Source organism: Pristiophorus japonicus, chromosome 28, assembly GCF_044704955.1.
Source record: "Pristiophorus japonicus isolate sPriJap1 chromosome 28, sPriJap1.hap1, whole genome shotgun sequence".
NCBI lineage: Eukaryota > Metazoa > Chordata > Chondrichthyes > Pristiophoridae > Pristiophorus > Pristiophorus japonicus.
This window is the reverse complement of record NC_092004.1, coordinates 13,993,279-14,065,367: the sequence shown is the minus strand read 5'-3', so window position 1 is coordinate 14,065,367 and position 72,089 is coordinate 13,993,279. Positions and strand designations below refer to the sequence as shown.

At 46.6% G+C, this 72,089-nt stretch overlaps 1 protein-coding gene and 1 pseudogene across 4 annotated transcripts; one reads left to right on the top strand and one right to left on the bottom strand.

Moving 5' to 3' along the window:
• Positions 1-4,431: 4,431 nt before the first annotated feature.
• Positions 4,432-4,813, bottom strand: LOC139239581 (histone H2A type 2-A-like; annotated as a pseudogene).
• Positions 4,814-33,937: 29,124 nt separating this feature from the next.
• On the top strand, positions 33,938-46,921 carry LOC139239598 (zinc finger protein 229-like). Of its 4 annotated transcripts, none has more exons than XM_070868382.1 (4): positions 33,938-33,966; positions 37,763-37,817; positions 37,942-38,030; positions 45,782-46,921. In XM_070868382.1, exon 4 carries the CDS (start codon positions 45,889-45,891, stop codon positions 46,756-46,758), a length of 870 nt encoding a protein of 289 aa, XP_070724483.1. In that variant the 5' UTR covers positions 33,938-33,966; positions 37,763-37,817; positions 37,942-38,030; positions 45,782-45,888; the 3' UTR covers positions 46,759-46,921. The 4 variants fall into 4 exon arrangements, with proteins under 4 accessions (XP_070724483.1, XP_070724482.1, XP_070724485.1 ...); XM_070868381.1 differs by having other exon boundaries at positions 33,942-33,966; positions 37,698-37,817; XM_070868384.1 differs by lacking the exon at positions 37,763-37,817 and having other exon boundaries at positions 33,943-33,966.
• Positions 46,922-72,089: the final 25,168 nt, after the last annotated feature.

Below are 72,089 nucleotides of genomic sequence, written 5' to 3'. Positions count from 1 at the left end.
GTGAGCCTGTGCTGCCCGATAGGGTGAGACTGTGCTGGGCCAATTGGGTGAGACTCTGCTGGCCCGATAGGGTAAGCCTGTGCTGGGCCAATAGGGTGCGACTGTGCTGTCCCGATAGGGTGAGACTGTGCTGGCCCGATAGGGTGAGACTGTGCTGGCCCGATAGTGTGAGATTGTGCTGGCCCGATAGGGTGAGCCTGTGATGGCCTGATAGTGTGAGACTGTGCTGGCTGAATAGTTTGAGCCTGGGTTGGTTCGATAGGGTGAGGCCGGGCTAGCCCAATAGGGTGAGCCTGTGCTGGCTCAATGGGGTGAGCCTGGGCTGGCCCGATAGGGTAAGCCCAGGTTGGCCCAATAGTGTGCACTTGGACTGCCCCAATAGGTTGTATCAGTGCTGGCCCAATAGGGTGCAATGTCTGCTGTATAGTGTCCACATCTCTGAGCCATACAGAGAGGGGTATTACACAGCCCTGCAGACCATGTGCTTGCTGAAAGCTTTGAACTCAAATTGCTGGAGAACTACCATCAACGATGCCTTCACAAGACCCTGCAAATCCCCTGGGAGGATAGAAGCATCAATGTTAGCGTCCTTGACCAGGCCAACATCCCCAGCATCGAAGCACTGACCACACTCGACCAGCTCCGCTGGGCGGCCCGCATTGTTCATGAGCCTGACACAAGACTCCCAAAGCAAATGCTCTCGTCGGAACTCCTACATGGCATGCGATCCTAAGGTGGGCAGAGGAAGCGTTTGAAGGACACCCTCAAAGCCTGTCTGATAAAGTGCAACATCGCCACCGGCATCTGGGAGTTCCTGGCCAAAGACCACCCTAAGTGGAGGAATTGCATCCGGGAGCGCATTGAGCACCTCAAGTCTCATCGCCGAGAGCATACCGAAATCTAGACAGGCCATGGAAGGAGCGTGCAGCAAACCAGTCCCACATACCCTTTCCTTCAACCTCCGTCTATCCCAACTGGGACAGAGACTGTAATTCCCGTATTGGACTGTTCAGTCACCTGAGAACTCACTTTTAGAGATGGATCAAGACATCCTCGATTTCGAGCGATTGCCTATGATGATGATGAATAGGGTGAGCTTTGGATGGCCCAATAGGGTGAGCATGGGATGGCCCAATAGGGTGAGCCAGGGATGGACTAATAGGATGAGCCCAGGCCCAGGGTCACTCGACAACAATCAGCACAGCAAGGCTCCCTTTCAGGGGCCACTGACCTGGGCACAAACATGTGATCAATCAAACTGACATATACCCTGAAGCCCCGCCCACATGTTGTCCCAGCACAAAGGACCACACATGCGCCGTGAGACCCAACCTGACCAAGATGGCGGCCGCTGAGCCCGCTCCCCGCCCGGGAAACAGTTACCATCAAGAAAGTAATCAAGAAAACATCACCGAAGGGTGGCAAGGAGCGCAGAAGGGGGAGGAAGGAGAGTTAACCCATCTACAGCGACAAAGTTCACACCGACACCGGCATCTCTTCCAAGGCCATGGACATCATGAACTCGGTTGTGAAGGATATTTTGGAGCGCATCGTGGGTGAGGCTTCCCGCCTGGCCCATTACAACAAGCGCCGCACCATCAGCTCCCGGGAGGTCCAGACCGCCGTGCGCCTGCTGCTGCCCGGGGAGCTGGCCAAGCACGCCGTGTCGGAAGGGACAAAGGTGGTGACCAAGTACACCAGCTCCAAGTAAAACTGCGCGCTGTCCTGAGAGATCAAACCCAAACACAACGGCTCTTTTAAGTGCCACCCACAACCTCTCTGAAAGAGCTGCACAAACCCATCTCCCTTTCGACTCAATTTATTGTAATTGTTTCCTGAACAAGTGTGTGGGGACCTTTGCAATTCCAGCTCTAGATTTAGTTTTAAATTCTCAGATAACCGATTTTATTGTCCGGTTCTTCCTTTTCCCGCCTTAAATACAAACACGGTCCCTGGTCGCCCTTTCCCTTTGCTCTCAGACCCGTTTATTTACAGCGGCTGCCGACGAATTAGAAGCTTGTTTTAGGGTGAGACTCAGACTTTAGCCACCTCGTTCTCTCTCACGTCCTTTTCAATTTAAAAGAAAATTCTACTTAGCAGTCAAACCGTTGATTAACCTTCGAGTCCGAGTGTAACAACCCAGAATGGGAGTTCTTAGAGACCAGAACCGGGGCAGTTTGAAGACTCTGTCCCTCTTCCCTTTTCACAGAAGGACTCCCAGTTCTGGTCTCACTGCTGCCTGTGCGGGGGATCGATCGATAATCTATGGAAGCTCACTTTTACAAAGATTGAGCTGGACTGTGTCCCGTTACAGAATAAGTGGGGAGTGATTCCCTCCCATTACTGATAGTTTGAAACTGAACCCGAATTTAATCCTGATTGTAACAGCCTGGAATTTGCAAGTGAAACATGGATTAAGACAAAGGGAAACAAAAAGTATTTGGAAATATGTGGCTAATGGGGAAGTTACTAACATAATCCGCAATTTTAACAATTATTGGCGGGATTTTTGGATTTTTGAATTTCTAAGTCCTTCGAAGACTGACTGTTGAGAACAGTCATTTCCGCCCAGGTTTTTTTGGTGGGCTAAACAGGCTGCGATTGGTCATCGGAAAGGACCAATGAAATTCACCACAGAGCGACCAATCACAAGTTCGCTCCCTGCATTCCTCCAGAAGGTGTAAGGCAGTTTCTCATTCTTTCCATGAACGTGTAGATTGTGGAAATATCTAGAAGATGAAAAACCGGCGGTAAAGCTCGGGCCAAGGCCAAGTCTCGCTCCTCCCGGGCCGGACTGCAGTTCCCTGTGGGCCGTGTTCACAGTCTCCTGCGGAAGGGGAACTAGCTGAGCGTATGGGTGCGGAGCCCCGGTCGACATGCTGTGCTCGAGTATCTGACCGCTGAAATCCTGGAGCTGGTCGGCAACGAGGCCCGCGACAACAAGAAGATCCGCACCATCCCCAGACACCTGCAGCTTCCATCCGCAACGACCAGGAGCTCAACAAGCTGCTGGGAAAGGTGACCATCGCTCAGGGCGGGGTGCTGCCTGATATACAGGCTGTGCTGCTGCCCAAGAAAACCACCAGTGTTTCCAAGAGCAAGTAAAGCGGACAGGATTTAATCTAATAAACCAAAGGCTCTGTTCAGAGCCACCCAAGTATCAATGTAAGGGCAGGTTAATGCTCTCTGGATCACAATTGCCCCAGATCTAAATTAACTTTAAATCTCTGCAATTACGCTGTGCGTTTCCTGATCTCGGTAATAAATCGGTCACTCTCTGTCGAACATGTAGAAATCTAGATCGACAAACACTGCCGCAGGTTTGCTGTTAGCGGATATTCGGATCAGCGAATCAATATAGAGAGAGACCGATTCAGAGAAATACAAAACAGACGGAACCTGAACGTGGCACCGGCCGTCATTGAACACGTTGTGTGAGCCGAATACAAACGGATGTTAAGAGCCGAGTATAAAGGGAATGAGCGGCTGATGGGTCCAACGTTTCTGACTGAGAATTCATTTATTGGTTCAAAGTCCGTTTTAATGCTATGGCACACGCACATGAATGATTTTCGTCAAAATTCATTTCATTAACAGTTATTCTTAGATATAAAATGCTTCTGTTAGAAGCTCACATAATTCATTTCTGATCTGACAGTGATTTTAAAGTTATATCGGCTGTTATGGCCGGGAATTAAACCCGGTCTAACCTGGATTGGAAGGCAGCTATTCTCACCACTATACAACCATCCCCCACACAATTGGCATTGTATTTGCGGACTAACTAATTCTTGCGGCTCTTAAGTGGGACAAATATGATGTTCAGTAATCAGAATGTAAGCACGGTACTGGGACACTTTCCCTACAATTAAAAACGGTCACTGTGAATAGTTACCCTGCTTGGGCTGAGCCCGCACCACATTTATTAGTTTTAACCCGTTTTATTAAAAAATATAATCAACAGATATGAGGAAGGTTTTTTGTAAATTAGCTAAATTGTACGACATAACCTGCTAAAGGCACTAAGTTAGGTATATTAAAACCAGCCTCTTCCTGTCACTTTCTCAAACGTGAGCGATGGTGGTATAGTGACCAGTGAGCTGCCTCCCAACCAGTGGGCCCGGCTTCGATTCCCGGCCATCGCACTCGGGGTAGGTTTACCGCCTCGCCGGCCAGAAATAATTTATGGTACCTTGCAGCAGGATTTTAGAACAGCAAACCTGTTGCACTGTCTGTCGATAGTGGCCAGTTATAAGCGAGAACGTCTGAGGGTCATTTCTGATCAGGAAGCTAACCGCTTAATTGCAGAGATTCAATGTTAATTTAGATCTGAGACAATAGTGATCCATAGAACTTTAACCTGCCCTTATATTGATACTGTGGGTTTCTCGTAACAGATCTTTTGGGTTATCAGATTAAATCTTGTCCGCTTTACTTGTTCTTGGACGGACCGGTGGTTTTCTTAGGCAGCAGCACAGCCTGGATATTAGGCGGCACCCCGCCCTGAGCGATGGTCACCTTTCCCAGCAGCTTGTTGAGCTCCTTGTCGTTGCGGATGGCCAGCTACAGATGTCTGGGGATGAGACTGGTCTTCTTGTTGTCGCGGGCAGCGTTGCTGGCCAGCTCCAGGATTTCAGCCGGTCAGATACTCGATCGCAGCACCCATGTAGACCAGGTCTCCGGCACCCATACGCTCAGCGTAGGTCCGCTTCAGCAGGAGCCTGTGCACACGGCCCACAGGGAACTGCAGTCCGGCCCGGGAGGAGCGAGACTTGGCCTTGGGCCGAGCTTTACCGCCGGTTTTTCCTCTTCTAGACAATCAACATGTTCAGAGAAAGAATGAGAAACTCCTCCTATCACATCTGCCTTTGTTAACCTTCTGGAAAAATGCAGGGAGCGAACTTGTGATTAGTCGCTCTCGAGTGAATTTCATTGGTCTTTTCCGATAACTAATCCCAGTCTATTTAGCCGAAATTACTGTCTCCAACAGTCACAATAATGATTTTTAATTAAAAAACACCACCAAAAATTTTTTTTTAAAGCGGATTATGTAAATAATTCCAATATTAGTCAAAAATATGCCTACAGGTTTTAATGTATTTAGCCTTATTCCAGGTGTCCCTTGCAAGTTACAGGCTGGATTAAATTCGGGTGCTATTTCAATCTGTCTGTAATGGGCGGGAGTCAATCCCCACTGATTCTGTAACGGACACATTCCAACTCAATATTTGAAAAAGTTGGGTTTCATAGATTGTCGATCGAACCCCCGAAAAGGCAGCAGTGAGACCAGAACTGGGAGTCCTTCTGTGAAAAGGGAAGAGGGACAGTGTTATGTATTTAACTGTCATTGTAACCCATGTATAAACTGACCTAAGTTGTACACCGTGTGAACATTGACCACTAGGTGGTGAACTTTTGGGAGGCACTCCTAACCTGGACTTTCAGGTATAAAAGGCGACGCTCCACCCACCTTCATCACTTCAGTGCTGGCTAATAATGGTTACTGGAAACAGAGTGACCTTGTCTCATGTATGGGCCTCGTGTGCATTTATACTGTATAGTAAGGACATATTATTGGCGACGAGAAACTGGGATTTAAAGCACGCGAGCATGGCCACTAGCAGCACAGACGAGAGGTACTGTGTTGGTGATGATTGGGACGAGTTTATTGAGAGACTGCAGCAAAGTTTAATCACGAAGGAATTGCTGAGTCAGGATTCGGCCAACAAACGCAGGGCTCATCTCCTGATGGTTTGTGGATCCACGACCTACTCACTGATGAAGGGCCTCTTAATGCCGGAGAAGGCAGTGGACAAGGCTTTTGAAGAGCTCAGTAAGTTGATCGGGGAACACTTTAAACTGGCGAGCAGCATGCACATGGCGAGACATCGGTTTTACATGCACCGGCGGCGAGAAAGGCAAAGTGTTCCAGACTTCATGGTAGACCTCTAGCGACCAGCGAGCCTATGTAAGTTCCCAGATGCATGCAGAGCGGAGATGCTGTGAGACATTTTTATTGAGGGCATCGGGCATGCTGGTGTTTTCAGGAAACTGATTGAAACCAAAGACTTGACTCTTGAAACAGCGGCTTTGATGGCGCAGACATTTATTTTAGAGGAGGAAGAGACCAGAATGATGTTTGACAAAAATCTTGGTTTAAATGCAGCAAATGGACATGGAGTCAACATTGTTAACGCAGCACATAGTTCTCTAGGCAGACAGGGTTAATCGGATATGCCCGAGCATGTAGTCGAACCCAAAGGGAGAATTCAACAGAGACAATAGCTAACTGAACGGTGATTCAAGCCATCGCAAGGGACAATGCGGCCAGTAATGGGGCCATCAACACCTGTCAATGGTGCGCTTAAGGACAGTTACAGAGGCAGTCAGAGACGATCGACTGGTAATGGACCTTTTGTTTCCAACAACGGCTCATGTTGGAGATGTGGTGGCAAACACACAGCCAGAGCTTGCAGGTATCAGCAATTTACCTGCAGTAACTGCAACGTCAGCGGTCACTTGCCACATATGTGCAGGAAGCCTCCTGCTGCATTGATGTACGAGGAGGACGGGTCCGATGTAAGCCCTACGAGCCCAAAGGGACAATGGGGCAAATCGCTGGAAGCTGAAGTTCAGCGAGTTCATGTGGAGCACATGTACAGTTCATACACCAGGACGCCACCGACAATGATGAAAGTGCTCCTCAATGGCATCTCAGTATCAATGGAGTTAGACACAGGGGCCAGCCAGTCCCTGATGAGTATAAAAGAGTTCGACAAGTTGTGGGCGCACAAGGCCAGGAGGCCCAAATTATTGCCAATTGACGCACAGCTACGGACATATACTAAGGAGATCATTCCGGTGCTAGGCAGTGCCACGGTAGTTGTGACTCACAAAGATTCGGAGAACAGGTTGCCACTCTGGATTGTCCCGGGAGACAGTCCCGCACTGCTTGGGAGGAGTTGGTTTGCTGTCATACACTGGAAATGAGGCAATATGAATGCAATTTCCTCTCTGGTTCGAATATCATGCTCACAGGCCCGGGACAAATTTGACTCACTATTTCAACCACCATTGGCACTTTCATGGGGACCAAGGTAGTGATTCACATAAACCCGGACGCCAATCCAGTACACCAAAAGACCAAAGCGGCGCCTTATGTGATGCGGGAAAAGATAGAAGGCGAATTGGAATGCCTGCTCATGGAAGGCATCATCTCGCCAGTCAAATTCAGTTACTAGGTGAGCCTGATTGTGCCGGTGCGCAAGGCGGATGGGTCGGTCATGATATGTGGTGATTACAAGGCTACCATCAATCGGTTGTCACTCAAGACTAGTACCCGCTACCGAGAGCGGAGGACCTCTTTGCGATGCTATCCGGTGGCAAACCTTTTTCAGAATTGGACCTGACCTCAGCTTACATGACTCAGGAACTGCCGTGTGAGTCAAAGAAGCTGACCACCATCACGACACACAAAACGTTTTTTGAGTACAACATATGTCCGTTTGGAATTTGCTCGGCTGCCGCAATCTTTCAACGAAATATGGAAAGCCTCATCAAGTCAATTCCAAGGACAGTGGTTTTTCAAGACGACATCCTCATCACGGGTTGTGATACTGAAGAACAACTCTGCAACCTGGAGGAGGTGCTACGCAGACTGGACCAGGTAGGTCTGCGACTGAAAAAGGTGAAGTGCATCTTCCTAGCTCCAGAGGTAGAATTCCTGGGGATGAGGGTAGCAGCAGACGGTATCAGACCTACTGTGTCCAAAACGGAAGCGATCCAGAGAGCACCCAGACTCCGTAACACGACAGAGCTGCATTCATTCCTGGGTCCCTGAATTATTTGGGGAACTTTCTTCCCAAATTGAGCACGCTGTTCGAGCCGCTACACGTGCTCCTGCGCGAAGGTCGTGAATGGGTCTGGGGGGACAGCCAGTAAAGGGCTTCTGGTAGAGCACAAAATTTGTTATGCTCCAACAATCTGTTAATGCTATATGACCCATGTAAGAAACTTGTTTTAACATGCGATGCGTCGTCCTATGGGGTCAGGTGTGTGTTGCAGCTTATGCCTCCAGAAGTCTGTCCCAGGCAGAACGGGGCAACGGGATGGTACAAAAGTAAGTGCTTGCATGGATATATGCTGTAAAAAAATGCACCAGTATCTGTTTGGCAGGAAGTTTGTGCTGGAGACAGATCACAAACCCCGAACTTCCCTTTTGGCCAACAACAAAGCCATAAATGCAAATGCTTCGGCCCACATACAGAGGTGGGCACTCACGTTAGCCGTCTATGACGATAGAATTCAGCACAGACCGGGCACTGAAAACTGCACTGATGCACTCAGCAGGCTCCCACTCGCCACCACTGATGGTCATGGCTGTTGAAGTTTTCGAAAGCGAAGTTTCACCTGTGACATCCCGTCAGATCAAAGTCTGGACAAATAGAGACACGCTACTGTCTTTAGTCAAGAAATGTGTCCTGAATGGGGACTGCTCAGCCACGCACGAGGCATTCCCTGAGGAATTCAAACCATTTAACCTCTTGGCGACCTCGTCCCGTGTGTAGCGTCAGCCATTCAATCTCCTGCTTTTTGTTTCCAAACAGAAATAATGTGCAAGAAAGTCTACTTCACAGCTTGCTCTGCCCGTGCATGCAGATCGACAATGATGAAAACGTGCCATGAGATTCTTTAAGCAAACAGCCTTCCTTTACTTCAGGTGAGTGACTGGAAGAGATGGTTGGTTTCTCGGCAGAGTCAAAACAAAGGATGTAACATTTCATTCAGCTAGCTAATATCACGGCAGGATTCGAACCTTCAATCTTCTGTTAATTTCGCGGTTATAATCGAAGTCAGACGCCTTATCCATTAGGCCACGCGGCCTCTGCCATCAGTGTATATTGTGTTGTTGTGTATATTGGGAGCAAATTCGGGGCAACTGCAATATCAAGGACTGGATTCAGGAAAAGATGAGCATATTTCGAATGAATGAACAGATGCACGGCGATCTGGGTGCGCACCGGCGCAGGCAACCCCAATGTAAATTGGAACACAACAGTTTAACAATTCGGTCATTGCAGCTGAAATCATACTCCTTCTCAAACTATACAGGATGACCCGGGTTTATGAAAAACTCCGTTTTAAAGGGAAAGGTTATGAACCGGAACTGACAACCAGCCCGTTCAAACAGACACAGAATGATCCGGGACTGCAAGGTCATCCCTTTTACCCAGTTGCAGAATGACCCTTGAATGACAACAGTTCCCTTTCAAAAGAATAAAGTGAGATTTCTATCATCCCTGAAGGCAACTCTGCAGTGGGCTCAGGACCAAGCGGGGCAGAGACGGTTATTGAAGCCACACGTGATAGGAAGGAGGAACGGGCGTAAAACCAGCACAAAATGAAATATATATATATTTACAATTTTAAGAAAATAAATGCATTTAAATTTTAATTTTAAAAAATTGAATTTGATTTTTTTAAAATAAATAAATCATTCATTCATAATCTATATATTTTTTGATTGAACGAAGCTGTGTGACTGGAAGAATTTCATTGGAAATGAGTGGGTGCAGTCAATAAATACCCAAACACAGTAAGCCCATGGTGGAAGACAAGCCACGAGGGAAGATGTGGGCTACAAAGGCGATCTTTTAAAGTCGCGTGTGTGTTTCTGCTGGATCTGACAGCAGCTGCTTGTGCTGTGAAAGAGGTCAAATGTAATAGAGCCCTGTGCAGGCGGAACAGAAAAAGCATATTTATTTTGGAAGTTAAAAATTTCGGATTATATATAAATATACACATATATATATATACATGTATAAACAATGTCAGTCAGTCAGTCATGTCTTGTCTTGCCGTGTCTTGGTTTGATTTGATTTGAATGTGAAAATAAGGATGGAGGATATCATCATATCACACAGCTCACAAGCAAGCCCTGGCTAAAATCGCTATATTTCTAACTTGTGTATTTTCCCTTCTTTCAGATGTGGAATAACAAAATCCCACAGCAGATTCTTCTCCCGTCAGAGAGTCCACGAAGGGGTGTTCAATCAAATCAGTACGGTTTCAAGTTGCATGTAAGGCATTTTTCTCACATGACAGTAAGATCGCACAGCACGTTTGCACACACTCTGGCTTACACAAACACACAAACAAACTAAAATTCCTGCACCCTCTAAAGGCAGTATTTGAAATTGGAAATTGGAAATCCGGGATAGACAGCACATCACTTTTAAACAGACACAGAATGATGCGGGGCTGATAGCACACCATTTTAAACAGACAGAGAATGATCTCGTACATACAGCACATCCCCTTAAAAGGGACACGGAAATAGAATGAATAAAAACAGATAAATATGTAAAACTCGGCAGGTCGTGCATATTCTGTGGTGGAAGAATCCGGTTTCACGTTCTGTCGGATAATCGTTCCGATATTTTCGGAAAAATGTAAAGATTACAGATATTTTCAACAAAAATAGCGCGTGGAAAAAATACGCAGCGAGAAAGATCAAATGGGAACGTCTGTGATACAGTGGGACGCAGGAGTGATTAAATAATAAATTGGCCAATGGAGAAAGGCAAAGTGGGTGGTAATCGGGCAATAACGTAACAAAGAATGGTCCAGAGGAGGTGTTAGTGGGATAGCAGAACCATTACCAGACGATGGGAGCGGTGCTTATGATCCGATACATTGAACCTAAAGTTGAGGCCAGAAGACGAGAACATGCCTATAATATAGGGTGTCACCGCCTTTTAATCAGATCAGGCAGCTTTGCCAGCCCGGATTGATTTCCTGTCCGCTTTGAATTCGGCAGCCAAGGGACTAATTCAAAAGGCAGCTTCTCTCATCTTTTCAGCTCTAGAGAAACAGGACGCACTCATATTCAGGGCATTGGTGGAGATTGACGCTGAATGCTTATCCGAACTGAGATGAGCTTATGCGCACAGAGAGGAAGGCAAACTGATCAAGTATTGGCCGGAACCAAACAAGGGTTTAGGTTATCCAACGAGGCACAGAGCCGAGTACCTCTGAGATAATTTAACTTTACTCAGTTTGGCGGGTTTCACTTTGCTCTGGGATTTGGACGCTGTGGGACCATCGGCGCAAAATCACACGTTTTAATGTGAAATATATCTGTTTTCTCACATGTCGAGCGGCTGTGAGAAGCGGAACTTTGTGTAAAAAATGACGGGGCTCGTCCGGGATTTAGCCCGAGACCTCTCGCATTTCAAATGTGATCATTCCTCAGCGAGAATCATACCCCAAGACCAACGAGCCGCCGACAGTGAAAAGCCCAGCTCTCAGATTCTGACGGTAGTGAGAAAAGATATTAGGCCCATCGTGCTTGTGCTGTCCCTCCGGGACCTCTCTAATTAGTCCCCCTCGCCATTGTCCTGCAAATGTTATCCTTTTGACGAATATATTATTACTTTGAGACATGACATGAGAAAAGTACAGCATCCTTGTCAGTAAAAGGGGAATTTGGCGATGAGGTTAAATGCGGCAGTTGGTGAGAGGGGAGCGACCTGTCAAAAGCCCAGCGGGAGATCGAGAGCCAGCGTACCGGTGCAGCTGCAGCGGGAGGGAAAGCAAAATAGAAGTAGAAAGTAATCAAAAAGTGACGTCACAGCCAATGTGGTAAGTGATTGGCTGGTGATTGGTGAGTAGCTTTTCTTTTCTTTATTATATCAGTAAGTGAACTGCAACATTGTTATTACCAATTTAAGTGTATCTAAGGTTGAGGCATGGCAGGAGAGCTCGGTCACGTGATATGCTCCTCCTGTACCATGTGGGAACTCGGGGAGACTTCCGGTGTCCCTGGGCGCTACGTGTGTAGGAAGTGTATCCGCCTCGAGCTCTTGACGGTCCGCGTTGCGGAATTGGAGCTGAGGGTGGATTCACTCTGGAGCATCCACGATGCTGAGAATGACGTGAGTATCACGTGTAGTGAGTTGGTCTTACCGCAGGAGAAGGGTCCACAGCCAGATAGGGAATGGAAGACCAGCAGGAAGAGCAGTGCAAGAAATATAGTGCAGGGGTCCCCTGTGGTCATCCCCCTGCAAAACAGATATACTGCTTTGAGTACTGTTGGGGAGGATGACTCATCAGGGGAGGGCAGCAGCAGCCAAGTTCATGGCACCGTAGGTGGCTCTGCTGCAAAGGAGGGCAGGAAATAGAGTGGGAGCGCGATAGTGATAGGGGATTCGATGGTGAGGGGAATAGATAGGCGTTTCTGCGGACGCAACCGAGACTCCAGGATGGTATGTTGCCTCCCTGGTGCAAGGGTCAAGGATGTCTCGGAGCGGGTGCAGGACATTCTGAAATGGGAGGGAGAACAGCCAGTTGTCGTGGTGCACATTGGTACCAACGACATAGGTAAAAAAAGGGATGAGGTCCTACGAAAAGAATTTAAGGAGCTAGGAGCTAAATTAAAAAGTAGGACCTCAAAAGTAGTAATCTCGGGATTGCTACCAGTGCCACGTGCTAGTCAGAGTAGGAGTCGCAGGATAGCGCAGATGAATACATGGCTTGAGCAGCGGTGCAGCAGGGAGGGATTCAAATTCTTGGGGCATTGGAACCGGTTCTGGGGGAGGTGGGACCAGTACAAACCGGACGGTGTGCACCTGGGCAGGTCCGGAACCAATGTCCTAGGGGGAGTGTTTGCTAGTGCTGTTGGGGAGGAGTTAAACTAATATTGCAGGGGGATGGGACCCTATGCAGGGAGACAGAGGGAGACAAAAATGAGGCAAAAGCAAAAGACAGAAAGGAGATGAGGAAAAGTGGAGGGCAGAGAAACCCAAGGCAAAGAACAAAAAGGGCCACTGTACAGCAAAATTCTAGAAGGACAAAGGGTGTTAAAAAAGCAAGCCTGAAGGCTTTGTGTCTTAATGCAAGGAGTATCCGCAATAAGGTGGATGAATTAACTGTGCAATTAGATGTTACCAAATATGATGTGATTGGGATTACGGAGACGTGGCTCCAGGATGATCAGGGCTGGGAACTCAACATCCAGGGGTATTCAACATTCAGGAAGGATAGAATAAAAGGAAAAGGAGGTGGGGTAGCATTGCTGGTTAAAGAGGAGATTAATGCAATAGTTAGGAAAGACATTAGCTTGGGTGATGTGGAATCTATATGGGTAGAGCTGCAGAACACTAAAGGGCAAAAATCGTTAGTGGGAGTTGTGTACAGACCTCCAAACAGTAGTAGTGATGTTGGGGAGGGCATCAAACAGGAAATTAGGAGTGCATGCAATAAAGGTGCAGCAGTTATAATGGGTGACTTTAATATGCACATAGATTGGGCTAGCCAAACTGGAAGCAATACGGTGGAGGAGGATTTCCTGGAATGCATAAGGGATGGTTTTCTAGACCAATATGTCGAGGAACCAACTAGGGGGGAGGCCATCTTAGACTGGGTGTTGTGTAATGAGAGAGGATTAATTATCAATCTCATTGTGCTAGGCCCCTTGGGGAAGAGTGACCATAATATGGTGGAATTCTGCATTAGGATGGAGAATGAAACAGTTAATTCAGAGACCATGGTCCAGAACTTAAAGAAGGGTAACTTTGAAGGTATGAGGCATGAATTGGCTAAGATAGATTGGCTAATGATACTTAAGGGGTTGACTGTGGATGGGCAATGGCAGACATTTAGAGACGGCATGGATGAATTACAACAATTGTACATTCCTGTCTGGTGTAAAAAAAAGGGAAGGTGGCTCAACCGTGGCTATCGAGGGAAATCAGGGATAGTATTAAAGCCAAGGAAATGGCATACAAATTGGCCAGAAATAGCAGCGAACCTGGGGACTGGGAGAAATTTAGCACTCAGCAGAGGAGGACAAAGGGTTTGATTAGGGCAGGGAAAATGGAGTACGAGAAGAAGCTTGCAGGGAACATTAAGGCGGATTGCAAAAGTTTCTATAGGTATGTAAAGAGAAAAAGGTTAGTAAAGACAAACGTAGCTCCCCTGCAGTCAGAATCAGGGGAAGTCATAACGGGGAACACAGAAATGGCAGACCAATTGAACAAGTACTTTGGTTCAGTATTCACTAAGGAGGACACAAACAACCATCCGGATATAAAAGTGGTCAGAGTGTCTATTAAGGAGGAGGAACTGAGGGAAATCTTTATTAGTCGGGAAATTGTGTTGGGGAAATTGATGGCATTGAAGGCCGATAAATCCCCAGGGCATGATGGACTGCATCCCAGAGTACTTAAGGAGGTGGCCTTGGAAATAGCGGATGCATTGACAGTCATTTTCCAACATTCCATTTAGTCTGGATCAGTTCCTATCGAGTGGAGGGTAGCCAATGTAACCCCACTTTTTAAAAAAGGAGGGAGAGAGAAAGCAGGGAATTATAGACCGGTCAGCCTGACCTCAGTAATGGGTAAAATGATGGAATCAATTATTAAGGATGTCATCGCAGCGCATTTGGAAAATGTTGACATGATCGGTCCAAGTCAGCATGGATTTGTGAAGGGGAGATCATGCTTGACAAATCTTCTGGAATTTTTTGAGGATGTTTCCAATAAAGTGGACAAAGGAGTACCAGTTGATGTGGTATATTTGGACTTTCAGAAGGCTTTCGACAAGGTCCCACACAGGAGATTAATGTGCAAAGTTAAAGCACATGGGATTGGGGGTAGTGTGCTGATGTGGATTGAGAACTGGTTGTCAGACAGGAAGCAAAGAGTAGGAGTAAATGGGTACTTTTCGGAATTGCAGGCAGTGACTAGTGGGGTACCGCAAGGTTCTGTGCTGGGGCCTCAGCTGTTTACATTGTACATTAATGATTTAGACGAGGGGATTAAATGTAGTATCTCCAAATTTGCGGATGACACTAAGTTGGGTGGCAGTGTGAGCTGCGAGGAGGATGCTATGAGGCTACAGAGTGACTTGGATAGGTTAGGTGAGTGGGCAAATGCGTGGCAGATGAAGTATAATGTGGATAAATGTGAGGTTATCCATTTTGGTGTTAAAAACAGAGAGACAGACTATTATCTGAATGGTGACAGATTAGGAAAAGGGAAGGTGCAACGAGACTTGGGTGTCATGGTACATCAGTCATTGAAGGTTGGCATGCAGGTACAGCAGGCGGTTAAAAAAGCAAATGGCATGTTGGCCTTCATAGCGAGGGGATTTGAGTACAGGGGCAGGGAGGTGTTGCTACAGTTGTACAGGGCCTTGGTGAGGCCACACCTGGAGTATTGTGTACAGTTTTGGTCTCCTAACTTGAGGAATGACATTCTTGCTATTGAGGGAGTGCAGCGAAGATTCACCAGACTGATTCCCGGGATGGTGGGACTGACCTATCAAGAAAGACTGGATCAACTGGGCTTGTATTCACTGGAGTTCAGAAGAGTGAGAGGGGACCTCATAGAAAAGTTTAAAATTCTGACGGGTTTGGACAGGTTGGATGCAGGAAGAATGTTCCCAATGTTGGGGAAGTCCAGAACCAGGGGTCACAGTCTAAGGATAAGGGGTAAGCCATTTAGGACCGAGATAAGGAGAAACTTCTTCACCCAGAGAGTGGTGAACCTGTGGAATTCTCTACCACAGGAAGTAGTTGAGGCCAATTCACTAAATATATTCAAAAGGGAGTTAGATGAAATCGTTACTACTCGGGGGATCAAGGGGTATGGCGTGAAAGCAGGAAGTGGGTACTGAAGTTTCATGTTCAGCCATGAACTCATTGAATGGCGGTGCAGGCTAGAAGGGCTGAATGGCCTGCTCCTGCCCCTATTTTCTATGTTTCTATGTTTCTATGAATGATAAAGGGAGGTCAAAGCTGTAAGGCAACGACGATGAAGATGGGATTACGACCCCATGCATTCAGAGCACAATAGATTAACAGTCCATCTCCTTAACCTCTTGGCCACCTCGTCTCTTCAGTAGCGCATCGTCAGCCATTCAATCTCCTGCTTTTTGTATCCAAACAGAAATAATGTGCAATAAAAGTCCACTTCACAGCTTGCTCTGCCCGTGCATGCAGATCGACAATGATGGAAAACGTGCCATTCGATTCTCTAAGCAAATAGCCTTCCTTTACTTCAGGTGAGTGACTGGAAGAGATGGTTGGTTTCTCGGCAGAATCACAACAAAGAATATAAAATTTCTCGCAGCAAGCTAAGTTAAACGCAACAGGACTCGAAGCTGCAATCTTCTGATAACTTCGCGGTTATAATCGAAGTCAGGCGTCTTATCCATTAGACACGTGGCCTCTGCCACCAGTGTACATTGTGTTGTTGTGTATATTGGGAGCAAATTCGGGGCAACTGCAATATTAAGGAGAGGATTTCGGAAAAAATGAGCATATTTCGAGTGAATGAACAGATGCACTGCGATCTGGGTGCGCACAGGCGCAGGCAACCCCAATGTAAATTGGAACACAACAGTTTAACAATTCGGTCATTGCAGCTGAAATCATACTCCTTCTCAAGCTATACAGGATGACCCGGGTTTATGAGAAAATCCGTTTTAAAGGGAAAGATTATGAACCGGAACTAACAACCAGCCCGTTTAAACAGACACAGAATGATCCGGGACTGCATGGACATCCCTTTTACCAAGATGCAGAATGATCCTTGATTGACAGCAGTTCCCTTTTAAAAGAATAAAGTGAGATTTCTATCATCCCTGAAGGCAATTGTGCAGTGGGGCTCAGGACCACGCGGGGCAGAGACGGTTATTGAAGCCACAGGTGATAGACAGGCAGGAAGGAGGGAGGGACGTAAAACCAGCCCAGACTGAAGTATATATATATTCAACATTTTAAGAAAATAAATGCATTTAAATTTTATTTAAAAAAATTGAATTTGATTTGTTTTCAATAAATAAATAATTGATTCATAATCTATATATTTTTTGATTGAACGAAAGCTGTGTGACTAGAAGAATTCCATTGGAAATGAGGGGGTGCAGTCAATAAATACCCAAACACAGTAAGCCCATGGTGGAAGACAAGCCACGAGGGACGATGTGGGCTACAAAGGCGATCTTTTAAAGTCGCGTGTGTCTTTCTGCTGGATCTGACAGCAACTGCTTGTGCTGTGAAAGAGGTCAAATGTAATAGAGCTCGTGCAGCCAGAATAGAAAAAGCATATTTATTTTGGAAGTTAAAAATTTGGGATTATATATAAATATACACATATATATATATATATATATATACATGTATAAAAAAAGTCAGTCAGTCAGTCATGAGGAAGGACATTCCTGCTATTGAGGGAGTGCAGCAAAGGTTCACCAGACTGATTCCTGGGATTGCGGGACTGACCTATCAAGAAAGACTGGATCAACTGGGCTTGTATTCACTGGAGTTCAGAAGAATGAGAGGGGACCTCATAGAAATATTTAAAATTCTGACGGGGTTAGACAGGTTAGATGCAGGAAGAATGTTCCCAATGTTGGGAAGTCCAGAACCAGAGGTCACAGTCTAAGGATAAGGGGTAAGCCATTTAGGACCGAGATGCGGAGGAACTTCTTCACCCAGAGAGTGGTGAACCTGTGGAATTCTCTACCACAGAAAGTTGTTGAGGCCAATTCACTAAATATATTCAAAAAGGAGTTAGATGAGGTCCTTACTACTAGGGGGATCAAGGGGTATGATGAGAAAGCAGGAATGGGGTACTGAAGTTGAATGTTCAGCCATGAACTCATTGAATGGCGGTGCAGGCTAGAAGGGCCGAATGGCCTACTCCTGCACCTATTTTCTATGTTTCTATGTTTCTATGTCTTGTCTTGTCTTGATTTGATTTGAATTTGAAAATATGGATGGAGGATGTCATCATGTCACACAGCCCACACGCAAGCCCTTGCTAAAATCGCTATATTTCGAACTTGTGTATTTTCCCTTCTTTCAGATGTGGAATAGCAAAATCCCACAGCAGATTCTTCTAACGTCAGAGAGTCCACGAAGGAGTGTTCAATCAAATCAGTACGGTTTCAAGTTGCATGTAATGCATTTTTCTCACATGACAGTAAGATCGCACAGCACGTTTGCACACACTCTGGCTTACACAAACACACAAACAAACTAAAATTCCTGCACCCTCCAAAGGCAGGTTTTGAAATTTGAAATTGGAAATCCGGGATAGACAGCACATCGCTTTTAAACGGACACAGAATGATGCGGGGCTGATAGCAGTCCATTTTAAACAGACAGAGAATGATCTCGGACAGACAGCAAATCCCCTTAAAACGGAGACGGAAATAGAATGAATAAAAACAGATAAATATGTAAAACTCGGCAGGTCGTGCAGATTCTGTGGAGGAAGAATCCGGTTTCACGTTCTGTCGGATAATCATTCCGAAATTTTAGGAAAAAGTTAAAGATTACAGATTTTTTCAACAAAAATAGCGCGTGGACAGAAGATGCAGCTAGAAAGGTCAAATAGGAACGTCTGTGATACAGGGGAACGCAGGATTGATTAAATAGTAAATGGCACAATGGAGAAAGGCAAAGTGGGTGGTAATCGGGCAATAACGTAACAAAGGATGGTCCAGAGGAGGTGTTAGTGGGAATAGCAGAACCATTAGACTGGGTGTTGTGTAATGAGAGAGGATTAATTAGCAATCTCATTGTGCGAGGCCCCTTAGGATGGAGAATGAAACAGTTAATTCAGAGACCATGGTCCAGAACTTAAAGAAGGCTAACTTTGAAGGTATGAGGCGTGAATTGGCTAGGATAGATTGGTGAATGATACTTAAGGGGTTGACTGTGGATGGGCAATGGCAGACATTTAGAGACCGCATGGATGAACGACAACAATTGTACATTCCTGTCTGGCTATCAAGGGAAATCAGCGATAGTATAAAAGCCAAGGAAGTGGCATACAAATTGGCCAGAAATAGCAGCGAACCCGGGGACTGGGAGAAATTTAGAACTCAGCAGAGGAGGACAAAGGGTTTGATTAGGGCAGGGAAAATGGAGTACGAGAAGAAGCTTGCAGGGAACATTAAGGCGGATTGCAAAAGTTTCTATAGGTATGTAAAGAGAAAAAGGTTAGTAAAGACAAACGTAGGACCCCTGCAGTCAGAATCAGGGGAAGTCAAAACGGGGAACAAAGAAATGGCAGACCAATTGAACAAGTACTTTGGTTCGGTATTCAGTAAGTAGGACACCAACAACCTTCTGGATATAAAAGGGGTCAGAGGGTCTAGTAAGGAGGAGGAACTGAGGGAAATCTTTAATAGTCGGGAAATTGTGTTGGGGAAATTGATGGGACTAAAGGCCGATAAATCCCCAGGGCCTGATGGACTGCATCCCAGAGTACTTAAGGAGGTGGCCTTGGAAATAGCGGATGCATTGACAGTCATTTTCCAACATTCCATTGACTCTGGATCAGTTCCTATCGAGGGTAGCCAATGTAACCCCACTTTTTAAAAAAGGAGGGAGAGAGAAAACAGGGAATTATAGACCAGTCAGCCTGACATCAGTAGTTGGTAAAATGATGGAATCAATTATTAAGGATGTCATAGCAGTGCATTTGGAAAATGGTGACATGATAGGTCCAAGTCAGCATGGATTTGTGAAAGGGAAATCATGCTTGAAAAACCTTCTGGAATTATTTGAGGATGTTTCCAGTAAAGTGGACAAGGAAGAACCAGTTGATGTGGTATATTTCGACTTTCAGAAGGCTTTCGACAAGGTCCCACACAAGAGATTAATGTGCAAAGTTAAAGCACATGATTTGGGGGTAGTGTGCTGACCTGGATTGAGAACTGGTTGTCAGACAGGAAGCAAAGAGTAGGAGTAAATGGGTACTTTTCAGAATTGCAGGCAGTGACTAGTGGGGTACTGCAAGGTTCTGTGCTGGGGCCTCAGCTGTTTACATTGTACATTAATGATTTAGACGAGGGGATTAAATGTAGTATCTCCAAATTTGCGGATGACACTAAGTTGGGTGGCAGTGTGAGCTGCGAGGAAGATGCTATGAGGCTGCAGAGTGACTTAGATAGGTTAGGTGAGTGGGCAAATGCATGGCAGATGAAGTATAATGTGGATAAATGTGAGGTTATCCACTTTGGTGGTAAAAACAGAGAGACAGACTATTATCTGAATGGTGACACATTCGGAAAAGGGGAGGTGCAACGAGACCTGGGTGTCATGGTACATCAGTCATTGAAGGTTGGCATGCAGGTACAGCAGGCGGTTAAGAAAGCAAATGGCATGTTGGCCTTCATAGCGAGGGGATTTGAGTGCAGGGGCAGAGACGTGTTGCTACAGTTGTACAGGGCCTTGGTGAGGCCACACCTGGATTATTGTGTACAGTTTTGCTCTCCTAACTTGAGGAAGGACATTCTTGCTATTGAGGGGGCGCAGCGAAGATTAACCAGACTGATTCCCGGGATGGTGGGACTGATCTATCAAGAAAGACTGGATCAACTGGGCTTGTATTCACTGGAGTTCAGAAGAATGAGAGGGGACCTCATAGAAACGTTTAAAATTCTGACGGGTTTAGACATGTTAGATGCAGGAAGAATGTTCCCAATGTTGGGGAAGTCCAGAACCAGGGGTCACAGTCGAACGATAAGGGGTAAGCCATTTAGGACCGAGATGAGGAGAAACTTCTTCACCCAGAGAGTGGTGAACCTGTGGAATTCTCTACCACAGAAACTAGTTGAGGCCAATTCACTAAATATATTCAAAAGGGAGTTAGATGAAGCCCTTACTCTTGAGGGATCAAGGGGTATGGCGAGAAAGCAGGAAGGGGGTACTGAATTTGCATGTTCAGCCATGAACTCATTGAATGGCGGTGCAGGCTAGAAGGGCTGAATGTCCTACTCCTGCACCTATTTTCTATGTTTCTATGTTTTCTATGTTTCTATTATCAGACGATGGGAGCTGTGCTTATGATCTGATATGTTGAACCTAAAGTTGAGGCCAGAAGACGAGAACATGCATACAATATAGGGTGTCACCGCCTTTTAATCAGACCAGGCAGCTTGGCCAGCCCAGATTGATTTCCTGTCCGCTTTGAATTCGGCAGCCAAGGGACTAATTCAAAAGCCAGTTTCTCTCATCTTTTCAGCTCTCGAGAAAAAGGACGCTCTCATATTCAGGGCAGAGATGGAGATTGACGCTGAATGTATGCTTATCCCATATGAGGGAGCTTATGCGTACAGAGAGGAAGATATACTGATCAAGTATTGGCCGGAACCAAACAAGGGTTTAGGTTATCCAACGAGTGACAGAGTCGAGTACCTCTGAGATAATTTAACTTTACTCAGTTTGGCGGGTTTCACTTTGCTCTGGGATTTGGAAGCTGTGGGAACATCGACGCAAAATCACACGTTTAAATGTGAAATATGTCTGGTTTCTCACATGTCGAACGGCTGTGAGAAGCGGAACTTTGAGTAAAAAATGGTGGGGTTCGTCCGGGATTTGGCCCGAGACCTCTCGCTTTTCAAATGTGATCATTCCTAAGCGAGAATCATACCCTAAGACCAACGAGCCGCCGACAGTGAAAAGCGCAGCTCTCAGATTCTGACGGTAGTGAGAAAAGATATTAGGCCCATCCTGCTTGTGCTGTCCCTCAGGGACCTATCTAATTAGTCGCCCTCGCCATTGTCCTGCAAATGTTATCCTTTTGATGAATATATTATTACTTTTAGACATGACATGAGCAAAGTGCAGCATCCTTGTCAGTAAAAGGGGAATTTGGCGATGAGGTTAATGTGATTGACAACACGACCAGGGAAGTCAAAGCTTTATCACAACAACGACGAGGATGGGATTCGAAACCAGCGTGCAGAGGGCAATGGATTAGCAGGACTGTGTCCTGAATGGGGACTGAGCAGCCACGTATGGGGCATTCGCTGAGGAATTCAAACCATTTCATCAGGCGCAAGGATGAACTCTCGATTCACGCCGATTGCCTACTATGGGAAACCGTGTCGTCATGCCCCAGATGGGCAGAGAGATGTTCATCAAAGAACTCCACAATGAGCACCTGGGCATTGTCATGATGACGGCAATTGCCAGGTCACACGTTTGGTGGCCAGGGATAGATGCAGACCTGGAACTTTGTGTTCACAGATGCAACATGTTCGCCGCCCATGGTCTACCGGACATCTTGTTCAGCGACAATGGCCCGTGCTTTACAAGCATTGAATTCCAGGAATTCATGGCAGGAAATGGTATCAACCATGTCAGAACGGCACCGTTCAAGCCGGCCTCAAATGGTCAGGCGGAAAGAGCAGTGCAGATAATCAAACAGGGGATGCTCAGAATCCAAGGGGATTCCCTACAAAGCCGCTTATCATGCCTCCTGTTGGCCAATAGATCCCGAACACACTCGCTCACAGGGGTTCCGCCCGCAGAGTTGCTAATGAAATGGACGCTCAAAACCAGGTATCCTATATACACCCCACCATGAAAGATATCGTTGAGAGCAGGCATTAGTCACAATGTGACTACCATGACGGGAATGCGAGGGCGCGATGTATTGATGTCAATGACCCTGTCTTTGTCCTCAACTACGCTGCAGGGCCCAAATGGCTCGCAGGCACTGTGATTGCCAAAGAGGGAAATAGGATTCTGATAGGTAAACTTACCAATGGACAAATATGCCGCAAACACATGGATCAAACAAAAAGGAGGTTCAGCAACCCCATGGAAGAAGCAGAGGAAGAACACGATATAGAGTACACTCCTTCTCAGGTGACCGAACACCGGAACCAAGCGGAGGAGAGCCCAGTAACTGTGGGCAGTCCGGACAGGCCTGAAGCACCGCAAACAGCGGACACTCAGTCCAAGGTCCAACAACTGGAGCACCAACTCAGGCCCTCTACAAGGGAGTGTAAACCACCAGAGAGACTTAACCTGTGATCCCAATAATACTTTGGGGAGAGGTAATGTCATGTATTCAACTGTCATTGTAACCCATGTATAAACTGACCTAAGTTGTACACCGTGAGAACATTGAAGACAAGGGGGTGAACCTGTGGGAGACACTCCTAACCTGGACTTTCAGGTATAAAAGGGGAAGCTCCACCCACCTTCATCACTTCAGTGCTGGCTAATAAATGTTATTCGTCACAGAGTGACCTTCTCTCAAGTATGGGCCTCGTGTGCATTTATACTGTACAGTAAGAACATATTAGACAGATTCTTCAAACTGCCCCGGTTCTGGTCTCTGTAAGAACTCCCAATCTGGATTATTACACTGCGGGGAGTGTCGGGTTAATAAACGGACTGACGCAACAGGAATTCAAAAATAAACTGATATTACTTGCGAGAGAGAATGTGTGACTGAAATCTGAGTCTCAGCCTCTAATATTGCTCTTAATTCGGCAGGCGGTGTAAATGAACAGGTCTAAGAGTGAACCTGCTCATCTGAGAATTCAAAACTTAATCTACAGCTGGAACTCCAAAGGTTCGCACACAAATTTTCAGGAAATAATTACTGATTTAAGTTTAAAGGGAGATGCGTTTGTGCAGCTCTTTCAGAGAGGTTGTAGGTGGCTCTTAAAAGAGCCGTTGTGTTTGGGTTTGATCTCTCAGGACAGCGTATAGTTTTACTTGGAGCTGGTGGACTTGGTCACCACCTTTGTCCCTTCCGACACGGCGTGCTTGGCCAGCTCCCAGGGCAGCAGCAGGCGCACGGCGGTCTGGATCTCCCGGGAGCTGATGGTGCGGCGCTTGTTGTAATGGGCCAGGCGGGAAGCCTCACCAGGATGCGCTCCAAAATATCGTTCACAACCGAGTTCATGATGTCCATGGCCTTGGAGGATATGCCGGTGTCGGGGTGAACCTGCATTATCACTTTGTAGATGTAAATGGAGTAACTCTCTTTCCTCGACTTTCTGCGCTTCTTGCCGCTCTTTGGTATTGTGTTAGTGACCGTTTTCTTGGCGCCTTTCTTGGCAGTTGCTGTTTTCCCCGGTGGTGGGAGCGTGCTCAGCGGCCGCCATGTTGGTCAGGGTGGTCTCACGGCGCATGCACGGTCCTTTGTGCAGGGACAAAGAGTGGGCGGGGCTTCAGGATGTCTGTCAGTTTGATTGGTCACATATTTATGTCCAGCTCCGTGGCCCCTGAAAGGGAGCCTTGTTGTTCTGGTAGTTGTCTGGTGACCCTGGGCCAGAACGCCTCACCCTATTGGGCCAGCCCAGCCCAAGCTAACCCTATTGGGCCAGCCCAGGCTCACCCTATTTGGCCAACACAGTCTCACCCCATTGGGTCAGCACGGGCTCACACTATTGGGCCAGACCGGGCTCACCCAATTGGGCCACCCAGGTTCACCCTATTGGGCCAGCCCGGGTTCACACTATTGGGCCAGCCCTGGTTCACCATATTGGGCCAGCACAAAAGGCCCAGTGACCAGCAGAGAAAATCAGCAGCTCATTGATTTTATTCTCACTCTGCGCACTGTATCCCACCATGTTCGCTGGAAATGATGAATACCATCGGCCTTTGAATGTGGAAGGCGAAACATTTTTCTGTTCTGTCTGTGGGAAAATATTTCAAACATCAGTGTGACTGGAAAAGCACCGACAGACACACAGCCTTCCCGAGTGACAATGTTCCAGTGCACTGACTGTGGAAAGAGCTTCAACCAGTTACACAGCCTGAAAAACATCACACCATTCACAGCGGGGAGAAACTACATGTGTTCTGTGTGTGGACGAAACTTCAACTGATCGTCCAACCTGGAGAAACACAAGGACACCTGCTCCATGGAGAAATCATGGAAATGTGGAAACTGTGGGAAGGGATTCAGTTCCCCGACTGATCTAGAAATCCATCGTCGCAGTCACACGGGGGAGTGACCATTCACCTGCTCTGTGTGTGGTCAAGGTTTCACTCAGTCTTCTGATCTCCTGAAACTACAGCGAGTTCACACTGGGGAAGTGTGGGAAGGGATTACTCAGTCATTTGAATTGCGAGTTCGCAAGTGACTGCAGGGGTTGGGTTCTACTGTTATTACTGCTGTTAATCACGTCCTGACTGAATCGTGTTCATTCTGTGAGTTGGGAATTGTTTCTGCAGATGTTAATCACCCATAAAACTGGGCTGGAGTTTACTATTTTGATATTTCAAATAACACAGTGTGTCGATACTTGATGTCTCCATGATAAGAGGAGACAAACTGATGTCCTGTTAATGACTGCTTCATTTTGCGCCTTTACTCCTTTATAAACATAAGAACATAAGAACATAAGAATTAGGAACAGGAGTAGGCCATCTAGCTGCTCGAGCCTGTGTCGCCATTCAACAAGATTATGGCTGATCCGGCCGTGGTTTCAGCTCCACTTACCCACCCGCTCCCCAGAACCCTTAATTCCCTTATTGGTTAAAAATCTATCCATCTGTGACTTGAATACATTCAATGATCTAGCCTCAACTGCTTCCTTGGGCAGAGAATTCCACACATTCACAACCCTCTGGGAGAAGAAATTCCTTCTCAACTCATTTTTAAATTGGCTCCACTTTATTTTGAGGCTGTGCCCCCGAGTTCTAGTCTCCCCGACCAGTGGAAACAACCTCTCCGCCTCTCTCTTGTCTATCCCTTTCATTATTTTAAATGTTTCGATAAGATCAACCCTCATCCTTCTGAATTCCAACGAGTAAAGACCCAGTCTACTCAATCTATCATCATAAGGTAACCCCCTCATCTCCGGAATCAGCCTAGTGAATCGTCTCTGTACCCTCTCCAAAGCTAGTTTATCCTTCCTTAAGTAAGGTGACCAAAACTGCACGCAGTACTCCAGGTGCGGCCTCACCAATACCCTATACAGTTGCAGAAGGAACTCCCTGCTTTTGTACTCCATCCCTCTCACATTGAAGGCCAACATTCTATTCGCCTTCCTGATTACCTGTTGCACCTGCAAACAAACTTTTTGGGATTCATGAACAAGGACCCCCAGGTCCCTCTGCACCGCAGCATGTTGTAATTTCTCCCCATTCAAATAATATTCCCTTTTACTGTTTTTTTTAACAAGATGGATGACCTCACACTTTCCGACATTGTATTCCATCTGCCAAACCTTAGCCCATTCGCTTAACCTATCTAAATCTCTTTGCAGCCTCTCTATGTCCTCTACACAACCCGCTTTCCCACCAATCTTTGTGTCATCTGCAAATTTTGTTGCACTGCACTGTGTCCCCTCTTCCAGGTCATCTATGTATATTGTAAACAGTTGTGGTCCCAGCACCGATCCCTGTGGCACACCACTAACCACTGATTTCCAACCCGAAAAGGACCCATTTATCCCGAATCTCTGCTTTCTGTTAGCCAGCCAATTTTCTATCCATGCTAATACATTTTCACTGACTCCGTGTACCTTTATCTTCTGCAGTAACCTTTTGCATGGCACCTTATCGAATGCCTTTTGAAAATCTAAATACACCACATCCATCGGTACGCCTCTATCCACCATGCTCGTTATATCCTCAAATAATTCCAGTAAATTAGTTAAACATGATTTCCCCTTCATGAATCCATGTTACGTCTGCTTGATTGCACTATTCCTATCTGGATGTCCCGCTATTTCTTCGTTAATGATAGTTTCAAGCATTTGCCCCACTACAGATGTTAAACTATCCGGCCTATAGTTCCCTGCCTTTTGTCTGCCCCCTTTTTTAAACAGAGGCTTTACATTAGCTGCTTTCCAATCCTCTGGTACCTCCCCAGAGTCCAGAGAATTTTGGTAGATTATAACGACTGCACCTGCAATAAACTTTTAATTCCCTGGGATGCATTTCATCAGGACCAGGGGACTTGTCTACCTTGAGTCCCATTAACCTGTCCAGTACTATCTCCCTAGTGATAGTGATTGTCTCAAGGTCCTCCCTTCCCACATTCCTGTGACAAGCAATTTCTGCCATGGTTTCTGTGTCTTCCACTGTGAAGACCGAGGCAAAATAATTGTTTAAGGTCTTAGCCATTTCCACATTTCCCATTATTAAATCCCCTTCTCATCTTCTAACGGACCAATATTTACTTTAGTCACTCTTTTCCGTTTTATATCCCTGTTAAAGCTTTTACGTTCCGTTTTTATGTTTTGCGCATGTTTACCTTCGTACTCTATCTTTCCTTTCTTTATTGATTTCTTAGTCATTCTTTGCTGTCGTTTAAAATTTTCCCATTCTTCTATTTTCCCACTAACCTTGGCCACCTTATACGCATTGGTTTTTAATCTGATACTCTCCTTTATTTCCTTGGTTTTCAACAGATGGTTATCACTTCTCTACCGCACTTCTTTTTCACTGGAATATATTTTTGTTGAGCACTATGAAAGAGCTCCTTAAAAGTCCTCCACTGTTCCTCAATTGTGCCACCATTTAGTCTGTGTTTCCAGTCTATTTTAGCCAACTCTGCCCTCATCCCACTGTAGTCCCCTTTGTTTAAGCATAGTACGCTCGTTTGAGACATTACTTCCTCACTCTCAATCTGTATTACAAATTCAACCATACTGTGATCCCTCATTCCGAGAGGATCTTTTACTAGGAGATCGTTTATTATTCCTGTCTCAATACACAGGATCAGATCTAAGATAACTTGCTCCCTTGTAGGTTCTGTATCATACTGTTCTAAGAAACAATCCCGTATGAATTCTATGAATTCCTCCTCCAGGCTACCCTGTGCGATTTGATTTGACCAATCGATATGTAGGTTAAAATCCCCCATGATTACTGCCGTTCCTTTTTCACATCCCTCCATTATTCCCTTGATTATTGCCCGCCCCACCATGAAGTTATTATTTGGGGGCCTATAAACTATGCCAACCAGTGACTTTTTCCCCTTACTATCTCTAATCTCCACCCACAATGATTCAACATTTTGTTCATTAGAGCCAATATCGTCTCTCACAACTGCCCTGATATCATCCTTTATTAACAGAGCTACCCCAACTCCTTGCCCTTCTTGTCTATCTTTCCGAATCGTCAGATACCCCTGTATGTTCAATTCCAAATCTTGGCCAACCTCCAAGCACGCTTCTGTAATGGCTACAAAATCATACCCATTTGTAATGATTTGTGCCGTCAACTCTTACTTTATTTCAAATGCTGCGTGCGTTTAGGTAGACCATTTTAATACCAGTTTTTAAACCATGATTTTTAGTTTTGACCCCTCCTGCAGCCCCTTTACAATCAGTGGCCCTTTTTGTTTTTGGCCTTAGGTTTCTCTGCCCTCTACTTTTACTCATCTACTTTCTGTCTTTTGCATTTGTCTCCTTTTTGTTTCCCTCTGTCTCCCTGCATTGCTTCCCATTCCCCTGCCATATTAGTTTAACTCCTCCCCAACAGCACGAGCAAACACTCCCCCTCGGACATTGGTTCTGGTCCTGCCCAGGTGCAGACCGCCCGGTTTGTACTGGTCCACCTCCCCCAGAACCGGTTCCAATGCCCCAGCAATTTGAATCCCTCCCTGCTGCTCCACTGCTCAAGCCACGTATTCATCTGAGCTATCCTGCGATTCCTACTCTGACTAGCACGTGGCACTGGTAGCAATCCCGAGATTACTACTTTTGAGGTCCTACGTTTTAATTTAGCTCCTAGCTCCTTAAATTCGTCTCGTAGGACCTCATCCCTTTTTTTGACCAAATCATTGGTACCAATGTGCACCACGACAACTGGCTGTTCACGCTCCCTTTTCAGAATGTCCTGCACCCCTCCGAGACATCCTTGACCCTTGCACCAGGGAGGCAACATACCATCCTGGAGTCTCGGTTGCGGCTGCAGCAACGCCTATCTATTCCCCTTAAAATCGAATCCACTATCACTATCGTTCTCCCTCTGTTTTTCCTGCCCTCCTAGGCAGCAGAGCCAGCCACGGTGCCATGAACTTGGCTGCTGCTGCCCTCCCCTGGTGAGTCATCCCCCTCAATAGTACTCAAAACGGTGTATCTATTTTGCAGGACGATGACCGCAGGGGACCCCTGCACTACCTTCCTTGCACTGCTCTTCCTGCTGGACTTCCATTCCAGAGCTGGCTGTGGACCCTTCACCTGCAGTAAGACCAACTCACTAAACGTGCTATTCACGTCATTCTCAGCATCGTGGATGCTCCAGAGTGAATCCACCCTCAGCTCCAATCCGTAACGCGATCCGTCAGGAGCTGGAGGCGGATACATTTTCTGCACACGTAGTCGTCAGGGACACTGGAAGTGTCCGAGTTCCCACATGGTACAGGATAAGCATATCACGTGACCGAGCTCTCCTGCCATGAATTAACCCTTAGATACACTTAAATTGGCAACAACAATGCTAAAGTTTACTCACTGATATAGAGGAGAAAAAAGAAAAAATACTCACCAATCACCAGCCAATCAATTACCCCCTTGGGTGTGACGTCACCTTTCTGTTTCTTTCTACTTCTTTTTTGCCTTCTCCCTGTAGCTGCACAAGCTCCACCTTTATAGGCCTGTCGCCAACCCCGGACTCGCGCTGCTCCGAGCTCCCGCCTCCTTGACTGACTGCTCTAGATCGTTGCATTCCTCAGACCTATGGTTACTCTCAGGACAAGTCCCAGTTCCACATACCGTCCAGAGTTCCTTGATGTCCAGGGTAGGGATAGCTAACACGCCCAGAATCACTAAACACAAAATCCAGTCTGTTAATCACTTACACATACTGGAATGTTCGTGTGCCCACAGCATCTCTCTCACCTTCAATGTGTGAATAGAGTATTACACCTGCAAAGCTGGTTTCAATTTAAATTTTAATCCACACAGTAAATGTATTTTTAAAAATATCTACAAGTAAACCGATCACATCAACTAATTGGCAAAGGTTTACAGTCAATTAGATGAACAAGCAAAAACATCATGGCCCAATAACCCAGCTCTATATTCACAGGAGAAAGTCTGTTATCTAAGGCCTCCAATGTCAGTTGGTGAGATGAGAGACTGAATCTCTTTCCACACTCAGCTAGTAAACGGTCTCTCCCTGGTGTGTTTCCACCCGACACACATCTGCATCCATTCCCACTGTCCCCACATTTACAGTGTTCAGTCAGCTGGGCACACGGGTGTCACAGGTTGACGAACGGTTGAAGTTCCATCCACACAAAGAACATGTGTCCCGTTTCTCACCGCTGTGTTTGGTGTTTTTCCAAAGGCTGATGATAAGGTGATCCTGTTGAATCCAGTGAATCTCTCGAATCTTGACGTGATGTTTAGTTTGAGTTACCAAGCTGAAGATCCTCCCCTTCTAATACCCTGCAAATGAAGTTACAAACGTTGTTACTTTAAGTACAGGATAGAAATTCAGAACAGGCAAGTCCAGATTCTATACGAAATTCTGTCCCCTCCTGTCCCTCCAAAGCTGTAAATTCCTTATTCTAGACACTCTCCCTCCAGGCTTACTGTCCAAAATCAACTGCGAGTTACTTTCTCCAGGAAGTGCTAAATCTGGCTGGGTGCAATTCCACAGACATTTGTTAACCTCTGGTGCCTCATCATCAGTCGACTCAGTGAGTGTCAGCAGGATTTCCACTGTGGTAGGCATCAGAGCCGAGTCCAATCCTACCCTCAAATGACATCCATACACTTCCCAATTAATATCACTGGATCAGTATCAAGAGCTATTGCAGTGGCTAATTTTTACTCATATTTAGCGCAGTGGTACTGAGGACAATTATAACCCATGAACTGCTGCCTTGGCTGAGATCAACTAACAGCCCTGATCAAGGTCCGAACTTGGCACTTTCCCAGTCAGTATTTCAGAGTGCTCTAAAACTTTTTTTTTGGGAGGGGGGGGGGGGAGGGAGGTTTAGAAAGAATATTTTGAAACACATTTTGGTCCACCTTTAAACAAAACCTTCGTCAAACTGCACAATTCTGAAATCTTTCCAAATTAGACAAGCAAGTCAAATGGATTATAAAAACAATGTGACATTTTAGAAAGCCTCAACTCACTGAAATAGACAGCTTTACAATCACAGCACAGTACAGAAGGGAGCGATTCTTAATGGGAGCTCGGTTCATGAAGTCCTCCGAAACTTCAAGATAGACTGGACTGTTCCTTTAAGTATAAATAGGCAAAGAAAAGGGCATCCCTGTGCCTTTAAATATCTGCCCCATGTCCAAGGGCAGTGGGAGGAGCATCGGTGCGCGATCTCTTTATATCCTGATGCAGCAAGCACAAACGGATGGGTTCCCGCAGGGTCCTAAGAACTATTTAAATATTTAACATCTGGTTAAGTCGAACAACTGAAAAGAATGCACGCGGAGTCGATGCTATGTGTGTGTGTGTGTGTAAACAAAACACATCATTCTAAATGTTTGCTTGTCAATTCCACAGAGATAAGCTATTATCTTCACAAGTTATTATCCAGCATTTTATTTCCTATTATTTACAATGTAATTGCAGAGTGTTTAATTCCTCTTCCATTTATTGATGACCCATTGTCTTGTGTGCTCTTGTTTAGAAAGTGATGTCACAATGACCATTCCGTTACCAAGGTGACCATCTGTCCGCAGTATTCAGTGTGAAAGGGGATTAAATCTCACCGAGGGTAATGAACAACCACCCACCAGACTCTGCACTTTATTGTCCAGTGATCACCTCACCATCACACAGCAGCTCCGCAGATTTACCTCCAGTGTGGATGACTTGTGTAAGTGATGTTAAAAATGAAATTGTAGGGGTAAAAGAGGATTTGGGTGAGGGGTTTGGAAAGTAGGGTTGAAAGAGGAATTGGTGTGATGGTGTGAGAGAAATGGGGGGATTGTGGAGTTGGGGTGAGGGGTTTGAGAGTAGGGCTGAAGATGGTGTATAAGTGAGGGGGATTTACTGCCCATTACATGTCTCTGTTGAACTATGATGGGGTATCTCTTTCCTTTAAAATGTTTTGTATGGTGTGTTTCACTGAAGTTAGACGTGGGGCTGCAGTTCCTTGTAGGCACGGAACTGTTTCTGTTGAATTAATGCGGGCATGGGAATAGATTTGAGTGGGATCATTCTGTGCTGAATGCGATGCTGGGCTGTGGGTTTTCCCTCAGTCCCAGTGACGAGGTGCCATTGACACCTTATCCAGGGACCGCTTACATTGTGACACCAAATCCAGGGACCACATACATTGTGACTCCAAATCCGGGGACCACTTACATTGAGGCATCAAATCCAAGGACGACTTGCACTGATGCATCAAAGCCAGCGAATCCTTACACTGAGGGACCAGTTACAATGAGACATCAAATCCAGGATGAATTACACCGTGACACCAAATTGAGGGATTACTTACACTGTGACATCAAATCCAGGGACCACTTGCACTGAGACGACAACATTACATAGGATATACGGCACAGAAATGGACCATTTGGACTAACCAGTCCATGCAGTTGTTTTTGCTCTGTTTGGGAATTAGAGAGCCTCAGTATGGGGAATGGCCATGCCGGTGAAAACAGCTCTAGTTAGGGTGAAAGGTGGGTAATGAATGAAAACATCATGGTGGAATCATACGGTGACTGGTGGGGCCAGGTGACAGATTATTGTCAGAAGCCCTTTTCAGGCAGGCTGATGATTAGATGTAACCAGCACAACAACTGTATCCATCTGTTATTGTCCCAAAATCCCCAAATCTAATCTCACTAATTTATGTTTCTGTGAGAAATGTAGAGATGCGAAAGAAAGGTGGAAATGAGGCTTGCACAGGAAAGAAGGTTGCTAGAATGAATACATTGTGAGGCTGTTTTGTGACTCAGCTCTGTGAGGTTAAAAACATGAAATGGAAAAGGGCACATCCAGTGATACTTATATTGCCAATAGTGCTTTCTAAGTTAATCACTAAATCCTAAGCCGAATATCCTATTGACTATCCCAATCACTAATCCTAATCCTAACAATTAACCACAAACCACACACCTAACCCCTAAACCTACATCTAAACCCAGCACCTAACCAAGGCTAAGAACATAAGAAAAAGCTGCAGAAGTAGGCCATCAAGCTCCTTGAGTCCACGCCACCATTCAATAAGATCATGGCTGATATGATCTTGGCCTCAATTCTACTACCCTGCCCTCTCCCCATAACCCTTGACTCCCCTATCTTTCAAAAAACAGTCTATCTGCAACTTAAATATATTCAATGATCCAGCCTCCATTGCTCTCTGCGGCAGAGAATTTCAAAGATTCACGACCCTCAGAGAGAAGAAATTCCTGCTCATTTCCGTTTTAAATGGGTGACCCCTTATGCTCAGACTGTGCCACCTAGTTCTAGATCCCCCACAATAGGAAACAGAGCTTAGTGGGGAAGCTAAAGAACTGATAAAGGAAGTGTTTAAACAATTATTTTGATGCAAAAAATACTGCAACAAGTTTGCAACAAGTAATTGTAATCAACTAACTCATCAAAATTAGCAAAGACAATTACAAAGATTTCAACATTTCAAAGTTGATCACAAGCAGTATGTGTGGAGATCTATTAACCGCTTTCAAAAATTGTTAAACAATCCATAAAATAACAGATTTACAGCCTTACGCAAGATAGTTCTTTCAAGCGGTGGTTTAAAAGAATTTCAAATGAGTGTAAAGTGAGACACGCCGGTTCAGTCTGAGACACCCACAAGCCGTATACTGAAACGAAACAAGTTTGGGATTTGATGTGGTAAACGATAAACTGGGTGAGAAGTGAAACAATCTAGAGAAAGAAAAGGCCCAAAATGGAAGGGAAGGAAACATTAATTTGTCTCTCAATATGGAGAAATCACATATTGGACAGACGATGTTTGAAACAATACTGAGACAGAACATTAATCTCCAGCTCAGGTACAGGGTTATTCAGAGCAGCAGAAACAAAGGCGAAGTGCCAGAATGAACATGGTTCAGTGCCCAATGGGAGCCCAGTAAATCCTGCTCCATTCTCTCACGTGGTCTTTGCTATTTACCCAGCATTCCCCGCGACGGAGGACGTGCCGAACCCAGACTACAGGGGCCCGGTACGCATGCGCAGGACCTGGCTGTATTTGGAGCATGCGCGGTGCGTGTAATGGCGGATAAGACATGGTGAGTACTGCTCCGCAAAAGAGCTCACAGGACGCGGGGGGGAGGTGAGTAATGGACCAGCGGGTAGCCAGGGAGGCTTCATAAACAACTGGTGCCGGCCAGAACCCCGGAATAATAACCGGAATATCGGCGACTGCAGCCTCGAGCCTTTCTCCCGGTCACAGGCCCAGAGTAACAGCGGCCATCTTTGTAGAGGAAGGTAGGCTCAGTTCTCCGCCATCTAGGTTCAGTGAGCAACAAAGCGCATGCGCGGCCATCTTGGTAAAGTAACAACTTAGTTAATCTCGTTCTTCACACCTCAGATTTCTCACCAATTCCTAAAGGCGCTGCTCAGTGCGAAGCTTCTGGTTACGTCCTGGACGATTGTAACAGGCAAGCCCCAGAGCTGTTCACTCCCAGGGTTAGAATCACCAGGAACAGTCTCAGGGTTAGAGTCCCCATGTACAGTCCCAGGGTTATTATCTCATAAGAACATAATAACATAAGAAATAGGAGCAGGAGTGGATCATTTGGCCCTTGGATCCTGCTCTGCCATTCAATAAGATCATGTGATCTGATCATGAACTCAGGTCCACTTCTCTGCCCGCTCCCCATAACCCTTTCTCCCTTATCGCTGAAAAATCTGTCTATCTCTGCCTTAAATATATTCAATGACCCAGCCTCCACAGCTCTCTGGGGCAGAGAATTCCATAGATTTACCCTCTGAACGAAGACATTTCTCATTTCAGTTTTAAATGGGTGACCCCTTATTCTGAGATTATGTGAGTTTTAGTTTACTCGATGAGTGGCAATATCCTCTCTGGATCCACCTTGTCGAGTCCCCTTGTTATCATATGTTTCGAGAAGATCACCTCTCATTCTTTTGAACTCCAAAGTGTATCAGCCCAACCTTCTCAACATATCCTCATCAGACAACCCCCTCATCGCCGGAATCAACCTCTGAACAGCCTCCAATGCAAGTATATCCTTCCTTAAATATACAGACCAAAAGTGCATGCAGTATTCCAGGTGTGGTCTCACCAATACCCTGTACAGTTGTAGTAGGACTTCTCTGCTTTTATACTCTATCCCCCTTAAAATAAAGGCCAACATTCCATTTGCCTTCCTGATTACTTGCTGTACCTGCATACTAACTTTTAGTGTTTTATGCACAAACACCCTCAGGTCTCTCTGTCCTGTAACACTTTGCAATTTTTCTCCATTTAAATTATAATTTGCTTTTCTATTATTTCTGCCGAAGTATATAATCTCACATTTTCCCACGTTTTACTCCATCTGACAAATTTTTGCCCACTCATTTAGCCTGTCTATATCCCTTTGCAGATTGTTTGTGTCCTCAATTTGCTTTCTCACCCACCTTTGTACCATTTGCAAACTTGGCAATATTACACTCGGTCCCTTCTTCCAAGTCATTAATATAGATTGTAAATAGTTGAGGACCCAGCACCGATACCTGCGGCACCCCACTAATCACCATTTGCCAACCGTAAAAAGACCCATTTATCCCGACTCTCTGTTTTCTGTTAGTTAGCCTATCCTCTATCCATGCTAATATACTGCCCCCAACCCAGTGAGCTTTTATGTTGTGCAGTAACCTCTTATATGACACCTTATCAAATGCCTTATGGAAATACAAAAACACCACATCCACTGGTTCCGCCTTATCCATCCTACTCATTGCATCCACAAAGAACTCCAGCAAACTTGTCAAACATGATTTCCCTTTCATAAAGCCATGCTGACTCTGCTTGATTGAATCCTGCTTTTCCAAATGTCCCACTACTGCTTCCTTAATAATGGTCTCCAGCACTTTCCCAATGACAGATGTTAGGCTAACTGGTCTATAGTTTCCTGCTCTTTGTCTGCCTCTTTTTTTAAATAGAGATGTTACATTTGTGGTTTTCCAATCTGCTGGGACTGCCCCAGAATCCAGGAAATTTTGGTAGATTACAACCAATGTGTCCACATGCTCTGCAGGCACTTCTCTTAAGAGCCGAGGATGTAAGCCATCAGGGCAAGGTGACTTGTCTGCTTTTAGTCCCTTTATTTTACCGACTACTAGTTCATTATGAATAGTGATTGTATTAGGTTCCTGCCTCATGAAAGCACCATGATTATCCACTTCGGTATTACTCTCAGTGACCGAGTGTTTTACTCTAATTAAACTGATCTTGGACTGTTTCTGTCAGATACTAACTTCTGCACGGTCTCAGCAAACACTCCCACTCCCTCGTCCCTCTGATGTTTCTGCACGATTGCTTTGTGAAGACGGGCTCATGGAGAGCAACACTCTGCACAGAATTATCCCAAATTTGGCATCTCCAAGGGACAAGGCTCCCAGCTTTAATCATTCTCTGTCCTTTCCCCCCAGGCCCAGTTCCTTTGCTCAGATTCTGATAAAAGTAAATTGGGAAAAGTGCACTTTGATTTTTACAGATTGAATTATTGCAGAGAGCTGCGCATGCGCGGTTCAGCCTCGCCCCCTGTGTCAATTTCAAGTGAGCAGAAGAGAGCATGTGCCCTCCCCTCCCCCAGCACTGCCTGTAACCGCCATTCACTCAGTGAGCGGAAGAAGATGGTTGTACAGGGCCTTGGTGAGGCCCCACCTGGAATATTGTGTTCTGTTTTGGTCTCTTAATCTGAGGAAGGACGTTCTGGCTATTGAGGGAGAGCAGTGAAGGTTCACCAGGCTGATTCCAGGGATGGCTGGGCTGTCATATGAGGAGAGACTGGATCAACTGGGCCTTTAATCACTGGAGTTTAGAAGGATGAGAGGGGATCTCATAGAAACATATAAGATTCTGACTGGACTAGACAGGCTAGATGCAGGAAGAATGTTCACAATGTTGGGGAAGTCCAGAACCAGGGGACACAGTCTTAGGATAAGGGGCAGGCCGTTTAGGACTGAGATGAGGAGAAACTTCTTCACTCAGAGAGTTGTTAACCTGTGGAATTCCCTGCCACAGAGAGTTGTTGATGCCAGTTCATTGAATATATTCAAGAGGGAGTTAGATATGGCCCTTACAGCGAAAGGGATCAAAGGGTATGGAGAGAAAGCAGGAAAGGGGTACTGAATGAATGATCAGCCATGATCTTATTGAATGGCGGTGCAGGCTCGAAGGGCCGAATGGCCTACTCCTTCACCTATTTTCTATGTTTCCACGTTTCTAAAACAGCCAGGAATGGAGACACTGTGACCCGGGGTAAGGCAGTGAGCAGCAGCCTCCTTACAGCAGCGCAGTGCTTTGGGAGCGTGTCCGAAGATGGGCTCAGAGATCGGCATTGAGTCCGGGGGGGAAGTTCAGGGGGAGTCGGGGGCTGTGTGTAAGAGGCAGAGTGGAGCAAGAACCAGTCTCAGTGTGTGGTGTGAGTCAGGGAAGGGAAAGGCCATTCTCGGGCTGTGTGTGGACAGTGTGTGTCCAGGGTAAGGGAGATAGAATGGTCAGAATCACCTATTTACAATCTGCTGCTTTCTCTCTCCAAACCAGTAGTGAACGTTCCTGGTTTAGTTTCCTCAGCGGCTGTGTGTAAGAGGCAGAATGGAGCAGGAACTAGTTGTGGAACATGATGTGAGTGGGGGAAGTGAGAGCCCATTCTCGGGCTGTGTGTGGACAGTGTAAGGTAACAGAGAAAGTAAACCACCTCTCTCTTTCAAATCATTGCTGCTTTCTTTCTCCAAATCAGTAGTGAATGTTCCTGATTCAGTTCCAATGTCTGTTGTTCTTGGGCAGTGAGCAGTGGAAACACAGCCTGACAGTGAGGATGTGAGGAGTTTCACAAAGTGCATCTATTGCAGGCACCAGGAGAGGAGTGTGGGAGAAGATATTTTAAAGACGGGTCATGTTGTTTTGGTGAGTTGAGTTCTTCAGAACCGTGTTGCTGATGATTGAGAGCTACATTGTCACTCCCTCAGATACATCATATTCTCCCCGCATCCATATCTCAGAACTAATAATGTTCTCGTATTATTCTCAGATCAAAATTCTTGAACCAGCCAGAATAAATGTGAGCTTTCCTCCACCTGGAACACAAGGAACAGTGCAGGCAGCTCCTTCTCACAAACAGTAAGTAGATTATCACTCACAGAGCGCAGAGACACAGAACTGGCCTCAATCCTATTGTCACAGACAGCAGAACCTGTCAGTCCCACAGTGATCTGAAGTGGCAGAGTTACATTGTGAATCTTACAGCCACATGGAGCAGTAGAATCAGATGCTGTTTCACCATTGAAACAGATCACACTGACAGGTACATTAAACACCCACACTCACTTGCCAGAAACTGGCAGGTAGAGAATAAAAGACAATCATCTATCAGAAAAAAATGTCAAATAGAACGTATAAACCACACTCGTATATCAGAAGCTGATGGGTACAGAGCAAAAGCCATATTCATGTTTCAGAATCTGTCGGATTCTGTATTTAACCCCCCGAACATACCAGAAGATGACAGGTGCAGAATAAAACCCACATTCCCGTACCACAGACCGACAGATACAGTACACAACACACACCCACATATATGAAAGTGACAGTAACAGAATAAAATCCCCACTTGCATACCAGAGAGTGATCGGTAAAGTGTAAATCCCATGTGCACAGATCGGAAAACTGAAAGGCTGTAAGTAAAATTGTTACTTGAATCGCAGAAACTGATAAGGGCAGAGTAAAACCCACACCCACATATCAGAAAAATGACACATAGAAGGCAAAATCTTCACTCACATATCAGAGAAATACAGATAAAAAGTAAAATTGATTCTCACGTTCACATACCAGAGACTGGCAAATACAGAGTACATTCCACACTCACATAGCAGGAACTGACAGGTGCAGTCTAAAACACACAATCAAGTAACAGGAACAAATAGGTACAGACTACCATAGCAGAAACTGAGATGGACAGATTAAACCTCAACATACAACAAAACCCGACAGTTACAGAAAAATACACACACTTGCATATCAGAGACTGAGAGATACAGTATAAAATCCACACTCACATATCAGAGGCTGACATTTTAAAATCCATATTCCCATAACATAAATTGACAGATACAGTGACATGCCCATACTCACGAACCAGGAATTGACAGGTACAGGGTAAAGATCTCTCTTTCATTCCAGAAACTGACAGGTACAAAGGAAAGCCCACTCACAATTAAGCAGAAACAGGCAGGTATAGAGTAAGGCCCACAATCACATATCAGAACTTGACAGGTGCAGCATAAAACCCAGACTCCCAAAACAGAAATGGAGTGATACAGAGAAAGGCCCACACTCACATAGCAGAGATAGAAAGATACAGAGTGAAACTCAGACTCATTGACCAGAGACCGACAGATTAAGCATAAACACTCCCCTCCATATCACAAATTGACAGAGTATTCGTTTTATTTTCTAACTATCAGGAATTGGGGGAAGATAGTAAAACAATACTAACATACTGGAGAATGCCGAATATGGAGTAGAGCTCACATTCACATAACAGAGATGGACAGATACAGCACAGAACACACACTCACACACCAGGAATGGAAAGATACATAGAAAATAGGTGCAGGAGCAAGCCATTTCGCCCTTCGAGCCTGCACTGCCATTCAATATGATCATGGCTGATCATGCAATTTCAGTACCCCACTCCCGCTTTCTCTCCATACCCCCTGATCCCCTTAGCCGTAAAGACCACATCTAACTCCCTCTTGAATATATCCAACAAACTGGACTCCACAACTTTCTGTGGTAGTGTACTGCACAGGTTTCCACTCTCTGGGTGAAAAGGTTTCTCCTCATAGCAGTCTGTTATGGCTTATCCCTTATCCTTAGATTGTGACCCCAGGTTCTGTACTTCCCCAACATTGGGAATATTCTTCCTGCATCTAACCTGTCCAGTCCTGTCTTAATTTTACATGTTTCTATGAAATCCCCTCTCATTCTTCTAAATTTCAGTGAGTATAAGCCTAGCCGATCCAATCTTTCTTCATATGTCAGTCCTGCCATCCCGGGAATCAGTCTGGTGAACCTTCGCTGCACTCTCTCAATAGCAAGCACGTCCTTGCTCAGATTAAGAGACCAAAACTGCACACAATACTCAAGGTGTGGTCTCACCAAGGCCCTGTACAATTGCAGTAAGACCTCCCTGCTCCTATACTCAAATCCTCTCGCTATGAAGGCTAGCATGCCATTTGCTTTCTTTGCTGCCTGCCGTACCTGCATGCCTACCTTCAGTGACTTGATGTACCATGACACCCAGGTCTCTCTGCACCTCCCATTTTACTAATCTGTCACCATTCAGATAATAATCTGCCTTCCTGTTTTTGCCACCAAAGTGGATAACCTCACATTTATCCACACTATACTGCATCTGCCATGCAATTGCCCATTCACCTAACCTGTCCAATTCATCCTTCAGCCTCTTAGCATCTTCCTCACAGCTCACACTGCCACCCAGCTTAGTGTCATCTGCAAACTTGGAGATATTACACTCAATTCCTTCCTTTAAATCATTGATGTATATTGCAAATAACTGAGATCCCAGCACTAAACCTTGCGGCATCCTACTAGTCACTGCCTGCCATTCTGAGAAGGACCCGTTTATTCCCACTCTTTGCTTCCTGTCTGCCAACCAGTTCTGCCTCCACGTCAATACATTACTCCAAAACTATGTGCTTTAATTTTGCACGATAAATTCTTGTGTGGGACCTTGTCAAAAGCCTTTTGAAATTCTAAATACACCACATCCACTGGTTCTCCCTTATCCACTCTACCAAAAACCTCGAGAAGATTTGTCAAGCACGATTTCCCTTTCATAAATCCATGCTGACTTGGACCGATCCTGTCACTGCTTTCCAAATGCTCTGCTATTACATCTTTAATAATTGATTCCAGCATTTTCCCCACCACCAATGTCAGGCTAACCGGTCTATAATTCCCTGTTTTCTCTCTCCCTCCTTTTTTAAAAAGTGGGGTTACATTAGCTACCCTCCAATCCATAGGTACTGATCCAGAGTCCATGGAATTCCGGAAAATGACCACCAATGCATCTACTATTTCGAGGGCCACTTCTTTAACTACTCTGGGATGCAGACTATCAGACCCTGGGAATTTATTGGACTTCAGTCCCATCAGTTTCCCTGCAACCATTTCCTGACTAATAAGGATTTCCCTCAGTTCCTCCTTCCCACGAGACCCTCGGTCTGCCATTTCCTTGTTCCCCATTATAAATTCACCTGATTCTGACTGCAATGGGCCAACATTAGACTTCACTAATCTTTTTCTCTTCACATATCGACAGAAGCTTTTGCAGTCAGTTTTTTATGTTCCCTGCAAGCTTACTCTCGTATTCTATTTTCCCCCTCCTAATTAGACCCTTAGTCCTCCTCTGCTGAATTCTAAATTTCTCCCAGTCCTCATGTTTGCTGCTTTTTCTGGCCAATTTATATGCCTCTTCCTTGGATTTAACACTGTCCCTAATTTCCCTTGTTAGCCACGATTGAGCTACCTTTCCTCTTTTATTTTTACGCCAGACAGGGATGTACCATAGTTGTAATTCATCCATGTGATCTTTAAATGTATCCACCGGCAAACTTTTAAGTATCATTCGCCAGTTTATCCTAGCCAAATCACGTCTCATACCATCGAAGTTTCCTTTAAGTTCAGGACCCTAGTCTCAGAGTTAACTGTGTCGCTATCCAGCTTAATGTAGAATTCTACCATATTATGGTCACTTTTCCCCAAGGGGCCACGCACGACTGGATTGCTAATTAATCCTCTGTCGTTACACAAGACCCAGTCTAGGATGGCCTGCTCTCCAGTTGGTTCCTCGACATATTGGACAAGAAAACCATCCCTTATACACTCCAGGAAATCCTCCTCCACAATATTGCTACAAGTTTGGTTAGCCTAATCAATTTCTAGGTTAAGGTCACCCATGATAACTGCTGTACCCTTATTGCACACATCCCTAATTTCCTGTTTGATGCAATCCCCAACCTCCCTACTACTGTTTGTTGGTCTGTACACAACCCCAACTAACGTTTTCTGTCCTTTGGTGTTTCGCAGCTCTACCCATATAGTTTCCACATCATCCCAGCTAATGTCCTTCCTTACTATTGCATTAACCTCCTCTTTAACCATTAACACTACCCCACCTCCTTTTCCTTTCTGGCTATCCTTCCTGAATATTGAATTTCCCTGGATGTTATGTTCCCAGCCTTGGTTACCCTGGAGCCATGTCTCAGTAATCCCAATTACATCATATCTGTTGGATTGGATAGGTTAAGCAAATGGGCGAAGGTTTGGCAGATGGAATACAATATCGGAAAGTGTGAGGTCATCCACCTTGGGGGGAGAAAAAACAGTAAAATGGAATATTATTTGAATGGGGCGAAATTACAACATGCTGAGGTGCAAAGGGACCTGGGGGTCCTTGTGCATGAATCCCAAAAGGTTAGTTTGCAGGTGCAGCAGGTAATCAGGAAGGCGAATGGAATGTTGGTCTTCATTGCGAGAGGGATGGAGTACAAAAGCAGGAAGATCCTGCTGCAACTGTATAGGGTATTGGTGAGACCACACCTGGAGTACTGCGTGCAGTTTTGGTCACCTTACTTAAGGAAGGATATACTGGCTTTGGAGGGGGTGCAGAGACGATTCACTAGGCTGATTCCGGAGATGAGGGGCTTACCTTATGATGATAGATTGAGTAGACTGGGTCTTTACTCGTTGGAGTTCAGAAGGATGAGGGGTGATCTTATAGAAACATTTAAAATCATGAGAGGGATAGACAAGATAGAGGCAGGGAGGTTGTTTCCACTGGTAGGGGTGGCTAGAACTTGGGGGCCCAGCCTCAACATACGGGGGAGCCAATTTAAAACTGAGTTGAGAAGGAATTTCTTCTCCCAGAGGGTTGTGAATCTGTGGAATTCTCTGCCCAAGGAAGCAGTTGAGGCTAGCTCATTGAATGTATTCAAGTCACAGATAGATAGATTTTTAACCAATAAGGGAACTTAGGGTTACGGGGAGAGGGAGGGTAAGTGGAGCTGAGTCCACGGCCAGATCGGCCATGATCTTATTGAATGGCGGAGTAGGCTCGAGGGACGAGATGGCCTTCTCCTGTTCCTAATTCTTATGTTCTTATGTTAATAGCTATCTGTGCAGTTAATTCGTCCACCTTATTACAAATGCTTCTCGCTTTGAGACGCAGAGCCTTCAGGCTTGATTTTTTAACACCCTTTGTCCTTTTAGAATTATGTTGTAATGTGGCCCTTTTTGATACAGAATGAAACCCACAGGCAATTACCAGAAATTGACAGGTACAGGATAAAACCTACGCTCTCGTATCAGAAACTAACATACAGAGTAAAACCCTCATCCACATACCAGAGATGGACAGATACAGATTCAAATCCACACTCCCATACCAGGCACCCACTATATAAGAAAATAAGAAGATAAGAAATAGGAGCAGGAGTCGGCCATACGGCCCCTCGAGCCTGCTCCACCATTTATTACGATCATGGCTGATCTGATCATGGACTCAGGTCCACTTCCCTGCCCGCACCCCATAACCCCATATTCCCTTATCGGTTAAGACACTGTCTATCTCTGTCTTAAATATATTCAATGTCCCAGCTTCCACAGCTCTCTGAGGCAGCGAATTCCACAGATTTACAACCCTCAGAGAAGAAATTCCTCCTCCTCTCAGTTTTAAAAGGAGGGCCCCTTATTCTAAGATTATGCTCCCTAGTTCTAGTGTCCCCTATCAGTGGAAACATCCTCTCTGCTGCCACCTTGTCAAGACCCTCATAATCTTATACATTTCGATAACTCACCTCTCATTCATTCTTCTGAATTCAATGAGTAGAGGCCCAACCTCCTCAACCTTTTCTCATAAGTCAACCCCTCAGCTCCGGAATCAACCGAGTGAACCTTCTCTCAACTTCCTCCAAAGCAAGTATATCCTTTCATAAATATAGAAACCAAAACTGCATGCAGTATTCCAGGTGTGGCCTCAACAATAACTTGTATAACTGTAGCAAGACCTCCCTGCTTTTATACTCCAATCCCTTTGTAATAAAGGCCAAGATTCAGTTGGCCTTCCTGATCATTTACTGTACCTGCATACTAATCTTTTGTGTTTCATGCACAAGTACCCCCAGGTCCTGCTGTACTGCAGCACTTTGCAAGCTTTCTCCATTTAAATAATAACTTGCTCTTTGATTTTTTTTCTGCCATAGTGCATGACCTCACACTTTCCAACATTATACTCCATCTGACAAATTTTTGCCCACTCACTTAGTCTATCTGTGTCCTTTTACAGATTATGTGTGTCCTCCTCACACATTGCTTTTCCTCCCATCTTTATATCGCCAGCAAACTTGGCTACGTTACAGTCTGTCCCTTCTTCCAAGTCGTTAATATAGATTGTAAATAGTTGGGGTCCCAGCACTGATCCCTGTGGCACCCCACTAGTTACTGATTGCCAACCCAAGAATGAGCCATTTACCCCAACTCTCTGTTTTCTGTTAGTTAGCCAATCCTCTATCCATGCTAATATATTAACATCAACCCCGTGAACTTTTATCTTGTGCAGTAACCTTTTATGTGGCACCTTGTCAAATGCCTTCTGGGAGTTGAAATACACCACACCCACTTTATCCACCCTGTTCATTACATGCTCAAAGAATTCCAGCAAATTTGTCAAACTTAACTTCCCCTTCATCAATCCATGCTGACTGCCTGACCGAATTATGCTTTTCCAAATGTTGTGCTACTGCTTCTTTAAGAATGAACTCTTCAACATTTTCCCAACCACAGATGTTAGGCGAACTGGTCTATAGTTTCCTGCTTTTTGTCTGCCTCCTTTTTAACCGAGTGTGGCTCTCAGTCACCGGGCACCACCGAGTGTGGCTCTCAGTCCCCGGGCAACACCGAGTGTGGCTCTCAGTCCCCGGGCAACGCCGAGTGCGGCTCTCAGTCCCCGGGCAACGCCGAGTGTGGCTCTCAGTCCCCGGGCAACACCGAGTGTGGCTCTCAGTCCCCGGGCAACACCGAGTGTGGCTCTCAGTCCCCGGGCAACACCGAGTGCGACTCTCCGGCCCCGGGCAACACCGAGTGCGGCTCTCAGTCCCCGGGCAACACCGAGTGCGGCTCTCGGGCCCCGGGCAACACCGAGTGCGGCTCTCAGGCCCCGGGCAACACCGAGTGCGGCTCTCAGGCCCCGGGCAACACCGAGTGCGGCTCTCAGGCCCCGGGCAACACCGAGTGCGGCTCTCAGTCCCCGGGCAACACCGAGTGTGGCTCTCAGTCCCCGGGCAACACCGAGTGCGGCTCTTGGGCCGTGATTCAGAGCCGCTGGGCCCGGCACCAGCAACCCCCGGGGGCAGCACCTCCCCTACACCAGGAAAACAACAACTTGCATTTATACAGCAGGCCCAGCAATTCCAGCCGCTCTGTGTATCAGGTGGGCGCTGGATGTGGAAGTCACTCACTGGCCTCTTGTGTGGGTCTGTTTGTTACATCAGTTTGAGCTGGATGGAGAGGGGGAGAAGCTGTTGGGTTTCACCCCCAGTACTTCTGGGGCCCAGTTGGACCAACAATTTCCGATGTGGGCCTGTCGAGGGAGGTGGGTTCCCTTCCCTGAAGGACAGCAGTGACCCAGATGTGTTTTTACGACAATCCGGCAGCTTTCATGGTCACTTGTTTCTAGTGCCGACCCCACCAATGACCAGACTCATTAAGCTCAATTTCACAATCTGCCTTTGTGTTTTTGTGGGTTCTCTCTCACTCACTTTTCCTGTTTGAAATTCACTTTACAGGGTGTTAAAAGGGGAGGATTTGTAGACTGGAAACTCAAACCATACATCACCTCAAGATCTGACAGTCACTCGGTACATCGGGACTGGAATATCATCAGCTTTTGACCATGGAAGCAGAAGGCACCGTTCACAGTGGGGAGAAACGGTACACGTGCTCTGTGTGTGGACAAGGCTTCAGCCGATCGTCCAAACTGGAGAGACACAAGCGCAGTCACACTGGGGAGAAACCGTGTAAATGTGGGGATTGTGGGAAACAATTCAACTACCCATCCCAGCTGGAAACACATCGGCAAGTTCACACTGGGGAGAGGCCGTTCACCTGCTCCGACTGTGGGAAGGGATTCATTCAGTCATCCGACCTGCTGACACACCAGCGAGTTCACACTGGGGAGAGACCATTCACCTGCTCCGATTGTGGGAAGGGATTCACTACATCATCCCACCTGCTGACACACCAGCGAGTTCACACTGGGGAGAGGCCGTTCACCTGCTCTGACTGTGGGAAGGGATTCACTACATCATCCCACCTGCTGACACACCAGCGAGTTCACACTGGGGAGAGGCCGTTCACCTGCTCTGACTGTGGGAAGGGATTCACTACATCATCCCACCTGCTGACACACCAGCGAGTTCACAATGGGGAGAGGCCGTTCACCTGCTCGGACTGTGGGAAGGGATTCACTTCATCATCCCACCTGCTGAAACACCAGCGAGTTCACACTGGGGAGAGGCCGTTTACCTGCTCTGACTGTGGGAAGGGATTCACTGCATCATCCCAACTGCTGAGACATCAGCGAGTTCACACTGGGGAGAGGCCGTTCACCTGCTCTGAGTGTGGGAAGGGATTCTCTCTGTCATCCAACCTGCTGACACACCAGCGAGTTCACACTGGAGAGAAGCCGTTCACCTGCTCTGAGTGCGGGAAGGGATTCTCTCTGTCAGGCAACCTGCTGAGACACCAGCGAGTTCACAAGTGACCGCAGTGGTTTGATTCTGCTGGTAATCACATCCTGGACTGCATTGTCTTCATTCTGATAGTTGGGGTTTATAACTCCTGTAACGCTGATGGTAATAACACCTGTAACTGGAAAGGGGTTTAATATTTGGCATATGGATACATAAATTAGTTTTGCTTTCAACACATTGCTGTGGATTTTTGTCTTTCCCACCTGAGGGTTTAGCATCACCTGGCTAGAGCTGAGAAAGGACAATCTGTGGGGAGGATCTTACAGGGGGAACAGAACTTCAGCCTGGACACAGTCCTTCAGGGCCACACTAAGATCACCTCATTCTCCTGAACTCCAATGTGTATAGGCTCAACCTATTGTCATAAGTCAACCCCTCATCTCCGGAATCAACTCCGGAATCTGCAGCAAACATGAGCAAGGACCTGAGGCTTATTAAAAGACGCATATTTCATTACAGACAAGGTTACACTGGGAGAAATGTTCAGTTAGACCATAAGAAATAGGAGCCGGAGTAGGCCATTTGGCCCCTCGGGCCTGCTCCGCCATTCAATAAGATCATGGCTGATCTGATCATGGACTCAGTTCCACTTCCTTGCCCACTCCCCATAACCATTTACTCCCTTATCGCTCAAAAATCTTTCTATTTCTGCCTTAATATATTCAAAGACCCAGCCTCCACAGCTCTCCTGGGCAGAGAATTCATAAATTTACAACCTTCAGAGAAGAAATTCCTCATCTCAATTTAATTGGATGGCCCCTTATTCTAAGACTATGTCCTCTAGTTTTAGTTTCTCGTATTGGTGGAAATATCCTCACTGCATCCACCTATCGAGCTCCCTCATTATCTTATGTTTTGATAAAATCATCTCTCGATTCTTCTGAACTCCAATGTGTTTAGGCCCAACTTACTCAAGCTATCTTCAAAAGTAAATCCCCTCATCTCCGGAATCAACCGAGTGAACCTTCTCTGAACTGCCTCCAATGCAGATATATCCTTCCTTAAATACGGAGACCAAAATACGGAGTCCATTACAGGCAAAATGCCGAGCAAACCAGCAGCACACTTGCACCTTAACAGTGTGTCACTGGCCTACAGGCTTTTCTTAAATAGATTTGCTGAGTGGATATAAACTTAAAGCAGGTTTGCAGGCATGATGCTCTATTCACATATTGAGGGTAGAAGAGATGCTGTGGGGTACATGCTAAGTCCAGTAGCTGAAAGTGATTAACAGACTGGGTTTTGTGTTTAGTGATCCCAGGCGTGTTACCAATACCAGCAAAATCGAAGCCCCTGGAATAATGGGGACGGTGGCAGCATGGATATGAAAGTGGCTAAGTGACACACACAGAGTAGTGGTGAACGGTTGTTTTTCAGACTGGAGGAAGTGCTGTTCCCCAGAGGTCGGTATTGGGGCCACTGTTTTTTTTAATCTATGTTAATGACCTAGACTTGGATGTACAGGGCACAATTTCCAAATCTACAGCTCACACAAAACTTGGAAATACAGTGAACAGTGAGGAGAATGGTGATAGACTTCAGAAAGACATAGACAGGCTGGTGGAATGGGCAGACATGTGGCAGATCAAACTTAACGTTGAAAAGTTTAAAAGTGACACATTTTGGTAGGAAGAAAGAGAGGAAATATAAAGTAAAGGGTACAATTGTAAAGGGGTGCGTGAACAGAGAGACCCAGGAGTATATGTTCACCAATCACTGAAGGTGGCAGCACAGGTTGAGAAAGTGGTTGTATTTTTCATGAATAGAGGTATAGAGTACAGAAGTGTGGATATTATGATCAACCCACGTAAAACTCTGGTTCGGCCTCAACTTGAGTATTGTGTCCAATTCTGGTTCATCATCATCATAGGCAGTCCCTCGGATCGAGGAAGACTTGCTTCCACTCTAAAAATGAGTCCTTAGGTGGCTGAACAGTCCAATACGAAGCCACAGTCCCTGTCACAGGTGGGACAGATAGTCGTTGAGGGAAGGGGTGGGTGGGACAGGTTTGCCGCATGTTCTTTCTGATGCCTGCGGTTGATTTCTGCATGCTCTCGGCGATGAGACTCGAGGTGCTCAGCGCCCTCCCGGATGCACTTTCTCCGCTGAGGGCGGTCTTTAGCCAGGGACTCCCAGGTGTCAGTGGGGATGTTGTACTTTATCAGGGAGGCTTTGAGGGTGTCCCTGTAACGTTTCCTCTGCCCACCTTTGGCTCGTTTGCTGTGAAGAAGTTCTGAGTAGAGTGCTTGCTTTGGGAATCTCGTGTCTGGCATGCGAACAATGTGGCCTGTGCAGCGGAGCTGATCAAATGTGGTCCGTGCTTCAATGTTGGGGATGTTGGCCTGGCCGACGATGCCAACGTTGGTGCATCTGTCCTTCCAGGGAATTTGTCGGATCTTGCGGAGACCTCGTTGGTTTTATTTCTCCAGCAATTTGAGGTGTCTACTGTACATAGTCCATGTCTCTGAGGGTGGGTATTACTACAGCCCTGTAGACCATGAGCTTAGTTGTAGATTTGAGGGCGTGGTCTTCAAACACTCTTTTCCTCAAGCGGCCGAAGGCTGCACTGGAGGCGGTGTTGAATCTTGTCGTCAATGTCTGGTCTTGTTGATAAGAAGTTCCCGAGGTATGGGAAATGGTCTATGTTGTCCAGGGCCGTGCCATGGATTTTGATGACTGCGGGGTGGGGGGTGAGTGGAGGGAGTGCTATTTGGCGAGGACAGGCTGGTGGAGGACCTCGGACTTAAATGTTTAGTGTAAGGCCCATGCTTTGGTACGCCTCAGTACGCCTACGTTGACTGTGACTTGATGTTCAGCCTCTGTATGTTCACAGACGCAGGTATTGTCTGCGTACGGTAGCTCAACGACAGAGATTGGGGTGGTCTTGGACCTGGCCTGGAGACGACGAAGGTCGAACAGGGTGTCACTGGTTCTCTAGTTTAGTTCCACTCCAGTGGGGAGCTTGTTGACTGAGTTGGAGCAATTCTGGCTTCCGCATTTTAGTAAGTATGCAAAGGCCTTTTGAGAGTGCAGAAAAGTTTTACGAGAATGATTCCAGGAATGAGGGACTTCAGTTACGTGGATAGTCTGGAGAAGTTGGGGTTGTTCTCAGAACAGAGAAGATTGAGAGGAGATTTGACAGAGGTGTAAAAAATCATGAGGGGTCTGGACAGAGTAGATAGAGTGGGATTAGTAGAAGCTCTTGCAGATATCCGGCATGAGCTCGACGGGCCAAATGTCCTCCTTCCATGTTGTAACCAGTCTCTGATTCGATGATGATGAAAAATGTGTTGTCCAGGATGCTCCATCTCCCGGGCACTGGGACACAGTTGGGAACAGCGACACTGAAGCCCCGCCCACTCTCTGTTCCTGAACCAAGATGGCCACACATGGGCCCTGATCCCGCCCTGTGCAAGTTGGCCGCCAGTGACTCCGCTCCCCTGGGCCTGTCAGCACGGGGCCTGTGGGATCTAATTCAGAGCCTGAGATTTATTCTGTATCTAAGCCGTGCTGTACCTGCTCTGGGATTGTTTGATGAGATAGTGTAGAGGGAGCTTTACTCTGTATCTAAGCCGTGCTGTACCTGCTCTGGTAGTGTTCGACAGGACAGTGTAGAGGAAACGTTTTAATACATACGATAAATGACGGACAGGTAAAATCCATCTGGTCCATCAAGCCTGTCCCACACAATTGCGATATATCACAGCGTATACACTCCATTCCACCCGAGTCCATGTGATCTCCTGGGAGAGGCTAAAATACAGATTAAAAACAAACTTAGGACAATTTTGGAAAATAAAATCTGGGAAATTCCTCTCCAACCCATCTAAGCGATGGAAACTCGTCCAGAAGATCACTCTGGCCATTAAACTCCCTGCAGTACCTACCTTCTGTAAGTGTTAATCTCCGTCGCAGCCAGAAACAAATCCAGCTTTTACTTGAAGGAATTCAGTGAGTCTGCATCCACCACATGAGAGGGCAGCTTGTTCCAGAGGTCTACTGTTCTCTGGGAAAAGAACCACCTCCTGATGTCTAACCGAGATCTATCCTTATACAACTGAAATTTGTGTCCACTGGTGCTGCCTAACCTATTTAATTGTAATAAACGGTCAGCTGGAACACTCTCTTTCACTTCATTATCTTATAAACCGCAATCACATCACCCTAAGTCTACACTGCTCGAAGCTAAAGAGTCCCAACTCTTTTAACCTATCTTGGTAATTAAGAAGCTTTAGACTTGGAATTAGTCTAGTGACCCTTTCCAGAACCTCAATATCACCCACCATGTGAGGAGACCAAAACTGGACACAGTATTCCAAGTGTGGCCTGACTAAGGTCTTGTATAAGGACAAAACAGTACTCCTCGTCTTATACTCAATTGTCCTATAGATACACCCCAACACCCTATTTGCTCTAACTGTCGCTGCACTGCATTGCTCGTGTACCTTTAAGGATGTATTCACTAGAATGTCTAAATCTCTTTCTATCTCCACCATCTTTAATGCCTTTCCCTGGATGGTGTATGAATGTTGAGCATTTGCCCTGCCCACATACATAACACTGAACTTATCTCAGTTATACATCATTTTCCAGTCATGAGGCCAGTCTCCCAACACTTCAAGATTTGCCTGAATCAGATGAGCCTCTTCTACAGTTCGAGCACTCGCACAGATCTTGGTATCATTTCAAATTGTGCCCCAACCCCAAGATCATTAATAAAAATAGTGAAAAGCAATGGCCCCAACATTGATCCCTGCTGGACACCACTGGTGACCGATCTCCAAACAGATCCAAATCCAGCTATAACTGCTCTTTACCTACATCCTGCCAGCCAGTTCTGTATCCAGCTCAATATAATATCAGTACCAGAGGCTCCGATCTTATAGAGAAGCCTCTTGTGTGGTACCTTGTCAAAAGGTTTTTGGAAATCTAAGTAGACAATGTCTACTGGGCTTCCCTCATCCATCAACTTTGTAACTTCTTCAAGAAATATAATTAGAGTTGTGAGACATGAACTCTTTATAATGGGTTATGGTGTCCCTAATATGTCCCTCCCTATCCAAGTATTCATATATTGCATCCCTTATGATTCTTTCAATCATCTTACCTATTACTGATATTAATCTGATGGGCCTCTGGTTACCCGGGTATGCCTTGTCACATTTTTATTAAAATGGGTACTTCATTAGCATCCTTCCAATCTGTAGGAACTATTTCAGAGTGAGCTATTAAACATACATGCCAGGTGCTAACACAACACAAGTCCCATCGCCCAGAGGACACTCACACAGCACATGTCCCATCTCCCGGAGGACCCTCACACAGCACATGTCCCATCGCCCAGAGGACCCTCACACAGCACATGTCCCATCTCCCGGAGGACCCTCACACAGCACATGTCCCATCGCTCAGAGGACCCTCACACAGCACATGTCCCATCTCCCGGAGGACCCTCATACAGCACATGTCCCATCTCCCGGAGGACCCTCACACAGCACATGTCCCATCGTCCAGAGGACCCTCACACAGCACATGTCCCATCGTCCAGAGGACCCTCACACAGCACATGTCCCATCGTCCAGAGGACCCTCACACAGCACATGTCCCATCTCCCGGAGTGGCTCACACAGCACATGTCCCATCTCCCGGAGGACCCTCACACAGCACATGTCCCATCGTCCAGAGGACCCTCACACAGCACATGTCCCATCTCCCGGAGGACCCTCACACAGCACATGTCCCATCGCTCAGAGGACCCTCATACAGCACATGTCCCATCTCCCGGAGGACCCTCACACAGCACATGTCCCATCGCCCAGAGGACCCTCACACAGCACATGTCCCATCTCCCGGAGGACCCTCACACAGCACATGTCCCATCGCCCAGAGGACCCTCACACAGCACATGTCCCATCTCCCGGAGGACCCTCACACAGCACATGTCCCATCGCTCAGAGGACCCTCACACAGCACATGTCCCATCTCCCGGAGGACCCTCACACAGCACATGTCCCATCGTCCAGAGGACCCTCACACAGCACATGTCCCATCGTCCAGAGGACCCTCACACAGCACATGTCCCATCTCCCGGAGTGGCTCACACAGCACATGTCCCATCTCCCGGAGGACCCTCACACAGCACATGTCCCATCGTCCAGAGGACCCTCACACAGCACATGTCCCATCTCCCGGAGGACCCTCACACAGCACATGTCCCATCGCTCAGAGGACCCTCATACAGCACATGTCCCATCTCCCGGAGGACCCTCACACAGCACATGTCCCATCGTCCAGAGGACCCTCACACAGCACATGTCCCATCTCCCGGAGTGGCTCACACAGCACATGTCCCATCTCCCGGAGGACCCTCACACAGCACATGTCCCATCTCCCGGAGGACCGTCACACGGCACATGTCCCACCTCCCGGAGGGGCTCACACAGCACATGTCCCATCTCCCGGAGGACACTCACACAGCTCATGTCCCATTTCTCGGAGGGTCTCGCACAACACAAGTCCCATCGACCAGAGGACCCGCACACAGCACATGTCCCATCTCCCGGAAGGGCTCACACAGCACATTTCCCATCTACCGGAGGACCCTCACACAGCACATGACCCATCTCCCGGAGGACCCTCACACAGCACATGACCAATCTCCCGGAGGACCCTCACACAGCACATGTCCCATCTCCCGGAGGACCCTCACACAGCACATTTCCCATCTACCGGAGGACCCTCACACAGCACATGACCCATCTCCCGGAGGACCCTCACACAGCACATTTCCCATCTACCGTAGGACCCTCACACAGCACATGACCCATCTCCCGGAGGACCCTCTCACAGCAAATGTCCCATCGTCCAGAGGACCCTCACACAGCACATGTCCCATCGTCCAGAGGACCCTCACACAGCACATGTCCCATCTCCCGGAGTGGCTCACACAGCACATGTCCCATCTCCCGGAGGACCCTCACACAGCACATGTCCCATCGTCCAGAGGACCCTCACACAGCACATGTCCCATCTCCCGGAGGACCCTCACACAGCACATGTCCCATCGCTCAGAGGACCCTCACACAGCACATGTCCCATCTCCCGGAGGACCCTCACACAGCACATGTCCCATCTCCCGGAGGACCCTCACACAGCACATGTCCAATCGTCCAGAGGACACTCACACAGCACATGTCCCATCGTCCAGAGGACCCTCACACAGCACATGTCCCATCGTCCAGAGGACCCTCACACAGCACATGTCCCATCTCCCGGAGTGGCTCACACAGCACATGTCCCACCTCCCGGAGGACCCTCACACAGCACATGTCCCATCTCCCGGAGGACACTCACACAGCTCATGTCCCATTTCTCGGAGGGTCTCGCACAACACAAGTCCCATCGACCAGAGGACCCGCACACAGCACATGTCCCATCTCCCGGAAGGGCTCACACAGCACATTTCCCATCTACCGGAGGACCCTCACACAGCACATGACACATCTCCCGGAGGACCCTCACACAGCACATGACCAATCTCCCGGAGGACCCTCACACAGCACATGTCCCATCTCCCGGAGGACCCTCACACAGCACATTTCCCATCTACCGGAGGACCCTCACACAGCAAATGTCCCATCTCCCGGAGGACCCTCACACAGCAATTTCCCATCTACCGGAGGACCCTCACACAGCACATGACCCATCTCCCGGAGGACCCTCACACACCACATGACCCATCTCCCGGAGGACCCTCACACAGCACATTTCCCATCTACCGGAGGACCCTCACACAGCAAATGTCCCATCGCCCGGAGGACCCTCACACAGCACATGTCCCATCTCCCGGAGGACCCTCACACAGCACATGTCCCATCGTCCAGAGGACCCTCACACAGCACATGTCCCATCTCCCGGATGACCCTCACACAGCACATGTCCCATCTCCCGGAGGGGCTCACACAGCACATGTCCCATCTCCCGGAGGACCCTCACACAGCACATGTCCCATCTCCCGGAGGACCCTCACCCAGCACATGTCCAATCTCCCAGAGGGGCTCAAACAGCACATGTCCCATCTCCCGGAGGGCCCTCACACAGCACATGTCCCATCTCCCGTCGGACCCTCACACAGCACATGTCCCATCTCCCGGAGGGGCTCGCACAGCACATGTCCCATCTCCCGGAGGGGCTCACACAGCACATGACCCATCTCCCGGAGGGCCCTCACACACCACATGTACCATCTCCCGGAGGGGCTCACACAGCACATGTCCCATCTCCCGGAGGGGCTCACACAGCACATGTCCCATCTCCCAGAGGACCCTCACACAGCACATGTCCCATCTCCCGGAGGACCCTCACACAGCACATGTCTCATCTCCCGGAGGGGCTCACACAGCACATGTCCCATCTCCTGGAGGACCCTCACATAGCACATGTCCCATCTCCCGGAGGACCCTCACACAGCACATGTCCCATTTCCCGGAGGACCCTCACCCAGCACATGTGCTATCTCCCGGAGGGGCTCACACAGCACATGTCCCATCTCCCGGAGGACCCTAACACAGCACATGTCCCATCTCCCGGAGGGGCTCACACAGCACATGTCCCATCTCCATGATGACCCTCACACAGCATATGTCCCATCTCCCGGAGGACCCTCACACAGCACATGTCCCATCTCCCGGAGGACCCTTGGATCGATATCCTCCAGTCCGGCTGCTCTATCTCTTTTTAAGTTCTGAATGTTTTCTAAAACAATATGCTAATCTATGTTAATGTTACTGTTAAAAGTATTGTTGGTAAACTCTAACATTTGAGCATGATGTTAAAGGGTGAAGACTGATGCAAAGTACTCACTAATATTCCCGCCATACTCAGTGAGTCCTGTGTAACCTGTCCTTGAACACCCTTCAGTGGCTCAATACAAACTTTGATAGTTCTCGGACTCTCCACATAACTGAAAAAGCTCTGCCCATGTCGGCCAGTTGTCTACAATCCTTTTATTCCCAGAGACTTTTTCCTGATTGAATAGCAGCCTTTGTTTTCATTCGTTGTTCCTTGTATTCACCTTATTTATTTAAGTGTTAAATTTATTTAATTTCTGTAAATCTTTCTGTTTACATCTTTGTACAGAGCCAGTCGGCCACCTTGGCTTTTCTTACCATATTTCTGTCTTTTAATTTTGACTACGTTTGTTTACCACATTTTTAAACTTGTTCTTACAACCTTTCCATTTATATTCAACATCGGTCACATCACCACCGAGGAGGGTTGGCCAATTTACTTGTTACAAGTCCTCTGCCAGTTTGGAGAAGTTTGCCCTGAAATGCGGTCCATGTCACAAGTTCTCAGTCCCTTTGGTTCTCCCGGCCTATCAGGACGGTATAATGTGATCAGTGTTGCCCAGATGTTCCCCACACGGAGGCCTGATCCTGTTGATTTCAGGTTTATTTTGCCTCAATCTGGTTCAGTGAAATCACTGAATCGAATACCGATTGTGCTTTAAACAAAGCAAGCTTTTATTTAAAAAGCAAATCCCGATCGGGGACCTTATCAGACAGAAGGAATGCAACTCTGATAGATCGCAATCACTTCCTACGGACAAAGTGACGTTACATTCTAAAGGAACGACGGTTATACATTTTCGGTAAAAGATAACAAGATAGGGCTAGAGTGACATCCTAGTTCAGCCTAGCCTCTTTAATCCCTCTTTCCCTTTGTCCACTGATAATCCGACCTAAGTATGGTCTGATTTTAAACAAAGACCTTCTGTTAACGTTTAAGGTTAATAACATTAGACCTTGAGGTTTTTTGCAAGATGTGGGGTTTATTTCAAGCTGTGTTAGTATTGTAACATTTTGCAGTCTCGAGTCTGAGATTTTCATGGCTATTCCACCATGAATTCTTTGTTAGGTTATACTGTCCATATATAATTCCCACGATCTCAACTTCTCGACTTTAATGTCTGTATACATTTAATATCCATGTTCAGTATGCATTCTCATTCCCCCCCTTTTATCATTCCATGATAACCCTTAGGATATTTTGCTGATTAAAAGAGTTCGGTTTTCTCGTCTCTCTTCTCAGGTCACCGTCGGTGTAGCTGGTTGTCTATCACTAAGGGTAGAAGTTCAAACTGGTCTCCTCGGGACCCATGTTCCAATTAGGATGCCAATGATCTTGTTCAGCTGTGGAGAAGAGGAAATCTGGAACAGAAACAGGAATTAGAATAACCAGTAAAATAGGTTCGTTAGAGGGTGGTGAGCTTGCAGTGGTGCAGGTGAACCCAGGCACTTTCCCCCTCAAACTTGGCTGCAGTGGTGGGAGTGAGTAACACCTGAAAAGGCCCCTCCCATCGTGGCTCTAATCCCTTCTGAATCCTTTTCTTAATCAGGACATACTTCCCAGGTACCACGAGGGACGATTCGGGTAAAACTGGAAGGTTGAGGTGAGCCTCTCGAACCTGGTTGTGAACTAGTCGCAGAGCCTGAGTCAGAGAAAGAACATAGATGGTCATCAGTCGAGCTGAGATACCATTTCTAGGAACAATTTCCCTCATTAACACCTTAACAACAGTTTGAGCCTTATTGTCCAGGGTAGGGTAGGCTTCAATCCATCTGTTAAACACATCTACTATTACTAACACATATTTGTAACACTGAACTTTTTGCAACTCAATGTAGTCCAACTGAAATGTCTCAAAGGGACCTTCGGGTCGGGGCATTTTACCCAAATCACAGGGGACTTCCTTCCCTGGATTATATTGCTGGCAAACCAGGCAACGACTACTGATGTTCTGGGTGAGCATCTGGAGTCTAGGGTGCCACCAAGTAGCCAAAAGTGTGTCACTCGTGGTCCTTGCTCCACAATGAGTAGCAAAATGCATACATTCGATAACCCATAGAGCCAACTCGTCAGACATGCAAGTCTGTTCCGCGGGAGTGATCCAGAGTTTAGAAACATTGTCATAAGTACATCCATAATTTTTCCACAACAGTTTTTTTTTTCAGGAGTGGCCTCCTGTGCTTTAATAACATCTTGGATGGTTGGCATTGGTTTTTCCGAGGCTAACTTATCCTTCGCAGGATTTTTAGTCTGACTCATCATTTTGGGCACGACCATCTGTTGGTCACGAGAGGCCTGTTTGGCCTCTTTCGTCAGCCCAGTGGTTCTCTATATCAACCGAGGATTTTCCGGTGGTGTGGGCGGTACATTTAACAATGGCAATGTGCTTGGGGAGCATGAGGGCTTGCAACAAATCAGATACTAGTTGCTTATGGGATATCTCATTCCCCTGTGAGGTTTAGAATCCCCTATTTTTCCATAATTGTCCGAAATCATGGGCTACCACAAAGGCAAACCTAGAGTCGGTATAGATATTGACTTTGAGGTCTTTGGCCAAGATACAGGCTCGGGTGAGGGCGAATAGTTCAGCTTGTTGGGCAGAATAGGCGGTTTCAAAGGCGGCAGATTCCAAGACCTGATTCTCCTGGTTTACTATGGCGTATCCTGAGATACGTGTACCTTCTGGATTAATAGAAGAACTTCCGACAACATACATAATACAGTCTGGATCTTCAATTGGTACATCAACTAAATCTTCCCTGACTGATGAGGCCTCTTGAATTAAAGATAAACAATCATGACTGGGTTCTTCCTCATCTTGGGGTGGCTCAGTAAGAAAACAGGCCGGATTAATGGCAGTACAGTGCCAAAAGGTCAGCTTGTTTAGTAAGTAGATCTCATATCTGCTTTGCCTGGACATGGTAAGGTGTTGAGTCTGCAGTTGGCCCAGGAGGGCAGCTACGGAGTGAGAGGTGTACACAACAATATCCTGCTGGAGGTTGATGTTGACAGCGGATTGAATGCTATTGTAGATGACGGTTAATATTTTGGTTCGACTCGGCTAGCCTCCAAAGCTCGGTGGATACTCGGTATTGCCTGTGATTTCAGCGGGTACTGTCGGATAGAGGGCCAGTCCACACTGCCCTGCACTGTCATGTCAATCGGATCAATGGGAGTATAACCCACTTGGGAGGGGTCCTCTGCCCACACATGAGGATCCACATAGTCAGGTATGTCAGAGCCAGTATGATGCTGCAGAGTTGTTAAGATCTTCTCGGGGTCCCCGTGGAATTGGACTGTTCGGCCATGTTTTACAATTTTCACATCCTGGTTGGTAGGGTCAGCCTAGTCTATAGCCTGGCGCACCATAACTCCCAAATCTTTAGCGTGGTGGGGAAGTAATACTTCACGAGTAATATGTGGTGCCACCGTTGGGGGCTGTCCATCTGCCTTCCCTTCCAGTCAAGTCACTCTAGCCCTTAATAGAATTTCCTTTACTTCCCCTTCGTGATCCTGATAAAAGTTCTGCAGGTCCTGATTCTTTCCACTGGGATCGTATGCTAGGGTCACGTGATAGGGTGCCTGCGGCAGGTCCAAAGACCACCACTGAGGGGTTCTAGTGGTATAATACTGCCGCTTAAGGGTTCCCTGTTTTACAATAATCCCATCATCTCCACACTCCAAATGCAACTGGAATTTGCAGAGGAGGTCTCTAGCCATCAAGTTACAGTCCAGATTGGTTGTGATAACAAATCGATGTTCCACCGACTCTTCCTGGTAACCCATTTTAACTGGTTCTGACACCGGGAATGTAGAGACTTGTCCCAGGAATCCTGACAGTCCCTGTGTTTCAGTGAAGGCGGGGAGTTTAAGCTTTGATTGTACAGAAGACATGAAGACTCCCGCATCTATCAAGAAGGGTTGCCACTCATTCCGAATTTTTAACAATATCATTGGTTCGTCATCCGGGGAGGGTCCCTGCACAATCAAGCTGCGTAGTCAATACGAATCGGGGGACGGTTGGCCAAAGGGGTTGTTCTTCGAGAAGTTAGTGTAAGATCCCCGTCCTCTCACCCCTTGCTCCACTCCTCTTCCTTTTTCGTGCTGACGGGAGGGACAATTTCTATTCCAATGTCCTTCTTGCCCACAATTAAAGCATCCATCTCGTCTTTCCCAGTCCCGACCTCTTCCCATATAGGCCGGGGACAGTAGGGCGGTCCGTAATTAGCAGGGCCCGGGCCATTTGGGTGTTTGGTATAACCATATCCCTGTTTATCCACCCAACCCTGCACACAAAACTGCGGTTCCATCTGGTATCCCCTTGGGTCGGGTTTTGGTCCTTCCACCTGAGGCGGCTCTTCCTTTCTAGTCACGTATTCAGTCTTGACCCGGGTTGGGGGCGCACCTCCCTCCTCTCCTTTCTTTTCCTGTCAATAATATTTAACCGCCCTTTCCATTTGGGCTTTACTGTTATCTGCCCAATTATTTGTCCGGATAGCGTGAGCAACCGAATAGGGCAGGCACTGAAGTAGGATAACGCAGAATTGAGGAGAATCCTCTCCTGCCCTGAAGGCATTATCTCCTGATTGACTTCCGTATATTTCAATAAATCTTTCCATGAATTCATCGGCAGTTTCTTCCCGTTTGGGTTTAGTTTCTAATACTGAGGCCATACTGATGGGTCGTAGTGAGATGCATTAAAGATAGCGTTTCGGTGATCCTGGACATCGTTAGGGTGAGCAACCACCAATGCATCATGAGTAGCACGTCCTAGGTGAGTTAGAAATCGGGCATGCTCAGTTGGGCTCAGGGTTTGCTTTACCAGGGCCCACAGGTCCCTTGATTCTGCATTATATCCATGCATGTCGAGGTCACACCGTGAAATCGGAGGTCAGGGTTAAGTTGGGTTTGTGGATCTCTTTCAGCTTATTTATCTTAGCCTTTTAACTCTTCAATTTGTTTTGTTTGAGTATCTATTTCTTTATTGTGTTACGCAAGTATTATTACATAAGCTAGTTCTGTTTTTATTTTTATTCTGACTATCGCACCATTCTTCTATTCGGTGAGTCTTTTTTCTATTAAGAAATCCAAATTAATAATGTTTAGTATGAAACGGCTGTCAATGGAAAGGGTTAACTCCTTTACAGGTTTGTAAGAAGACCTGATGTCATTACGTGACTTCACGTAACCATCTGAAAAAAAATATTTTCATCAGGAAAGGCAGCATTTGATTAAACTCCAATATTTTTTAACTTCTTATTCAAGTACTTGCCAAAGATATTTTTTTAATTGATTTAAAACGAGACCACACATTTTTAATAGCTATTTGTTTACTGAAATTCAATTTCATCATCAGCCTCAGTCAATGCAAAGCCAACCATTTTACCTACGTAGTCTATCGATACCTTTCTCAGAGGTCCCAGTGGAACTCTGAGTACATTTCTCGTGCGCGCACTCTTTCTTTAAGACGTCTACGGTTTTTAATATGTCCTCCTTCTGTCAATGAAAGCCCTAATTTAATGGAGCTTTTCTGCCAACTCGACAGAAGTGATGCATTTTTTCAGACTGCAGTGGAACTTTTCTCATAACTTAAAATCTCAGATCATTTTTTTTTCCAGCACCTAATTAGTACATTACGTCTTTTTTTTCGTCTTTTCCATAACTAGAGGGAAGTCTGGCACGTAGGCTGTGGACTGCTTTTCATTATCTCAATTGTTCCAGCCTCAAGGTCATGTAATACTGCCTCTTCTAAACTGCAGATTTAATATAGTAATATATATTTTTTTAATACTTTTGAATCCATCTCAGTATTTTGCTGTGCCTTCTCTGAATATCTCAAAATCCCGATTCAAACTTTGTAATTTCATCTTTATTTAAAACTTTTTTGAGCTTAGAAGCTTTTTTTAAAGGCATTCTTTATCTCATTCCGAGACTAAATTTATGTCTTTCAACCCAATGTAATCAATCATTGCATGTTTACTTTCGACAAGTAAGTGAGCATGTCAAATCCTTTTTTAACCACCGGGACCATGTATTTTTTTTCTTTTTTGCTCAACAAACCTATCCTTTGTGCATTTCCTGACTCTGTAACTTATCATCCGAATATACGTAATTCAATAAGGTTCACACTCTTAAACTTCCCACATACAGGACAACACTACGAAGGGTTAAAAAAACCATCATTCTGTTTGAAAAAGTGGGTGGAGCTAAAACAAACCACAACTCCCCGGTTTCCCACACAGGATTTCTTTTCACACAGTAAACATCTCACAGACATTTCTCATTTAAAACAGACGTTCACAAGAGTCTCTCTTCTTTCCTATTAACTGTTTTGGCCGGCTCTATTTTTGGATCCATGACCTTTCAGGGAATTCATAGTTATATCTAAATTACCCATCCTGTGTCGCCGCACGTTGGATCAGGGTCCTAATTCGTCCTGATTGTCTCCACATTGCCCCGTGATGTTTTCAGTTATCTTACCCAGAGCCTAGGCGGACCAAGTGATATACAAGATCGACACCGTACGTGGCGTAAGTACAATTTAAAATTTACACAGTCCCCCGTAGTCCCGTGGCTTAATTTTACGTAATTCCCTAACCTCCGCATTTCCCTACGCGGTTCGCGCAAATCTCTCTCTCTCTCCGCGTTGCCGCGCGGTTTTACTTGGGCCTCGAACCCACACAGACACTGGGCCTCGAACCCAGGCAGGCTCTGGGCCTCGAACCCAGGCAGACTTACCTATTCTAACCTATCTTTCCAAGTCGCCACTCGATTTGCGTCACCGCGCAATTTTCCTATCTCTATCCCTATTCTAAGTTTGAAAGGTATTCACCAGATTGTCCTGGATCTCGTTCAGACACTACCTAAGAACCAGCGAGTGGCTAAACCTTCCTCAGACTTTTGAAACCGGTGGAAACTGGAGCAGTATTGAAATCATACTCACTCCAGTGGCCACTTTCCCCCCGTCTCGTCCAAGGCTAGTCTGGCTCTTAATTCGCAAGTTTTCGGCAGTCGTCCGTTGAGATCCCACTTCTGACACCAAATGTTGATTTCTGGATTCTTTTCCTTCAATCTGTTTCAGTGAAATCACTGAGTCGAATACCGATTGTGCTTTAAACAAAGCAAGCTTTTATTTAAAAAGCAAATCCCGATCGGGGTCCTTATCAGACAGAAGGAATGCAACTCTGACAGATCGCACCCACTTCCTACCGACAAAGTGACATTACATTGTAAAGGGACGACGGTTATACATTTTCGGTAAAAGATAAAAAGATACAATTAGAGTGACATCCTAGTTCAGCCTATCCCCTTTGATCCCTCTTTCCCTTTGTCCATTCATAAGCCGACCATAGTATGGTCTGATTTTAAACAAAGACCTTCTGTTAATGTTTCAGGTTAATAACATAAGACCTTGAGGTTTTTTGCAAGCTGTGGGATTTTTTTCAAGCTGTGTTAGTGTTGTAACATTTTGCAGTCTCGAGTCTGAGATTTTCATGGCTATTCCTCCATGAATTCTTTGTTAGCTTATACTGTCCATATATAATTCCCACGTTCTCAACTTCTCGACATTAATGTCTGTGTACATTTAATATCCATGTTCAGTATGTATTCTCAATCCGAGGTCAGGCTCACTACTAAACACCAGATCCAATCTCTGGTTTTCCCCAGTTATTGCATTAACACGGTGGGCGGGGCCAGGTCCCGACTGCTTCCGGGCTCAGCGCGACAGTTGAACTGCCGCAGGTTCAAATCAGGAGCCACGTGACCGCCTCCCCACCCCGCGCGCTTCCTGCTGCAGTCCTCTGGGCGGGGCTCTGTGGGGAAGCGGCACGATGATTGGTGCAAGGAGCTGTCACTTTCCCATGTGCAGCCAGTAGACGGGAAGACTCAGCCAGTGTCATTAATTTATAAGAACATAAGAACATAAGAATTAGGAACAGGAGTAGGCCATCTAGCCCCTCGAGCCTGCTCCGCCATTCAACAAGATCATGGGTGATCTGGTCGTGGACTCAGCTCCACTTACCCGCCCTCTCCCCGTAACCCTTAATTCCCTTATTGGTTAAAAATCTATCTATCTGTGACTTGAATACATTCAATGATCTAGCCTCAACTGCTTCCTTGGGCAGAGAATTCAACAGATTCACAAACCTCTGGGAGAAGAAATTCATTCTCAACTCGGTTTTAAATTGACTCCCCCGCATTTTGAGGCTGTGCCCCCTAGTTCTAGTCTCCCGACCAGTGGAAACAACCTCTCTGTCTCTAACTTGTCTATCCCTTTCATTATTTTAAATGTTTCTATAAGATCACCCCTCATCCTTCTGAACTCCAACGAGTAAAGACCCAGTCTACTCAATCTATCATCATAAGATAACCCCCTCATCTCCGGAATCAGCCGAGTGAATCGTCTCTGTACCCCCTCCAAAGCTAGTATATCCTTCCTTAAGTAAGGTGACCAAAACTGTACGCAGTACTCCAGGTGCGGCCTCACCAATACCCTATACAGTTGCAGCAGGACCTCCCTGCTTTTGTACTCCATCCCTCTCGCAATGAAGGCCAACATTCCATTCGCCTTCCTGATTACCTGCTGCACCTGCAAACTAACCTTTTGGGATTCATGCACAAGGATCCCCAGGTCCCTCTGCACCGCAGCATGTTGTAATTTCTCCCCATTCAAATAATATTCCCTTTTCCTGTTTTTTTTCCCCAAGGTGGGTGACCTCACATTTTCCGACATTGTATTCCATCTGCCAAACCTCAGCCCATTCGCTTAACCTATCCAAATCTCCTGGAAGCCTCTCTGAGTCCTCTACACAACCCGCTTTCCCACTAATCTTAGTGCCAATGGCAAATTTTGTTACACTACACTCTGTCCCCTCTTCTAGTTCATCTATGTATATTGTAAACAGTTGTCGTCCCAGCACTGTTCCCTGTGGCACACCACTAACCACTGATTTCCAACCGGAAAAGGACCCATTTATCCCGACTCTCTGCTTTCTGTTCGCCAGCCAATTCTCTATCCATGCTAATACATTTCCTCTGACTCCACGTACCTTTATCTTCTGCAGTAACCTTTTGTGTGGCAACTTATCGAATGTCTTTTGGAAATCTAAATACACCACATCCATCGGTATACCTCTATCCACCATGCTCGTTATATCCTCAAAGAATTCCAATAAGTTAGTTAAAAATGATTTCCCTTTCATGAATCCATGCTGCGTCTGCTTGATTGCAATATTCCTATCTAGATGTCCCGCTATTTCTTCCTTAATGATAGTTTCAAGCATTTTCCCCACTGCAGATATTAAACTAACCGGCCTACAGTTACCTGCCTTTTGCTTGCCCCATTTTTCAAACAGAGGCGTTACATTAGCTGCTTTCCAATCCGCTGGTACCTCTCCAGAGTCCAGAGAATTTTGGAAGATTATAACGGATGTATCTGCGATAACTTCTGCCATCTCTTTTAATACCTTGGGATGCATTTCATCAGGACCAGGGGACTTGTCTACCTTCAGTCCCCATTAGCCTGTCCAGCACTACCCCGCTAGTGATAGTGATAGTCTCAAGGTCCTCCCTTCCCACATTCCTGTGGCCTGCAAATTTTGGCATGGTTTTTGTGTCTTCCAGTGTGAAGACGGAAGCAAAATAATTGTTTAAGGTCTCAGCCATTTCCACATTTCCCATCACTTAATCCATCTTTTTATCTTCCAAGGGACCAACATTTACTTTAGTCACTCTTTTCCGTTTTATATATCTGTAAAAGCTTTTACTATCTGTTTTTATGTTTTGCGCAAGTTCACCTTCCTAATCTATCTTTCCTTTCTTTATTGCGTTTTTAGTCATTCTTTGCTGTCAATCCCACTGCCCCGCTCTCTCCCCATTGCCCTGTATCAATCCCCAAACGAATCCCACTTCCCCGCGCTCTCCCCATCGCCCTGTATCAATCCCCAAATTAATCCCACTGCCCCGCTTTCTCCCCATAGCCCTGTATCACTGCCCAAACTAATCCCACTGCCCCACTCTCTCCCCAAAGTCCTGTATCAATCCCCATACTAATCCGACTGCCCTGCTCTCTCCCCATAGCCCTGTATCAATCCCCATAATAAACCCACTGCCCCACTCTCTCCCCATAGCCCTGTATCAATCCCCAAACTAACCCCACTGCCCCGCACTCTCCCCATAGCCCTGTATCAATCTCCAAACTATTCCCACTGCTCCGCCCTCTCCCCATAGTCCTGTATCAATCCCCAAACTAATCCCATTGCCCAGCTCTCTCCCCATAGTCCTGTATCAATCCCAAACTAATCCCACTGCCCCGTTTTCTCCCCATAGCCCTGTATAAATCCCCATACTAATCCCATTGCACTGCTCTCTCCCCATAGCCCTGTATTAATCCCCATAATAATCCCACTGCCCCACTCTCTCCCCATAGCCCTGTATCAATCCCCAGAATAATCCCACTGCCCCGCACTCTCTCCATAGCCCTGTATCAATCTCCATACTATTCCCACTGCTCCGCTCTCTCCCCAAAATTCTGTATCAATCCCCAAACTAATCCCACTGTCCTGCGCTCTCCCCATAGCCCTGTATCAATCTCCAAACTAATCCCACTGCCCTGCGTTCTCCCCATAGTCCTGTATCAAACCCCAAACTAATCCCACTGCCCCGCTCTCTCCCCATCGCCCTGTATCAATCGCCAAACTAATCCCACTGCCCCGCTCTCTCCCCATAGTCCTGTATCAATCCCAAACTAGCTCTCTCTCTGTCTCTCTTGTTCTCTCTCTCTCTCTGTATCTCTTTCCCTCTCTATATATCTCTATTTTACTATCGGTTTCTAGCTCTCTCTCTCTCCTCTCTCTCTCACTCGCTCTGTCTTTCTCTCTTCCTCTCTCTCTCTCTGTCTTTCTCTATATCTCTCTGTCTTTCTCTGTCTTCCCCTCTGTCTCGCTCTCTCTCTGTCACTCTCTCTGTCTTTGTTTTTCTCTCTCTCTCTATCTTTCCCTCTCTGTCCCTCTCTCTCTATCTGTCTCTCGCTCGCTCGCTCTCTGTATCTCTTTCCCTCTCTATATACCTCTACTTTTCTCCATCTGTTTCTTGCGCTCTCTCTCTCTCTCTCTCTATGTCTATCTCTCTGTCTCTCTCCCCCTCTCTCACTCTGTCTCTCTCTCTCTCTCTCTCTCTCGGTCTCTCGCTCTCTCACTCTCGCTTTCTCTGTCTCTCTCTGTGTCTCTCTCTGTGTCTCTCTGTCTCTCTGTCTCTGGCTCTCTCTCTCTCTCTCTCTCTCTGTCTCTCGCTTTGTCTGTCTGATTATCTCTCACTCTCTCTCTCTGTCTGCCGATTTCTCTCTCTCTCTCTCTCTCTCTCTCTGTCTCTCTGTCTCGCTCTCTCACTCTCTGGCTCTCTCTATCTCCCTCTATCTCTCTCTCGCTTTGTCTGTCTGATTATCTCTGTCACTCTCTCTCTCTTTCTCCCGCTCTCTCTCTGTCTCTTGTTCTCTGTCTCTCTCGCTCTCTCGTTCTCTGGCTCTCTTTGTCTGTATCTCTTTCCCTCTCGATATATCTCCATCTCTTTCGATCTGTTTCTAGCTCTCCCTCTCTCTCTCTCTCTGTGTGCCTGTCTCTCGCCCCCTCTCTCTCTGTCTCTCTCTCTCTGTCTTTCTGTCTCTCTCTGTCGTTCTCTGTCTTTCTCCCTATCGCTCTCTCTCTCCATCTCTGTTTCTCTCTCGTTCTATCTTTCCCTCTCTATCTGTCTCCCTCTCCCTCTTGCTCTGTCAATCGCTCTCTGTATCTCTCCCTGTCTTTATCTCTGTCTTTCCCTCTCTCTATCAATCTCTGTCTCTCTCTGACTATCTCTGTCACTCTGTGTTTCTCTCTCTCCAACTTTATTTCTGAGTTTATCTCTCTCTCTCTGTATTTCTGTCTCTCTATCTCTCTGTCTTTCTCTCTCTGTCTCCCATTCTCTGTCTCCCATTCTCTGTCTCTCTCCTGCTCTCTCTCTCTCTTTCTCTCTCTCTGTGTCTCGCTCTCTGTCTCTCTCTCTGTCTCTCTCTCTCACCATCTCTCTGTCTGTCTGCCTGTCTCCCTCTCTCTTTCTCTCACTCTCTGCCTTTCTCTCTCTCTGTGTCTCTGAGTTTCTCTAGCTGTCTCTCTGTCTCTCTCTCTCCTGTCTCTTAGGGGGTGAGATACCGAGTGAAGCTCCCTCTACACTGTCCTAACAAACACTCCCAGGACAGGTACAGGAGGTTAGATACAGACTAAAGCTCCCTCTACACTGTCTCATCAAACACTCCCAGGGCAGGTACAGGAGGTTAGATACAGAATAAAGCTCCCTCGACACTGTCCCATCAAACAATCCCAGGGCAGGTACAGGTGGTTAGATTCAGATTAAGCTCCCTCTATCCTGTCCCATCAAACAACCCCAGGGCAGGTACAGGGGGTTAGATGCAGAGTAAAGCTCCCCCTACACTGTCTCATCAAACACTTCCAGGGCAGGTACAGCACGGGGTTAGATACATAGTAAAGCTTCCTCGACACTGTCCCAACAAACACTCCCAGGGCAGGTACAGCATGGGTTAGATACAGAGTAAAGCTCCCTCTGCACTGTCCCATCAAACACTCCAAGACAGATACAGGCGGTTAGATACAGAGTAAAGCTCCCTATGCACTGTCCCATCAAACACTCACAGGGCAGGTACAGGAGGTAAGATACAGACTAAAGCTCTCTCTGCACTGTCCCATCAAACACTCCCAGGGCAGGTACAGGCGTTTAGATACAGAGTAAAGCTCCCTCTGCACTGTCCCATCAAACACTCCCAGGGCAATTACAGCACGAGTAGATAGAGAGGAAAGCTCTGTTTGCAATATTCCATCAAACACACCCAGGGCAGGTACAGGGGGTTAGATTCAGAGTAAAGCTCCCTCTACACTGTCCCATCAAACATTCCCAGGGCAGGTACAGCACGGGTTAGATACAGAGTAAAGCCCCCTCTAAACTGTCCCATCAAATATTCCCAGGGCACGTGCAGCACGGGGTGAGATTCAGAGTAAAGCTCCCTCTACACTGTCCCATCAAACACTCCCAGGGCAGGTACAGGGGGTTAGATACCGAATAAAGCTCCCACTACACTGTCTCATCAAACACTCCCAGGGCTGGTACAGCAAATGTTTAGATACAGAGTAAAGCTCCCTCTACACTGTCCCATCAAACACTCCCAGGGCAGGTACAGCAAATGTTTAGATACAGAGTAAAGCTCCCTGCACACTGTCCCATCATACAATCCCAGGGCAGGTACAGGGGGATAGATACCGACTAAAGCTGCCTCTATACTGTCCCATCAAACACTCCCAGGGCAGGTACAGGGGTTTAGATACAGAGTAAAGCTCCCTCTACACTGTCCCATCAAACAATCCCAGGTAAGGTACAGCACGTGGTTCGATACAGAGTAAAGCTCCCTCTACACTGTCCCATCAAACACTCCCGGGGTAGGTACAGCACGGGTTAGATACAGGGTAAAGCCCCCTCTACACTGTGCCATCAAATACTCCCAGGGTAGGTACAGTACGGGGTTAGATTCAGAGTAAAGCTCCCGCTACACTGTCCAATCAAACATTCCCAGGGCAGGTACAGGGGGTTAGATACTGAATAAAGCTACTTCTGCACTGTCCCATCAAACACTCCCAGGGCTGGTACAGCAAATGTTTAGATACAGAGTAAAGCTCCCTCCACACTGTCCCAACAAACACTCACAGGGCAGGTACAGGGTGTTAGATACAGAGTAAAGCTCCCTCTACGCTGTCCCATCAAACACTCCCAGGGCAGGTACAGCACATGTTTAGATATAGAGTAAAGCTCCCTCAACACTATTCCATCATACAATCCCAGGGCAGGTACAGGGGGATAGATACCGAGTAAAGCTCCCTCTACACTGTCCCATCAAACACTCCCCGGGCAGGTACAGGGGCTTAGATACAGAGTAAAGCTCTCTTAACACTTCCATCAAACACTCGCAGGGCAGGAACAGAGGGTTAGATACATAGTAAAGCTCCCTCTACACTGTCCCATCAAACACTCCCAGGTAAGATACAGCACGTGTTCGATACAGAGTAAAGCTCCCTCTACACTGTCCCATCAAACAATCCCAGGGCAGGTACAGCACGGGGTTAGATACAGAGTAAAGCTCCCTCTACACTGTCCCATCAAACACTACCAGGGAAGGTACAGGGGGTTAGATACAGAGTAAAGCTCCCCCGACACTGTCTCATCAAACACTTCCAGGGCAGGTACAATACGGGGTTAGATACAGGGTAAAGCTTCCTCGACACTGTCCCAACAAACACTCCCAAGGCAGGTACAGCATGGGTTAGATACAAAGTAAAGCTCCCTCTACACTGTTCCATCAAACATTCTCAGAGCACGTACAGCATGGGGTTAGACACAGTGTAAATCTCCCTCTACACTGTCCCATCAAACACTCCCAGGGCAGGAACAGCATGGGGTTAGATACAGAGTAAAGCTCTCTCTACACTGTCCCATCAAACACTCTATTGGTAGGTACAGCATGGGGTTCGATACAGAGTAAAACTCCCACTGCACTGTCCCATCAAACACTCCCAGGGTATGTACAGGCGTTTAGATACAGAGTAAAGCTCCCTCTGTACTGTCCCATCAAACACTCCCAGGGCAATTACAGCACGGGTAGATATAGAGTAAAGCTCTCTTTGCAATATTCCATCAAACACTCCCAGGGCAGGTACAGGGGGTTAGATTCAGAGTAAAGCTCCCTCTACACTGTCCCATCAAACACTCCCAGGGCAGGTACAGCACTCGGTTAGATACGGAGATAAGAACATGAGAAATAGAAACAGGAATTGGCCATTTGGCCCCTCCAGCCTGCACCACCATTTAATACGATCATGGCTGATCCGATCATGGACTCAGGTCCACTTCCCTGCCCGCTCCCTATAAACCCTTATCCCTTGTCAGTTAAGGAAATGTCTATCTCTGTCTTAAATATATTCAATGTCCCTGCTTCCACAGCTCTCTGAGGCAGCAAATTCCACAGATTTACAACCCTCTGAGAGAAGAAATTTCTCCTCATCTCAGTTTTAAATGGGAGGCCCCTTATTCTAAGACCATGCCCCCTAGATCTGTTCTCCCCCATCAGTGGAAAAATCCTCTCTGCATCCACCTTGTCGAGCCCCCTCATAATCTGATACGTTTCGTCAGTTAGTTACCTGCGGTCTTATAGTTAATTACATTTGGAGAGAGCACCTCTCTGTTTGTCACTCTGTCTCACTCCCTCTATCTCCCTACCTCTCTCTCCCTCTCTCTCTCTGTCTCTCCCATTCTGTCTCGCTTCCTCTCTCTCCCTCTGTCTCTGTCTCTCTCCCTCTCACCCACTCTGTATCGCTTCATCGCTCACTCTCACTCCCTCTCTCTCTATATCTCTCTCTTTCTCTGCCTCGCTCTCTACCTCTCTCTCTCCCCCTCTCTCTCTATTGTTCTCTCTGTCTCTCTCCGTCTCTCTCTGTATCGCTCTCTCTCTCATACTCTTTATCTCCCTCTTTCTCCCTCTCTCTCTCTGTTCCTCCCTCTCTCTCTCAATTTCTGTTTCGCTTTCGCATTCTCTCTGTCTCTCTCACTCTCTCACACTATCGCTCTCTGTCTCTCTCTCTCTACTCTCCCGCTCTCTCTCTCTCTCTCTCTCTCTCTATCTCTCTGTCTCTCTATCTCTGTCTCTCTCTCTCGCGCTCTCACGTTCTGTCTCTCTCTCTATCTCTCTCTGTCTTTCTCTCTCTTTGTCTCTCACTTTCTCTCTATCTGTATCTCTCTCTATCTCTCTCTCACTCACTACCTGTCTCTTTTTCTTTCTCGCTCTGTCCCTGTCCCTCTCTCCCTATCTATCTCTATCTCTCTCTCTCTCCTCTCTTTCTCTCCTCTCTCTCGCTCTCTCTCTCTCTCTCTCTGTCTCTCTAGGTCTCCCCCAGTCTCTCAGACTCTGTAACAAGAGTCCTGGTGTAAAATGGTCACGACGCATTTCATGTAAAATGACTGCTCAATCTCACACAAACTAATCCTACAGACCCGCACTCTCCCCACAGCTCTTTATCAATCCGCAAACTAGTCCCACTGCCCCGCTCTCTCCCCATAGCCCTGTATCAATCCCCAAACTAACTCCACTGCCCCGCTCTCTCCCCATAGCTCTTTATCAATCCCCAAACTAATCCCACTGCCCCGCTCTCTCCCCATAGCCCTTATCAATCCCCAAACTAATCCCACTGCCCTGCTCTCTCCTTATAGTCCTGTATCAATTCCCAAACTAATCCCACTGCCCTGCTCTCTCCTCATAGTCCTGTATCAATCCCCAAACTAATCCCACTGTCCCGCTCTCTCCCTATAGTCCTGTATCAATCCAAAAACTAATCCCACTGCCCCGCTCTCTCCCCATAGTCCTGTATCAATCCCCAAACTAATGCCACTGCCCCGCACTCTCCCC

Excerpts from the sequence above, each read along its gene's own strand:
- LOC139239598 (XM_070868382.1), top strand. The coding sequence starts at position 45,889 with ATGGAAGCAGAAGGCACCGTTCACAGTGGGGAGAAACGGTACACGTGC.